The sequence below is a fragment of the Sus scrofa genome, chromosome X, assembly GCF_054392235.1.
Source record: "Sus scrofa isolate SSC_HxYL_T2T_F1_AM1 chromosome X, Sscrofa_HxYL_maternal_Yorkshire_Landrace_v2.0, whole genome shotgun sequence".
NCBI classification, from domain to species: Eukaryota; Metazoa; Chordata; class Mammalia; order Artiodactyla; family Suidae; genus Sus; species Sus scrofa.
In genome coordinates this window covers 43,781,687-43,850,054 of record NC_139401.1, presented here as the reverse complement: position 1 = coordinate 43,850,054, position 68,368 = coordinate 43,781,687, and the positions used below count along the sequence as shown (strand labels likewise).

At 47.9% G+C, this 68,368-nt stretch overlaps 1 protein-coding gene across 8 annotated transcripts; it reads left to right on the top strand.

Annotated features, from left to right (window-relative positions):
* The first annotated feature begins 8,786 nt into the window (after nucleotides 1-8,786).
* On the top strand, nucleotides 8,787-57,225 carry DIPK2B (divergent protein kinase domain 2B). 8 transcript variants are annotated; one of them, XR_014835293.1, is made up of 6 exons: nucleotides 8,787-9,242; nucleotides 18,638-18,905; nucleotides 41,806-41,979; nucleotides 46,547-46,835; nucleotides 48,289-51,131; nucleotides 51,770-52,767. XR_014835293.1 is itself a non-coding variant. In XM_085007833.1 (5 exons), exons 1-5 carry the CDS (start codon nucleotides 9,007-9,009, stop codon nucleotides 48,627-48,629), a joined length of 1,308 nt encoding a protein of 435 aa, XP_084863959.1. In that variant the 5' UTR covers nucleotides 8,787-9,006; the 3' UTR covers nucleotides 48,630-52,767. The 8 variants fall into 8 exon arrangements, 2 of the variants coding, with proteins under 2 accessions (XP_084863959.1, XP_013841532.3); XR_014835292.1 differs by having other exon boundaries at nucleotides 41,782-41,979; XR_014835296.1 differs by lacking the exons at nucleotides 48,289-51,131; nucleotides 51,770-52,767 and adding an exon at nucleotides 55,934-57,225 and having other exon boundaries at nucleotides 46,547-47,193.
* Nucleotides 57,226-68,368: the final 11,143 nt, after the last annotated feature.

Below are 68,368 nucleotides of genomic sequence, written 5' to 3'. Positions count from 1 at the left end.
GAATATAGTCGATAATAATGTTATAGCTTTTATGGTGACAGATGACAGCGAGACTCACCATGGGGGTCACTTTGAAATGTGTAGAAATATCCAATCAGTATGTGTGAACCAGGAATGAACATAGCGTGGTCGGTCAATGAAACTTCAGAAATAAACTCAGAGATCGGATGTGTGGCTCTCACAGGGAGAAGGTGTGAAGGAACGGGAGAGAGAATTAGATGAAGGCAGTCCAAAGGTACCAACGTCCAGTTATAAGGCAAATAGTCCTGGGGGTGAAATGTACAACACGATAAAGGTAATTAACACTGTGATATATAGGAAAGTTGTTAAGAGAGTAAATCATAAAAGTTCTCATCGCAAGGAATAAAGTTTTTTTCCCCCATTTCTTTAGTGCTGCAGAGATGATGGATGTTCACTAAACCACTATGGTAACCATTTCATGAGGCATAGAAGTCAAATCATTACACTGCATGTCATCTTCAAATTTTTATTATTTTCATTTTTTATCTTTTTTTTTTTTTTTTTTTTTTGGTCTTTTTAGGGCTGCACCCACAGCATATGGAAGTTTCCAGGCTAGGGGTCGAATCGGACCTGCAGCTGCTGGCCTACACCACAGCCACAGCAACATCAGATCCAAGCTATGTCTACAGCTTACACCACAGCTCACAGCAATGCCGGATCCTTAACCCACCAAGCGAGGCCAGGGATCAAACCTGCGTCTTCATGGATGCAAGTCAGATTCATCTCTGCTGAGCCACAACGGGAACTCCTGTACATCGCTTTTTTAAAAAAGACCAAAGCTGCCTATGAAATGCCACATCTCTGTTCTCTCATGTTGTAGAGTTTTTTGCCAAGTTTAATGCCCCTGGCTAATGGAAGTGCCCTGAGGTACCAAGTTTTTTTCCAGCTATACAGTATTGGCTGAATCTATAGATAATAATAAGCCCAGTTGAGAGCAGGTAGTTGGGACCATTAGCCAGGGGACTTCCACACAGTCTGTGTACCCAATAGTTCAGGTCTATGAGGAGCTGGCTGGGGCAGCCCAAGGCGCTCCAACTCTTTCTCTCCCAACAAAGAGTCAAGGCACAGAGCTCAGATTTGCTCCTCCATATAAAACAAAAAGAAAAGAAAAAAAAAAAAGCTGCCTCTTTTGACTGTGGCACAAGAAAGGAAAGGAAACTGCAGTTTGAAAACAGTTTGGGACTGAGAAGACTTCTGAAGAAAAGCACTGAGGGTTCATCTTCGCCGGATGTTCTGCTGCAAAGGATCATATTCCAACCATCCTTGGCGAATATGCCAAGAGTCTGCCTGTTGGCTCTCATCTCTTTGCTGAGCAAAAGACCTTGCAAATAGAAGATGCTAACTGATGGCTCTCACGCAGACCACAGAAGCCTTTTCCAAGAGAAGACAGGAACTACAGTTGGTAGATGCAAGCTATCACATTCAAAGATTTTTTTATTAAACTTGATTTATAATGGTCCATCAATTTCTGCTATACAGCAAAGTGACCCAGTCATATGTATATATTTTGTCCACATTATCCTCCATCATGCTCCATCACAAGTGACTGGATTTAGTTTTCTGTGCTATACAGCAGGATCTCCTTGTTTATCCAATCCAAAAGCAATAGTTTGCATCTACTAACCCCAAACCCCCAGTCCATCCCACTTCCTCCGCTCCCCCGAGCTATTCCATTTAGAATGGATAAGCAATGTGGTCCTGCTGTATAACACAGGGAACTACATCCAATCTCCTGGGATAGACCATGATGGAAGATAACATGAGAAAAAGAATGTATATATATGTATGACCAGGTCACTTTGCCGTACAGCAGAAATGGACACAACCTTATAAATCAAATATATCTTAATTTTTTTTAATTAAAAGAAAAAGAAGGGAGTTCCCATCATGGCTCAGGGATAATGAACTTGACTAGCATCCATGAGGATGCGGGTTCGATCCCTGGCCTCACTCAGTGAGTTAAGGATCTGGTGTTGCCATGAGCTGTGGTGTAGGTCACAGACAGGGCTTGGATCCCAAGTTGCTGTGGCTGTGGCTGCAGCTGCAGCTCCGATTCAACCCCTAGCCTGGGAACTTCCATATGCCACAGGTTCGGCCCTAAAAAGGAAAAAAAGACCAAGAAAAAGTCACTAAAAAAAAGAAGAAGTGGGAAGAATTGTCTCCAGTCCCTGATCCTTGGGAGCCCCTGAAGTTTGTTTTACTAGTTGGACCATAACCTCTGTGGCTCATCTGCTTTCACATTTTGCCTGGTGTGGGTCACCTGGTTTTGATGACCAGACAAACAGAATAAGCAACTCTATAGCTGGGTAGACGCAAAACCTCAACCGCTCCTGGAAAATGAAGCGGGAATGTACTTTATGACAGCATCCGTAATATCATGTCCCACTGGGGGGGCGGGGGGAACATAGCCCAGGCCTCAAAACTCCATCCTTTCCCTGAGTTTCATAGGAAGACTGGTTAAGTGGAGACCAGCTTAGCATTTCTGCGAGGGTGTGAGGAACACCGGCCTGTGAAAGTTTCCACCAGAAAGTGTACCTTATTCAAAAACTCGCAGGAGACACTGTGTATTCTTCTCTTCCGTTGGAATTTCACGGACCATTGTGACATTTCAAGAGCTCTAAAAAGTCCTGCCGTTAAACCCAAGAGCAGCAAGAACCATGTTTATGCAACCAGAGCGGCCTTTATTCTTGTTAAACCTATGAGCATTCTTGTCGATTTGTTCTGTCCCAGAAGACACGTCAAGAAATGCTGAGGCCCATCCGCATGTATCTTCCCACTCAGCAGCTCAGGGCTTGATGCTGAGTCAGTCTGGATGGCAGGACTCTCAGAAGATCAAGGTGGCCCCAGGTACATTGGAGCCTGGTGTTGACAGCAGCCCCAGGGCAGAGCAGAGAAAGTCCTTCCCTTGGGAGGAAGAGCCTGGTGTAAGGTGATGCTTACTAGGCTGAGCCCAGAGCCCTGGGTTTAAGTCTAGGTGGGAAACCTGAGAAGAAACCCGAAGTATGTACATCCCGCCCCATACATACTATAAATCAAAATAAACCTAACTCAAATTACAAAATTAACATAAGGAAGCATCACAGAATTCTGAATGGTTCCAGAGTTCCCGTTGTGGCTCAGAGGGTTAAGAACCCAACTACTATCCATGAGGATGCGGTTCGATCCCTGGCCTCACTCAGTGGGTCAAGGAGCCGTCGTTGCCGTGAGCTGTGTGGTGTAGGACAAAGATGCGGCTCGGATCTGGCATTGCTGTGGCTGTGGTGTAGGCCGGCAACTACATCTGCTATTTGACCCCTAGCCTGGGAACTGCCATATGCGGCCCTAAAAAGCAAAAAAAAAAAAAAAAAAAAAAAAGAATTTTGAATGCTTGCATAATAACTTCAATATCTGAAATATCAAATTCTTGCCAAAAAAGTAAGACTCTTGTTCTGCCAGTGTCTGAAACACTGGTCCTGCCAGCATTCCTGGGATCTGCCATTCGTTGATCCCAAAGTCATCAACTGACCTCTTTTGGTTCCAGTTAAGTGGTAAAGGAGGTAAACTAGTCTAGATAACAGCTGAGATGGCTTCCATCTCTGAAGTTCTGTGATTCCTCCTGCTGGACTAGCCTTGACATTGGAGGATGGCAGGCTTTCCTTGGTGCCAACTGTGGATACCCCAGTCCACCTGCCCTTGGTACTTTCTTCATTCCCATCCTCACTGATTCATGGCTTCCAGCTTCAAACACTGCAACATTTTGCCTGAGACCTTCTCCTGACTATTGACCGCCTGTGTGGGGCAGGCTGGAACGACTATGGAGGTCATAGACCCCAGAGAAGCCCTCAACCAATGGCAGATGAGAGTTGGTCTATAAATACCCCAGCTTCCTGCCCCTCAGTTGGAAAAACTCTGATGTGTGTGGTCTCTCTGCCATCTCCTAGATATTCCTCAGCAGGACTGAACCCCAGTTGTCCACGGTAGCAGCTTGCTTGGCAATGTACTCCTTTTTGGCTTCTTTCATTTCCCTCTCTTAGCTGTCCTCTCCCCACCAGTATTTCCTGAGATCACCTCTCAGTCCTCCAATCTTTGTTTCAGAGTTCGTTTCCGGGCGACCCAAACCAAGACGTGAACATTCATTTCCCCACTTTCTTCCTACCTAACCACTCCTCGTTTGGGTTTAGTGGTCCATCATGCCAGAGTGGTCATCTCAGTCCTTGGCACAGTGATGGGATAGGATTTGATCAAATTGTTTTATAATATAATTGGATTTGTATATAGTATAATTGATATAGTATAACCAGATCGATTATACAAATTGATATCCTATAATTGGATTTCAGCCAATGAGCACTGCAGGGAGAATTCTGGGAAGCAACTTCTTGCTCCAAGAAAAAAGATGTCCCCTATTCTTCCCCGAGGAGTTGACATGTCTGAATCTGATGCCCCAAAGGGCAGCCACCAACTTATGAGCCAACCTGGAGGGAGAACTGACATGCAAAATGGAGAGATGGCGAGACACAGGTTCCTTGACGACATATAGTTGAGCAGCTGGAGCCCACTAAATCTTGGGACTTCTCACATGAGCGAATAGATTTTGTAGTATTTAGACAAGCTTCAGATGGAGCCTGAAGTGCCAAGAGCTGGAAAGCCCCAGTTAACTGAGCTTCTCATGGTTGATCCGCACCTTCTTTCATGAAAGGCAATGGAACAGCATATACCACCACGTCTGCTATAATGGTGAATAGGGAGATGCCAGGAGATTGAAGATATCCAGATATACTGTTGATTTTTTCAGATGGCCTCTAGAAAGCCTAGACTAGACTATTGAGCAAAATTAGTTTGTGAGCACGTACAATAGGCAGTGGAGATCTGTAGGGGTTCACCAAGAAAATGCCATGACAGCTCCTCTCCCTTACTGTTTTTTACTTTCCTCGTCTGACAGACACAGGAGAACATCGATGATATAGTACAATTGGATTTCAGTAAGATATCTATCAACATTTAAGGCTAAAGTCTTATCATCAGGATAGAAATATGAGAACTGGGTAATAGTTTAGTTGGGCACATTCTGATATTCCAAAGCAATCATATCCATGGAGCTCAATTAATAAGACCTATGTTAGCAGTTAATGTTTTAAATTCAAAGATCTGGAGTTCTCGTCATGGCTCAGTGGTTAACGAATCTAAGAACCATGAGGCTGCGGGTTCAATCCCTGGCCTCGCTCAGTGGGTTAAGGATCCGGCATTGAGGTGAGCTGTGGTGTAGGTCGCAGATGTGGCTCAGATCCCGCATTGCTATGGCTGTGGCGTGGGCCGGCGGCTACAGCTCCGATTAGACCCCTGGCGCGGGAACCTCCATATGCTGTGGGTGCGGCCCTAGAAAAGATAAAATAGTAATAAATAAATAAATTCAAAGATCCAAAACCGGTGTGGGGAAAAGGGAACACTTCTACATTGTTCGTGGGAATGCAAACACTGTGGAAAACAGTGCGGAGGTTCCTCAGAAAACTAAAAATAGAACTACCGTATGATCCAGCAACCCCACTCCTTGGGCATATACCTGGACAAAACAATGATTCAAAGGGATACACGAACCCCAGTGTTCACAGCAGCACTATTCACAATATAAAGACATGAAAGCAATCTAAATGTCCTTCAACAGAAGAATAGATAAAGAAGATATGGTGTCTATATAGTGGAATACTACTCAGCCATAAAAAAGAATGAAATAATGCTATTTGCAGCAATATGGATGGAACTAGAGAGTCTACGTGAAGTAAGTCAGAAAGAGAACAACAAATACCGTGTAATATCATTTTTATGTGGAGTCTAAAATATAGCACAAATGAACCTATCTACAAGACCCACAAACAAGAAGACAACTGGTGGTTGCCAAGGGGAAGCAGAGACGGAGTGGGATGGACTGGGGGATTGGGGGTAGTAGAGGCAAACGATTACATTTAGAATGGGTAGACAACGAGGTCCTACTTATAGCACAGGGAACTCTATCTAATCTCCTGGGATAGACCATGATGGAAAGGTATATTTTAAAAAAGAATGTATATGTATGAATAACTGAGTCACTTTGCTGTACAACAGAAACTAGCCCAACATTGTAAGGCAACTTCAATAATTTAAAAAACAAAACAAAAGATCCAAAACCAGGATTCTTGTTTCTTTCCAACACCATCTCCTCTTCCTCATTCCCTGTGTCTGGCAATTGTATTGTTTTCCTAGCCATCCAGACTTGAAAGCTCTCAGTTCTGAGTTTCCACGGATGCTTGTTTCTCCTTTATTCTCTTCATTGACTTAGTTTCCAAGTCATGCAGACTTTGCTGCTGCTTCTTTTTTTTTTTTTTTTTTTTTTTTTTAGGGCCGCACCCGCAGCATATGGCGATTCCCAGGCTAGGGGCCCAATCAGAGCTGTAGCCACCGGCCTACACCACAGCCACAGCCACACGGGATCCGAGCCGGGTCTGTGACCAACACCACAGCTCACGGCAACACCGGATCCTTAACCCACTGATCGAAGCCAGGGATCGAACCTGCAACCTCATGGTTCCTAGTCAGATTCGTTAACCACTGCACCACGACGGGAACTCCATGACTCTGCTTCTTATTACTGCTCACATCCTTCCCTTTGCTTTCACTCCTACCGCCATGTCCTTGGCCCTGGATACCATTTCTTCAAACTGACTCCATGGCGCAGCCTGCCAAGTGTTCTTCACACATTAACCCATCCCATACCATTCACATGGACCTTTCCTACCACACTCCACACCACTGACCCGCTAGCCAAGGCCCTTAGAGTGGGGTCCTTTACTTGTTCCCCTCGTCTCACCATCTGCCCCAATGTCCACCCCCAGGATCAGACAAATCAAAGGACCGCTCTTGCTGTGCCTCCTCCCGGCTGTTGGCTGCCTTGCAGATTTCTTCAATGCTGAGCTGCATTTTTTTTTTAATCTTCATTGTTTCTGAAATTAGGAAGCACCTTATATTCAAAGTCACAAGAAAACTGTCAGCCTCAGAGCTGAGGAAGGAGGTGTGCAAGGGTCCTTGCTGCCTGCGACTGAGGATTTTGCAATATGTAGAAGGGATCTGTTCATCTCATTGTCACTGCAGCTGGATATTAACTTCGGATCCCTAGTTTTTACTTAAAATGAGGCAACATATGCCACAAACTGCTCTGGATGCTTGAGGCAAAACAGATTTTAAAAAAATCTCTGCCCTGGTGGAGCATACATCACGAAGAATTGTTGTCAGCTTCCAGAAAAGCTATCTGTCGTAGGGTCTGATAGACTTTTGAGAGAAGCTCTTTTATTTTTTAGTGATTTTTATTTTTTCCATTATTTTAACCTCTAGTAACAAATAACTCAGTTAGGGGGAAAAATGAAACTATGGTTCTTTTTGGGTTTTTTTTTTTTTTTTTTTGGTCTTTTTAGGGCTGCGCCCAAGCACACGCTACTGGCCTACGCCACAGCAACACTAGATCGGAGCCGCGTCTGTGACCTACACCACAGCATACGCAACTCATGACAATGCCAGATCCTTAACCCACTGTGTGAGGCCAGAGATTGAACCTGAATCCTCGTGGATGCTCGTCAGATTCGTTTCCACTGAGCCAGGACGGGGAACTCCGAAACTACGGTTCTAACCAAGTAAGTCAGGCTGGCGAAACCTATCCTACCTCATGAGGCAGAAAAGCATTTGGAGACAGTAACCTGTGTTTTGTTACCTTGCCTTTTCTTCTTTCAGCCCTCTCCCACCCCCCACCAATTCGAGCAGGAAGTTCGTCCCTTTTTCACTTCCTCAGGGGGAGAACGTGGCAGGTTAGAAAGTAAATATGGCTCTGCTTCTTGGTGATGCTAGGAACACAAGAGGAAGTGAGTGGCAAAACCCCAAAAAGGAAATGACTCTCAGAGCTGCCATCGTGGCTCAGCAGTAGGGATTCCAACTAGGAGGCGTGAGGATGCAGGTTCAATCCCTAGCCCCGCTCACCCGGTTAAAGATCCAGCGTTGCCGTGAGCTGTAGTGTAGGTCGCAGATGTGGCTCCGATCTGGCGTGGCTGTGGCTGCGGCACAGGCCGGCAGCTCCGATTGGACCCCTAGCCTGGAAACCTCCATATGCCACGGGTGCGGCCCTAAAAAGACAAAAAGAAAAAAGACAGTGAGTTCAAGTCCCAATCTGAGTCGCGCAGTTTCAGAGAGACGGACACAGCTGGGCGCAGGCCCAAGGATCTTTCTGGTGCTCCCCTCTGCACACCAGCGGCCACCAGGTCCTTTTCTCCTCTTTTCTTCCCAAGATCAGCAAGATCAGCTGAACCATAGACTCGCTTGAGCGTTTCTATTCCCTAAGCAGCCAAAAGCCATCGTCTGTCAAATCTGTAGCAAATGTGCCACAAACTAACTTCTGGATATTTCACAGCCACCTATGACTGGGTAAGGGGCAGGCCAAATTATCCACTGCAGGGGGGATGGGAGAGAGGGTTGGGGGGGTGCGCGCGTGCGCACACGTGCGTCTCTGCATGCGCGTGCGCATGCGCACGTGACCATGGGGCCAGCTAACACCCAGAATTAAAACAGTGGAGGGCGGAGGCCTTCAGGATCCTTTGAAACTCCCAGGTGGAAACCAGGTCGGACATACATCCTGCATGGACCTTTCCTACCCAGCCAGGATATCCTGTGTTTGTCAAAAGGACTGCACAGGGAGGCCCTGGCCATTGTCTGGCCCGAAATCCACCCGTCAGCCCCTCCCTAGCCTTGCAGCAGCCGCCCGCCGTGGGGGCAGAGGAAGAGTAACTCCGGTGTTATCAGCACCCTCCGTGGACTTCCTCACCTCCTCCCCAGCCTCGTTAGCCCCACGCTCTTTAGCAACCTCAAACAGAAACCTGGGAAGCCCGGATGGGGTCCGAGCCCTAAAGCCAGCCCCCTGTCTTTTGCCAAGACCTGCTTCTGCGCAGCCCTAAGTGGGCAGCCCAGGGCTGCAGCTGGAATCCCGAGCCCAGGATGGAGACCCGGCTGGGGCTTGAGGCGGCCGCCCTCCACCTGGGCTGGCCAGCCCTGCTGCTGTGGGTCTCAGGCCTGAGCTGTTCTGTCTCCTCCACGCCGGCTTCGCCCTCTCCCTCTCTGGTGCCCCGGGTCCGAACCAGCTACGGTTTTGGAAGGACTCTCCTCGGTCTTGATAAATGCAATGCCTGCATCGGAACATCTATTTGCAAGAAGTTCTTTAAAGAAGAAATAAGGTCAGAATCTCAATCGGATAACTCCTGAGGGGCAAAATTCTGTTCCCTTCCTGTGACGATGTCCAGGAGTTTCTTGCCAAGGCAGTAACGTGTGGGTGGGGAGCTGACACGAAGCCATTTGATCAGAGCGGTGATGGGTTCGAGTTGGAGTAGGGAGGGGGTAAGATGTGAAGGCAAATTCCAGCTCTGAATGCTAAATCCAAAGTTTTCTTTTGAAGTGGGAGCTTAAAGGTTTCTTTTCTGTGAATGGAGTCTCCTGGGATCGTTAAGTTTACCAAGTTCATTTCTCAGAGCAAGCGGAAACTAAAATGTATAGAAGGCTGACTATGTGACAGCCATTTTAAGGCTATTTTTATTTTCTCCTCACAACCATCCTGGGAGTTAATGTTTTGCATCCGCGATTCAGGAAATGAACTGAGACATAGGAGGGTTCTGTGACTTGCCCAAGGTCACCCCATAATATGTAGCAGATCTGGGGTTCAAACCAAGGCAGTTGACTCCAAAGTTTCTCAACGAGTCTTCTGTTGTGAGAGGTTGCCTCGATCAGATGGGAACCTAAGTTTAGCAAATCTCAATGCACATGGCTCTCACCCCCCCACCCCCCCCCCCCCGCCAAATGGTGCCGCAATGTGGAATTCAAGCCTGTCAGCACAGGGCCAGTGAGCCTTTACCAGGGTCAAGATGCAGCACGTGCTGTAATGACATCGTTCTAACGCTGGTCATTGCCCTCCAGGAGTTCGGGGGAGGGGGAGGGGACGGTGTTACAAATAACTGCAATAAGGCCTGATCTGATATAGGCCAGAAACAAAGTGCGAAGGACCCTTCTCCCTGGGCAGATTCCGGAAGAGGTTATTAATTCCAAAAGGCTTCTCCAGGGCAAGGTGTTCTGAGCGAGGCCTTGAAGGCCTTGAAGGATCAGCTGAAATCTAGTGGGAGGAGAGGGGCTCCAGAAAGCAGGATCAGCTTAAGCACAGGCCCAGAGGCGTAGGAAGAGGTGAGAAGTCTTGGTGGCTAGAGCATGGACCACATGGCTGGCGTCAGGGGGTGGGGGCGGGCATGGCAGAAGGAGGAGGTTGGAAGAGTCAGATGGGGGCAAGGTGGCCTTTTTTTTTTTACCTCGCCAAGCCACAGCAGTGACCACACCAGACCCTTAACCTGCTGAGCCACCAGGGAACTCCATGGGGGCCTTGAATGTCATATCCAGGGATCGAGACCTTAACCTGTGAGCCAATGGTTCCCAGCCCTTTCAATCCCAAAATGCTTTGTAATAGGCCTATTTTCTTATGCCCTCCTCCTAAGGACCTGCCTCTGGCTGGTAAGATTTGGTGACCAAAGGAAAGGCATTAATTTACAGTCATTTTATTTCCAATCTATATTAACCAAAGACACATTTGACTATTCAACCAAGTTATTAAGCAGAAGTAACAAATAGAAAGCCTCAAGACAAATTTCGAACTTTTGTGAGATATTATATGGAGTTAATGTGAACTTTTTCTATTAGACCGTTTCTTTCTTTTTTTTTTTACAACCTACTATTACTGTGGGTTTTTTTTTCCATTTTTTTATTACTCAAATGAATTTATCACATCTGTAGTTGTATAATGATCATCACAATCTGATTTCACAGGATTTCCATCCCACAGCCCAGGCACATCCCCCCACCCCCCAAACTGTCTCCTCCGGAGACCATAAGTTTTTCAATGTCTGTGAGTCAGTGTCTGTTCTGCAAAGAAGTTCTGTCTGTCCTTTTTTCAGATTCCACATGTCAGTGAAAGCATTGGATGTTGGTGTCTCATTGTATGGCTGACTTCACTTAGCATGATAGTTTCTAGGTCCATCCATGTTGCAAAAAATGCTGGTATTTCGTTCTTTTTAATGGCTGAGTAATATTCCATTGTGTATATGTACCACATCTTCTGGATCCACTCCTCTGTCGATGGACATTTAGGTTGTTTCCATGTCTTGGCTATTGTAAATAGTGCTGCAATGAATATTGGAGTACATGTGTCTTTGCGAGTCATGGTTTTCTCTGGATAGATGCCCAGGAGTGGGTAGACCATTTCTTAGGGAGACAAGATGAGACCCGTATTTTGGAAAGATCTTAGGGAAAGCATTGTTCAGAATGGCCTCATGATGCTGCCAGGGGCTGCCAGACCAGTTCTCCTAGTCCAAGAGAAAGGTCATTGGGAAAAAAAGTACGCTAGGAAGGATGCAAGTCAATTCAGCTAGAAAATCATTTTGTTGACTGACTCAATGTGAGAGGAAATAGAGATGAGAATGTTGAGAATAAACTCAAGATTTCCCACTTCAGAAATGGAATGGAGGAGTTCCCTGGTGGCTCAGCAGGTTAAGGATCTGGGTTGTCACTGTTGGGCAGGGGTTCAGTCCCTAGCCTGGGAATTTTTGCGTGCCATGGGTATGTCCAAGAAAGAAATAAAGAAAAGAAAAGAAAAGAAAAGAAATGCCATATGCACACTGAGGTATATGGAATGAAATGATTGGCCGACAGGGACCTGCTATAGAGCACAGGGAGCTCTACCCAGTATTCTGTGGTCATCTGTGTGGGAAAAGAATCTGAAAAAGACTGGGAGTTTGGGGTTAGTAGATGCAAACTATTGCATTTGGAGTGGATAAGCAATGAGATCCTGCTTTATAGCACAGGGAACTATATCTAGTCGCTTGTGATGGAACATGATGGAGGATAATGTTTAAAAAATGTATATATATGTATATATAACTGGGTCACTTTGCTGTACAGCAGAAATTGACAGAACATTGTAAATCAACTATTAAAAATTTTCTTAAAAGGAGTTCCCATCGTGGCTCAGTGGTTAATGAATCCGACTAGGAACCATGAGGTTGTGGGTTCGATCCCTGGCCTCACTCAGTGGGTTGGGGATCTGGCGTTGTTGTAAGCTGTGGTGTAGGTCACAGACACGGCTCAGATCTGGCATTGCCTTGGCTGTGGTGTAGGCCGGCAGCTACAGCTCTGATTGGACCTCTAGCCTGGGAACCTACACATGCCACAGGTGCGGCCCTAGAAAAGACAAAAAGACAACAAAAATTCTTAAAAAAGAAAATAAACTTGGGAGTTCCCATTGTGATGCAGTGGAAATGAATCTGACTTGTATCCATGAGGATGCAGGTTCAATCCCTGGCCTCACTCAGTGTGTCAGGGATCCAGCATTGCTGTGGCTGTGGCATACATAGGCTGGCAGCTGTAGCTCTGATTGGACCCCTAGCCTGGGAACTTCCATATGCAAAAAAGAAAAAGAAAAGAAAAGAAAAGAAAAGAAACTCAAGATTTCCCTCCTAAGAATGGGATGCAGAAGTTCCCTTGTGGCTTATCAGGTTAAGGAACTGGGTTGTCACTGTTTTGGCGGGGATTTGATCCCTGACCCGGGAACTTTTTGACATGCCATGGGCGTGTCAAAAAGAAGAGGTGGAGAAGAAAGAAAGAAAGAGAAAGAGAGAAAGAAAAGAAAGAAAAGAAAGAGAAATGCCATATACACACTTAAGTATATGGAATGAAATGATTGGCCAACAGGGACCTGCTGTAGAGCACAGGGAACTCTACCCAGTATTCTGTGGTCATCTGTGTGGGAAAAGAATCAGGAAGAGAATGGATGTGTGTACAGAATCACTTTGCTGTCCAGCAGAAATGATCACAACCTCGTAAATCAACTCTACTTCAATAAAACTTTAAAAAATGAAAAGAGAAATGGGACGGAGAGGACCAAAGACACAGGGGAAGTGGGGCTGGTTCCTCCTCGGAGAAAGAAAGCCTTGAGAATATGGACCTATTTTAAGATAGGTGGGAGGGAAATTTTTTTTTTTTGGTCTTTTTTTGTCTTTTCTAGGGCCGCACCCGCAGTATATGGAGGTTCCCAGGCTAGGGGTCGAATCGGAGCTGTAGCCACTGGCCTACACCACAGCCACAGCAACACCAGATCCAAGCCGCATCTGCCACCTACACCCCAGCTCACGGCAACACCGGATCCGCAACCTCATGGTTCCTAGTCGGATTCATTAACCACTGCGCCCTGACGGGAACTCCTGGAAGGGAAATTAAGGGAGTCAACTCGGGAAGCACTCCGGGGTCACAGCGTCCTCCAGATAAATAAACAAGAGTATCCGAATCTTACCATCGAGACAGAAATGGGGTTTTTCCCACCAGGCAGGTAGCGGCCAAATTCAGGAAGCATTTCCTCCAATAGGTTTGTGTTCTAGTCAAGTTCAGGATATTACATCAGCTCCCACAGAATTTATTTTCCATGGGTGCCTGCCTGAAAGGGAAGTGTGCACATCCAAGCAGGAAAGCCGCAGGCGGGGCCGGTTTGGAGGGGTTCATGGTGAGAAGTCACATCCTCAGCGCAAGGAAGCCGCCAGAGGCAGTGACTGGGTCTGGGAACGTGCAATTGTTTCGGGTCCTTTTCTCTACATCGTAAACAGCCATGTCCTTATTTTAAAAGCGATCCCTCTTTATTTGACAATTTTCAGGAAATATTGATTCAAGAAAGCCCAAGATAAAAATCACGGATAATTCCTCACCAAGAGATCATATCATGCCTTGGTCAACATTTTCGTATATGATCCTTGCCTCTTGTTTTCTAAGGATGGATTAAAGTGCTTTTCAACCAAAAAATGTGATCATACGCTCCATACCCTTTTGTAAACTTTTCCTGAGCAATATGCGGGGAATGCCTTTCTGCATTAACAATTCTTCTCCATGAATGGATTTTTAGTGGTTTTTGTAGAATTCAGTGGCATCGGTCAACCAGAATCTATTAAATAACCCACTCCTGTGAGACAACTAGACTTTTTTTCACTTTTCATTCTTTTTGTTTGTTTTTCTTTTAGGGCTGCACCCACGGCTTATGGAGGTTCCGAGGCTAGGGGTCCAATCGGAGCTGTTACGCCACAAGCTCACGGCAACGCTGGATCCTTAACCCACTGCGAGAGGCCAGGGGTCGAACCTGTGTCCTCATGGATGCTAGTCAGGTTCGTTAACCACTGAGCCACGACGGGAACGCCTCACTTTTCATTCTTATAAACAGCGCTCTGTTGAACATCCCTGTGCCTAGACTTTTAATCACATCAGTGATTAATTCCTATAACATTCCCCAAAGTGAAATTTCTAGGTCAAGAAATAAAGTGAATTTTGAGGACTTTGAGATATACATATATATGCAAATGGAAGTGTCTACCTCTAGAGCTCACTTCTTGCACACTCAGAAGTGTTTACTATCACTAAGATTTTTATTTTGCATTTCTTCTGAGTTAAGCCCTTTTTCCAGGCTGATTGGCCATTTGTATTTCTTCGTTGCTAGATTGTCTACCAGGTCACATCCTTTGCCTCTCTGTCCAGTGGTGTGTTTGTTCATCTTGTTCCTGTTCCTCTCCCAAAATTTCTCCAGTTTTTGAATTTTTTTTTTCTGGCTGCCTCCAAGGCCCTTGTAAGTTTCCTGGCCAGGGATTAAATCCAAGCAACGCCAGACCCTTTAACCCACTGCACCAGGTCAGGGATCGAACCTGCTCCTCCTCAGCCACCCAAGCCAGCCACTGAAGTCAGATTCTTAACCCACTGCGCCACCGCGGGAACTCCATTTTTCCAATTTTAATATCCCTATGAAGAAAATCCTAAGTGACCACTGGCAAGATCTGCCAGGATCTGATGGATCCATGTTTATGTATGAGCAAAAAATAAAAATTAAAAATGGGGGAAAAATAGGTAGGGGGGAAGGGTGGGGGATGGGGTAAGAGGGGCAGTATTTCTGATCAGAATCACTCCTAAGGATTTCTGGGCTCTTACCTTTGCCTTCCTTACTGTACCCCCTAGGCCTCACACCCCACCCCAGCCCCATTCCCAAAGTCTGTTTAATTTATGGTGACCAAAGGGGACAGGCTGGGGGAGGGGGACGGGTGGACTAGGGGTTTGGGCTTGGCATATGCACACGGAGGTATATGGCATGATTGGCCGACGGGGACCTGCTTTATGGCCCAGAGAACGCTACTCAATACTCTGTGATCCTCTCTGCGGGAAAAGAAGCAAAGAGAATGGATGTGTGCGTATATACGTAACTGCATCACTTTGTTGTATGGTAGAAATTCTCACAACATTGTAATGTTACGGCAGCTGCCCAGCTGCGCCGCAGCCGCAGCGTATCAGCAGCCCTGCGCCGCAGTGGATCAGTCGTGTACCAGCTCCAGCAGCCCTGTGGCTGCAGGGCATCAGCTCCTTGACCCGGCGAGAAACCCAGCGAGCCCTCGGAGGGGTGGAGGACTCAGGTTTGTTACACTGGCGGGCTCGGAGGAGATCGCTCTCCGGAGTCTGACCCCTGAAGAAGGCGTTCACAAGGCTTTTGTGGGCTCGCTCTTCCGGTCCGGGCTGGGCTGGTCGGACCGGAGTGAGAACAGGCAGGGTTGTCATCGCGGAAGCAGCTTTACAGAAGCAGATGCGTGTGGGGGGTGGTTGGGGCCATTGGCTGGACTTGGCTTAGTCACCCTGGCCCGGGTCTCTCCTTTCTACCTTTTTATGGGGACAGTTTCTCCTACAGTAAGTCAGCTAAACTTCAAGAAGGCTTTTTAAACATGGGGAAAAACATAAAAATTAAAAAATTAAAAATGGGGGAAAAAAGAATATTTAAGTGGTGGAAGACTCGTGGCAAAATAAGTAAATCATTAGGCTTGATTTTGCCTTCCCTTCTGCTTTATCTCCATCTGTCTTCTTCACCTCGGAAGGTGATAGTAATTATTGCTTTAATTCACTTCCTCCAATCAATTCGGAGGACTTGGGAGCTTCAGGGCTCCAGAGCTCTTGATATAAATGTCTATCTACACATTCGATCGTCCATCCATCCACCCCTTCATCCAAGCAACCTTCCATGCATCCTCCCATCCCACCATCACTCCATGCATCTCACAGTGTGGATCCCAACCCTCCACATACCCCTCTACTCACCCATCCCTCTCTTCATTCAAATACCCATCCACCCATCCATCCGTCCACCTCAAGTGTATTGGGTACTAACTTGATACCAAGCACTCGCCTAGGCACTGAGTTACAAAGGTGAAGGAGGATCAAGCTTGGCCCCTGAAGGAATTGACTTTCTACTGGGAAGACAGAGACAGGAAGCAATGACTAAAGAAGAGTATGAGGACTATCCAAAATGTCCCACACAGGGAGCTCCTGTGGTGGCTCGGTGGTAACGACCTCACTAGTATCTATGAGGACGCAGGTTCGATCCCTGGCCCTGCTCCGAGGGTTAAGGATCCGGTGTTGCTGTGAGCTGCAGTGTAGGTCGCAGACACGGCTCACCTCGGATCCCGCGTTGCTGTAGCTGTCGTGTAGGCTGGCGGCTGCAGCTCCAATTCAACCCCTAGCCTGGGAACTGCCATATGCCTTGGGTGCAGCCCTAACAAGACAAAAAAAAAAAAATGTCCTACACAGGATGCCATGGCAGCATAGGGGAGGGAATCTATCTCAGCTGGGGGAGTGATGGAGTGAGAATCAGAAGCGATGATGCCTGTCTGTCTTTTAATGGGGTGGGTAGGGCTTATCCGGGCAAGAAAGAGGAAAAAGGTGTCTCGGACAAAGGGATCAGTGCGTGACTAGGGGAGTGGGAGCTCAAAGGCCCAAAATGATATGGCCTAGCCAAGGATGGTCAGTGCTTTGGTGAGACCAAAGTAAGCTTCTAAGGGGAGCGGCTGGATATAGGCTTAGGAAGAGCATGGTGAACTGCTCTAAGAAGTGTGAACTGGAGTTCCCGTCATGGCGCAGTGGTTATCGAATCTGACTAGGAACCATGAGGTTGTGGGTTCAGTCCCTGGCCTTGCTCAGTGCATTAAGGATCCGGCGTTGCCGTGAGCTGTGGTGTAGGTTACAGACGCGGCTCGGATCCCGCGTTGCTGTGGCTGTGGTGTAGGCCAGCGGCTACAGCTCCGATTCCACCCCCTAGCCTGGGAACGTCCATGGGCCAAAAAGCAAAAACAAAAAGTTGTGGGTACCAGATATAGAAAACAAACTTATGATTACCAAAGGGGAGTGGAGAGAGAGGGCTAAATTAGGAGTTGGGGATTAACATAGACACATTACTATATATATAATAGAGAAGTGACAAAGACCTACGGTATAGCACAGGGAAGTCTTGTATTAACCTATATGGGAAAAGAATCTGAAAAAAGAATCTATGTATATCACTTTGCTGAACATTTGAAACTAACACAACATTGTAAATCAACTACACTTGTATAAAAAACAACTATTTTATAGCTAGTTAAATCTTAACTACAGACTTAGCAACCTTGTAGACCAAAAAAAAAAATCCCATAATTTAGAATAATTTGGATGTTCTCCTTGGCTCCGCATCCATGCATTTTATCTTTACAGACTTACGGTTAATATACACAATGTCTCTAATGCTCTTTGTTCACTTGTCTGTATTTTCATAAAATAAGGTCTACACGCTTTTCTCCTGGCTGTCGTTCGATGTTGTTTAGCTCCGAATTTGCCTCATCATCTCCCAGTTGTAGACCAGTTATGTTAAAACAGTTCACTGGATGTAAACAAAGCCAGCGTCTCTTCATCCATTACTCATCTCTCATTTTCAGATTGTCTAAACAAGTAGTTCTTCCCATTTGAGGACCATCTAAATCACCTTTGGAGGTTTTTAAAGTTAAAAGTTTATTTTGCCTTGGGAGTTCCCGTCGTGGCGCAGTGGTTAACAAATCCAACTAGGAACCATGAGGTTGTGGGTTCAATCCCTGGCCTCGCTCAGTGGCTTGGGGATCCGGCGTTGCCGTGAGCTGTGGTGTGGGTCACAGATGTGGCTCGGATCCTGCGTTGCTGTGGCTCTGGCGTAGGCCGGTGGCTACGGCTCGGATTCGACCCCTAGGCTTGGAACCTCCATATGTCTCGGGTGAGGCCCTAAAAAGACCAAAAAAAAAAAAAAAGTTTGTTTTGCCTAAAGAAGAAAAAAGGACGGTGGTTTCAAGACCCAGCCGTTGTTCAGAGCCTGGGTGGTTGCTAGGACCCGTGCCGGGAAGGAGGAAAGATCCTGGGTTTTGCTGACAGACAGCTCTGGGTTTGTGCCCCTGCTTAGCAACGCATTGTCTGACCTTGGGCAGGGCAATTGAGCTCTGTAAGCCTCCGTTTCCACATCTATAAAGTGGGGATGGGGTATGAAGAGCCTCAAAGGCACGTGCACGCATAGGCTGCTATCTTCACATGAAGAGCGTGGGGCACCCCGATCTAAGGAGAAGAAAGAGGCCAGATCTTGTCCCCTGACTCCCTGTCCCCGGGCTCCGCTGGCTCTGGCAGTGTGACGGGTGGCTGCTTAGTGCTTGCTCCCTCTCCCCAGCTTCCCAGGCTGATCGTAAAAGGGCTCTTCTTCCAGGTTTGACAACTGGCCGGCCTCACACCTCCGACTGCCTCCTGGGGACGACGTGCTGTCTTACCCTGCCAATTACTCCGATGATGCCAAAACCTGGCGCCCGGTGGAGATCTCGAGGCTGATCAGCAAAAACCAAAGCGAGATCTCAGACAGGAGAATCTGTGCCTCCGCAGCTGCCCCAAAGACCTGCAGCATTGAGCGCGTCCTGCGGAAAACAGGGAGGTTCCAGAAATGGCTGCAGGCCAAGCGTCTCACACCAGAGCTGGTGCAGGTGAGTGCACTGGCCGTAGGGGGAGGCGGGGTGCAGAAGCCTTTCACAGCTCACCTCTGAGCTGAAGAAAAGGAGTTGTAGTCTGTCTAAAGTGGAACAAAACAATGTCATGAAACAGAGTGGCTTGTGACAAGACAGGAACTAAACAGGTTTAGTCAGGAGTTCCCGTTGTGGCTCGGCTGTAAGGAACCCGACTAGTATCCGTGAGGATGTGACGTCCATCCCTGGCCCCGCTCAGGGGGTTGAGGATCTGGGGTTGCCCAGCTGTGATGTAGGTCGCAGATGCGGCTTGGATCCTGCGGTGCCGTGACTGTGGTATAGGTTGCAGACGTGGCTTGGATCTGGTGTTACCATGGCTGTGGGGTAGGCTGGCAGCTGCAGCTCTGATTTGACCCCTAGCCTGGGAACCTCCATATGCCATAGGTGCAACCCTAAAAAGAAAAAAAAATAATTAAAAGAAATAAACAGGTTTAGTCCTAGGGACCCCTCCCTTTGTCATTCTCCATTCTCTCCGATATGACCCTCAGCGACTATTTGGGAAACAGTTCCCAGCTGCCACCTCTGGTCTGAAGATCTGATGGATGCCCCTCAGCAGTCTTTCCCCCAACGGGGCTTAGCTCATCTACAACATTCTCCAGGGATGGGGGCGGGGTGGGGACTTGGCCACCCCCTCAACTGTGACTGCTCTTAGAAGCGCCCTGTTTCATGATCCTGAGATCCCACCTTGAAAACCAGCTTCCTCTTTGATCTCCCACCGTAAAGAAGACCCAAACTTCCCTCCCTGCGAAAGCAGCTCCCTCCTCCCATCTGAGAGTGCCCCCCCACAACTCCCAGGAGAAGGCTGCCTTCAAAACTCCAGCATGCTGCTGGTGCCATCCTATCCTGCACTGGTCCCCTCCTGCGTTATCATCGCTGGTGTCATTTGGTTTTCACCCCAACCGTCACGGTCAGTTCCCTCCACCTCCCTTGGGGCAGAAGATGCCATCTCAGAGGATTGGGGATCCACTCATGTTCAGCAAAGGTGGGAAAGAAGAGGCTCACCTCAATCCCCATGTGGTTTCTCTAGGTCCCCAGGCCACCAGCCCCTTCACGTGGGCAAATAAGGCTGCCTGGGTGACTTCGGAGCGCTAACAGACCTTCCCCCCTGGCCTCTTCAAGACAAGTGACAGAGAGAACAGAAGAGAATCACTTGTCCCTGGATGTCTCAACCACATGGCAAGACCATGTGGATTTGCTCTAAGGTTGTGCAGAAACTGCTTTGAAATCAAGAGTAACCAAGCTGCTGGAAACCCAGCCATCCTCTGACCTTGAGCTTTGCAATGGGGTCTTTTTATACTCTGCACGTCATAAAGCTCACTGACCTGGAGTGGAGAGGAAATGAGCCAGAGGAGATCAAGCTGTTCCCAGGATGGGGAAGTGGTGGCAGGACCCAGCCTAAGGGTCTTGGACTTGGTGTGGGTGACAGGAAGTGGAGGCTCGGGTGGGAAGAACCCTACGGAGGCTGCTCACCAATGGACAGAACCAGGGGCCAGAAGTCAGATGTCAAAGCCCACACCATGGCACACACCCTAGGTGTCATGCCCTTGTGCCTCTCTCCCGCTGGCCACAACTAGTCCCGAGGCATGGGAAGGACCTTATGAGACCTCTGATTTGCCTCAAATAGGCATGAAGTCCTCGGGAAGAGCAAAACAAGATACGCAAGGAATTGTTTCAGAACCCCTTGAAAGACCCCATCACCTCTTCTGCCACCATTGCAGAGACGTCCCACACAGAAGGACACGGTGTTCCCAAGGCACTGGCCCCAGACCACCTCCACCTGGGACCTGGACAATGTACCAAAGGACAGAACTTCCTGGTGCCCAAGGCGCACTTGAGATTTCTCAGAAAGTAGCTCGACTGGCCTTGGGCTTTGAACTCAAGAAACTCCCTCTTTCCCTCATTTCCCTAATACGGTGGGGATTATCCCACGGGGCCTACAACATCCAAAGCAACCTGCCAGGTACATCTAATGTCACCTACCTTGATGAGTATAGACATTGTGGCACAAGATCCCTGGGGCCTGGAAGCAGCGGCCGAGTCCTGGCTCTGCCACTCCAACCTGTGGCAGAACACGAAGGAGCAGAGACCCAGGAAGAGCAGAGCGCTTCTGGTTCCTGGTCACTGCATCCCACGAAGATGAATCAGGCACAAGCTCCGCCCTCCAAGATAATGCGGCCCAATGGTGTGGACAGACAAGAACACATGACACCACAAAGTGTCTGTTGCAGGGGATGTTGTGATGACAACCTGTTCAGGGACAAAGGACAGGCGATTGGCTTGGGGCTTTCCCTCGCTGAGGAGTGGACCTTACCTTGAAGTCTAGGGACTTCCCCACTCCGCCCTGACCCTCTGCCTCCAGAACTGTGTTGGGGGTGGTGGTGGTGGGGAAGCATCTGGACGATCTCAAAGGCCCTCCCCGTTCCGACATTCTTTGATTGGATGTGTCTGGGCTTCGCTTATTGAAGCAATCCTCATGGCATGTCTGCTCTCACCAGGCACCGCGCTGGGTGCCTTGATTTCCTGTTTGTTACAAGGCAACCAGTAGTGCCGGCTTTACCCGATTCCTTCAGCCTAGTGAGCTTATCGAGAGGAAGATGCTTTCGAAAAGTCCATCATCATAGAAATTCAGAGCATCGTTGTAATACACGGATGCCTTTCTTCAGTTTGTTGTGCTCAAACTCGCTCTACCAAATGTGTCATCCTGCATTAACATACAGTTAAGCCAGCTTTCCTTCTTTCTGCTAAAAAAAGCATTGATTAATAGCATCCTGTTAAGACAGTCAAAGCCATACCATTTGCCTTCTTTTCTTTCTTTTTCTTTTCTTTTTTTTTTTTTTTGAAGGGCCCCTCTTGTAGCCTTTCTTTTCCTTTCCACCAGAGAATGTTCCTTTCCTTATAAAGTCCAGGAAAATATCAGCAGCCATTTTGTCCATTCTGGACACACCCATTCATCTTTCATCCACATCCACCAAGCTCAAGGTCCTTGCCATCCCTCTCCTGTCCTCCTTTCAGAGACCTGTCGCCCTTAGGACCCCACCTCTGCACCCTTTCCCTCCCAGACCTCAGCCAGGCAGCACTTACACTCCTACTCTTTTCGTCTTAGCAAAACCCACCAATTAAACCCTTTCAAATGGATCCATTATCGCCAAAGGTGGGGAGAAAAAAAAACCTCACCTATCCAATTAAGAGAGATGAAGACTGGAATTCCCGTCGTGGCGCAGTGGTTAACGAGTCCAACTAGGAACCATGAGGTTGCGTGTTCGATCCCCGGCCTTGCTCAGTGGGTTGACGATCCGGCGTTGCCGTGAGCTGTGGTGTAGGTCGAAGACCCGGCTCGGATCTCGCATTGCTGTGGCTGTGGTGTAGGCCGGCAGCTGTAGCTCTGATTAGACCCCTAGTCTGGGAACCTCCATATGGCCCCAGGAAAGGCAAAAAGACAAAACAAACAAACAAACAAAAAAGAGATGAAGACATGTTCAAACAAAAACTTGAATGTGAATATGTATAATTCAGATGGCGAATTTTATGTGATGTAAATTTTACCTGGATTTTAAAAAAAGGAGGAATAAGCCATAAAAAAAAAAACAACTTCACCAATCCTGTGATTCCATTCCCTTAGCGTCCTGAGAGACGACTGGCAATAGCTAATTAATTAATAATAACTAATAATTTAATTCACTCCAGGATGTTGACAGCTAATAGCATTTCACTGGTTGCCCTCCAAGAAACCATTTGTGTCTAAAGCCAAGATTGCAGTGCTCCCTCTGGCTCATCCCATGACTATCTCAAACCTTCCTAATACATCCGTGCGTTACTCCCCCCACTAAACCCAGATGTACCCCCAGAATCCTTCTCCATGGTGCTCCAAGCGAGCAGTCTGCCATGATCTCAGCTGGACTATGGGGTGAAATCTATTCCTTTTAATTATTATTAAAATGTAGGTGATTTACAGTATTGTGTCAATGTCTGTGGAACAGCAACGAGACCCAGTCATACATACATATATATTCCTTTTCTTATAGTACCTTCCGTCCTGGTCTATCCCAACAGATTGGACATAGTTCCTGTGCTGTCCAGCAGGACCTCATTGCGTCTCCACTCTAAATGGAACAGTTTGCATCTCCCAACCCCGGACTCCCCGTCCATCCCATTCCCTCCCCACCTCCCCCTTGGCAACCACAAGTCTGTTCTCCAGGTCTGTGAGTCTGTGAACTCTATTATTTCTGAGTGGCTCTTCACTCCAGATCTTGCCAAATAGCTCTGCCCTATTTTTTCTGATAACCCGTCAGACATGAAGTCCTCATTTCTGATTTGAAAATTACGGTCTTTGTCTTTCGATGTGGGGGTTTCAGAAGCCACGCGGAGAGAGATGGTTGGATGGACAGTGCCAGGACTTGCCTCATCCTTCAACTCATACCGAATGGCCTGAGGCCAACTGAGCCTACCCGCTGGGCCAGCTCCAGGGGTCCTCTCGGCGCGTGGCTTAAGTGGGCCTTCTCTGATTGCCTCGAGAGCCACTTTCCCACAGGGATCTAGGCCAGGGCCCTCAAGTGTGTGTATTTGAGTGCGGATGGGCCGAGGACGTGTGTTTGGAGGCTGCAGAGGGGGCCACAGGAAACTCGCAGGTCGGCTCAGAGGACTAGCAAGGCAGGGCATGGCGGAGAAACAAATAAAAGAAAATTGAAGGCAGGAGGGAGCTGACTGGTGCAGAGGCCCCGGAACCTTGACTGTCAAGTCCTGCTTCTGAATAAAGAAAGTCAACTGGGATGAAAAGCCCCCAGGGATCACCATCAGAGGCGCAGCGAGCGAGACCGTGGCTCCCCTCCTGCAGGGTCAAGTGGGGCTTAATATTAAGGGCACTCTTGAGCCACAGGCAATACACTGCAAGGAGGCAGGACCGGACCAGGCATCAGCAAGAGGGTGAAACAGTGCAGAGTGTGTGTGTGTGTGTGTGTGTGTGTGGCACTTATGCTAATAAAACCTTGACTTTCCTCCTCCCAAAGCTGCATTGTTCTCGTGGGAATATCCCACTGCCTAAATTCCTAGTCCACAAATAGAACCACGGCCAAGAACAGCACCCAGGGTTTATCTTGATGGACTTGCTCGGAAAAACCACCAAGAAGGCTTCCTGCACTGTTGTGCCAAGCGCCAAGAGATGACCATCGTGTCCCCCTCCCATCACCCTCAGCTGCCAGTTGATTCTGACATTGTTCAATACCCAGACCCTGTTTCTTCCTCAAATGGGAACCGGCTGGATGGCCCTGGAGCCTTTTCCCCTCTAGATGGTGGTACAGAGTGTTCAGGCAGCTTTAAACAAGGATGGCTGGCAATATAACTTCCTCGGTTTCAGTTATTATTATTATTATTATTGTTATTATTATTATTTTTTTTTTTTAGGGCCACATGTGTGGTATATGGAGGTTCCCAGGCTCAGGCTCTAATTGGAGCTACAGCTCCTGGCCTACGCCACAGCCACACCAGATCCAAGCCTCAGCTGTGAACTACACCACAGCTCACGGCAACGCCAGATCCTCAACCCACTGAGCAAGGCCAGGGATCAAACTCGCAACCTCATGGTTCCCAGTCGGATTCGTTCCCGCTGCGCCAGGACGGGAACGCCTCAATTATCTTTTTTACATAAATACATAAGGGAAATGAAATGACGCTAACCATTTAATCAGATTGTAGGTTTAGAGGTAACTGCTAAACAAATAAAATTCACTTTCATTTAAATGTAATTCAAAAATATTTAAGGGGTATTTGCAGGACATATGCTAGATCCTAGGAAGGTATAAGGGCATGAAGACAAGGTCCCTGCACTCTGCGAGACGGCACTCCCATGGGGAAGAAAGACCATATTTGACTGGTTCTATACAAGACAGGCTATGATAAAATGAGGAGTTCCCACTATGGCTCAGTGGTAAAGAACCCGACTAGTAGCCATGACGGTACAGGTTCAATCCCTGGCCTCGCTCAGTGGGTTAAGGATCTGGTGTTGCTGTGAGCTCTGGTGTAGGTCACAGAAGTGGCTCGGATCTGATGTTGCTGTGGCTGTGGCGTAGGCCAGCAGCTGCAGCTGTGATTCGACCCCTAGCCTGGGAACCTCCATATGCCGCAAGTGCGGCCCTAACAAAAAAAAAAAATAAAAATTTTAAATAAACTGTTTGAATGAAGATGGAAATTTTATATTGGAATCATTAGTTTCCAGACTATAAATATTTTAATCCTTCACAAACTACCAGGTCAAGGACCCTTCCAAAAAAAATTGCGGTCATGTTTTTAAAAATAACATGGCTATATTGATGCGGAAAGGAAAGCAGCTGATTGGCAGCTGTACCATTTTCACACTTACCTAACATTGGAATGAAAGATGAAATGAGGAGTTCCCTGGTGGTCTAGGGAGTGCAAGATCACTGCTGCAGCTCGGATCACTGCTGTAGCAAGAGTTCGATCCCTGGCCTGGGAACTTCCACATGCCGAGGACGCGGCCAAAGAAAACCCCCAAAAGATGAAATGACTATTAGTGGGAAAGGAAATTTAAGCAACTAAAAGTGCCCACACACAGGGCAATATTGTCAGGACATCAGTACACACCCTCTGGCTGGATGGTCTTCAGGAAGCAGAGCCCCTTCCGAGGCATATTGTGACCGCGATGTCGTGAGAGCCTCCCCTCCCCGATGGTGCTTCTCTTTTGTTGCCCATGGGAGTTTCAGGAGCCAGCTGGAGAGATTGTATGGCATGGACGCGAGCCCTCACGAGTCCACTTTCTCCTTTCAATCACATCCTTGTTGAGAGCTGAAAGAACCAAGACTTTGAATCATGGGATTTGTTTAGGGTTAAAACTCCCAAGATTTCGTCACCTCAGCATTTGTGGCAAAGGGATTATTTGGAATGGGACGGTGATTGACTTATTAACCTCCAGGTCTCCAGTGTATCATAGGCTCATAGAAAAGGAACTCAGATCACCCACCGTATCCTCTAAGATGACTCCTAAAAAATTCCTTTTTTTTTTTTTTTCTTTTTCTGCCACACCTGTGGCATATGGAGGTTCCCAGGCTTAGGGGTCGAATTGGAGCTCAGCCGCTGGGCTACACCACAGTTACCGTAACACGGATCCGAGCCGTGGATGCGACCTACACCACAGCTCAGGGCAACGCTGCTCCTTAACCCACTGAGAAAAGCCAGGGATCGAACCCGATCCTCATGGGTCCTACTTGGGTTCGTTAGCCGCTGAGCCACGAAGGGAACGCCCTCCTAAATTATTCTTGATGGATCTCATGAGTGAAAAGGAGACAGTGAAAGGTTTCACCAGCCTTGACAAAGCCAAGCTGGGAAAGAAAAAGGAGGCCAGAGATGGATGACTCAGGGAGAGTCTCCATGACATGAGTTGCCAGTGGTTCCTTCCCAATGAGTTGCAAATGCAGAAGAGAAGCAGCCCCCAGCCAAGGCATTACTGAAGCCTAGACTTTCGCCAAGATGGACCATCCAGAACAGTTTTCATGGCACTCGGCTTTCCCTCAAATTAGATCTTAGCCCATCAAGCTCCTTCCTAAAGGAATCAAGCCATCTTTTCTTCTTTCTTTGATATCTTTCCTTTCTTTGTGTCCTGTTGTGATGGACTCTGGAACAGATGCTCTTGCTGTAACGTGACTCGGCTCAGAGTCCTGTACAGATAACAAATATATCTGTACAGATATTCACTTGAAAAAAAATCAATGATGGAAATAATCGATATATTGGCTACCTTCTAAAAACTGTTCATTAGGCCACAAAAAACATTTGATACATTTTGAAAAGTAGAAATACCAGGAGTTCCCATCATGGCGCAGTGGTTAACGAATCTGACTAGGAAGCATGAGGTTGCGGGTTCAATCCCTGGCCTCGCTCAGTGGGTTGGTGATCCGGTGTTGCCATGAGCTGTGGTGTAGGTCACAGATGAGGCTCTGATCCTGTGTGGCTGTGGCTGTGGTGTAGGCCGGCGGCTACAGCTCTGATTAGACCCCTAGCCTGGGAACCTCCATGTGCCGTGGGTGCAGCCCCAGAAAAAGACAAAAAAAAAAAAAGTAGAAATACCAAAGATTATTTTCTCTGATTAAAAATGAAACAAATTGACACAACATTGTAAATCAAGTATACTTTAATTTAAAAAAACTTTTTTAAAAAATCTGCAGTTCCCATCATGGCGCAGTGGTTAACAAATCTGACTAGGAACCATGAGGTTGCAGGTTCAATCCCTGGCCTTGCTCAGTGGGTTAAGGATCCGGCATTGCCGTGAGCTGTGGCGTAGGTTGCAGACACGGCTCGGATCCCACATTGCTGTGGCTCTGGTGTAGGCCGGCGGGTGCAGCTCTGATTTGACCCCTAGCCTGGGAACCTCCATGTGCCTCGGGAGCGGCCCTAGAAAAGGCAAAAAGACAAAACAGAAAAAAATCAGACATTAACAATAATAAAAAGGAAGTTCCGTTGTGGCTAAGAACCCACCTAGTATCCATGAGGATTCAAGTTTGATCTCTGGGTTAAGGATCTGGCGTTGCCACAAGTTGTGGCATAAGGTCACAGATGCAGTCCAGATCCTGCGTTGCTGTGGCTGCGGTGTAGGCTGGTCACTGAAGCTCTGATTCGACCCCTAACCTGGAAACTTCCATATGCCGTGGGTGCAGCCATGAAAAAAAAAAAAAAGAGTGAAAATTGGGCCTTTGTTTTGTTATCCACCAAAATTCTCCCCACAGCTCTATGCAAAGGTCTTTAGTTTCTTAAATGCACAAATCTTACATGTACAGCTAAATTTTGACGTGTGTTCATTCATACAACCACCGTCCACATCAAGATGCCGTACATCTCCCACCTCTCGGAAGGCTCTTTCCTGTCCCCTCCCTAAAAAGGCTCCCTCAAGGGTGACCAACCATCTGAAAGTAACACACCCTGGGAAACCCCTCAGTCCCAGGCAAACTGGAACAGCTGATCACCCCACGCTCTCCCCGGTGGTAACCACTATTCCGACCTAAGTCACCGTAATTACTTTTACTTGGTTTTGAACTTCACTTAAATGGAATTACACGGTACCTACTCAACACGTTGTCATGGTATGTATCCATGTCGGTGCATGAATCAATAGTTCGGGTTTTTTTCATTGCAGTAGACTATTCCATTGGATGACGATGTCACAGTGTATTCATTCCACCACTGATAAACATTTGGGTCGTATTTAGTTTGGGCTAATTTAAATGAAAGCTGCTGCAAACATTCTTATCTATGTCAGCTGGCAATTATATAAGTTCAAATCCTGTTTTAAAAAAAGGGAAATAACTATTTAAAATAATAATAATAATAATTAATAATAATAAAACACTAGTGATTATGCTTCTCTGATTGAACCTTGACTGATACAGATGGTACAACCTCAACAGAGGGAATAGGGATAAAAAGAAACCTGGCAGTCCCTCCGCCCAAGCAAACTCAAGGCTGGTTTGAAGGTTTTCCTAACAATCGGAACTCTTTCTAAGCTTCCTGGACCACAGGACCTTTGCACAGCAAAAGCCACTGAGCTTCTATGAAAATTTCTGCAATTTTTCACACACAAATGAGTTGTCAGAAGCACTTGGCTTCCTAGCTTTTGATTTAAAAAGAAAGAAAGAGAGAAAGAAAAAAAAAAACAACCCAGCAGCCTATAAAATGAAATGGCCCAGTGGAGAATTATGACCAGCCTTGCCATACCTGAATCAAAATGACAGGCCATGAAATGTGTTTTACTCTCTGTCAGCTGCCCTGCCTGTCTCAGCTCGCAGCTGAACTGCCTGCCACAATGATTATTTCATCTGCCACAGTGAAAAATCTTGGAGCAGCCCACAAATGCTTCAGTGGCAGAGCCTCCAGGGCCCTGGAATGCACGAGGATGGAGGATGAGGTAGGAAGAAAGAGACAGGCTCCAGGAGGAGGAAAAAGCTAGTTACCACTTCCACCAGCAGGGTCATCCAAGATGTTGACTCCCTCGTGGAAGAAGGGGCCTTGACAGCCATCAAGTGACAGTCTGGCTGCCAAAGGTTTGACAGCGAGGGGCACAGGAGGCCAGGGGAGCTTGCCCCGACCAGAGCAGGTCCTCCAGAGAATAAAAGAGCGTGCTGGGCAAAGCCGTGAAAGTGAGAATTCAGATCACCCAGGCGCTTTCTTGTACAGCAGACATCATCGCAGCCCTGTAAATCAAGTGTACCTCAATAAAACTTTAAAACATGGGAGTTCCCATCATGCCTCAGCAGTCATAAACCCAACTAGTGTCCACGAGGACGAGGGTTCAACCCCTGGCCTCGCTCAGTGGGTTAAGGATGTGGCATGGCTGTGGCTGTGGCGTAGGCCCCCAGCTGCAGCTCTGATTCGACCCTAAGCCTGGGAACTTCCATATGCTGCAGGCGTGGCCCTAAAAAGACAATAAATAAATAAATAAATAAATAAATAACCCATAGCTATGGCATGTGTCAAGAGCTGCAGATAAATGTTGCAACGGTAGGACTGGGACAAGGTGGGTGGGGGCTAAATTTTATTCTCACCCTTGGGCGCGCATCAGAATCCCCTGGAGGGCTGGTTAACACTCACCTTGCCGGGTCCCAGCCCCAGAGCCTCTGACTCAGCAGGTCTGAGATTTGCATTTCTGTTTTTTAAATCTTTTTTTTTAAATTACTTAATGAATTTTATTACCTTTATAGGTGTACAGCAATCATCACACCCAAACTTTACAGCGTTTCCATCCCAAACCCTCAGTGCATCCCCACTCCCCCACCCCCTAACCTCTCTCATTTGGAAACCATACGTCTTTCAAAGGCTGTGTGTCAGGATCTGTTCTGCGAAGAAGTTCGTTGTGTCCTTTTTTTTAGATTCCACATGTCAGTGATAGCATTTGATGTTGGTGTGAGAATTTGCTTTTCTAATGAAAAGTGATTTGAAGTGATCTTTCTGCCAACAGGACCCAAGGTGGTAGGCAGGGTGGATGGGCAAGGGAGTGAGGTCAGGGAGGTGGCGTGGCCAAAGTAGGTCCCCGAAACACAGCTGCCATGGGCCTGCCGATGATGCTTGGGGTTCCTGGTAAAAGGAGGACCCCCTAGGATCCACATCCTGCATTCCCGGCCCAGACCACCTGCAAGTACCAGAGAGAAAAAGCCCAACAAAGAGCTGAGTTTCCATGCAAGAAAGCAGTACAGTCTGGCCTGGGACTCAGACAGGCCTGGGTTCAAATCCTGGCTCCACCACCAAGTAGGGATCGTCAGGGGAAGACGGCTTGTAGTCAGAAGCCTGGTAGGCAGATGCTGATCTGAAACGGGGTCAACCAAGTGACCCTCGCTGGCCTGGCCACCTGCCCGTGGGCGGCGCTGCTGGAGGCCACCGGCTGGGCATCCTCTTCCCCAGACCTCAAGGCCAACTCCTGTCTGAGTGCCCCATCCCACCAATCCCTTCTGTCTACTGGGCCACTCCAACCAGGGTGCGAGATGGTAACGCTCCCTCCCCAACCCTTCTCTCCCAACTGTTTTTCTCCAAATGGAGAGACAGTCCCGGGTCAATCACAGTTACAGTGTGGAGTCCATTTGTTTGACCCTCCAAAGGCAACCTTATTTCCTCCTGAGATCCAACTTCTCATGGCATTTGGGGAGGAGGCATATTACCATTGACCCCAGTGACCCTTGGAGCTGACACTACATTGTATTTACAAAGCACTTGACAGTGTGTAAAGCACAGTGAGTTTGGGGTTTTTTTTGGTTTTTGTTTGTTTTAGTTTACGGCCGCACCTGCAGCATAGGGAAGTTCCCAGGCTAGGGGTTGAATCAGAGCCACAACTGTGGGCCTACGCCACAGCCACAGCCACGCCAGATATCCAAGAGCCACATCTGCAACCTACACTGCAGCTCCCAGCAACACCAGATCCTTAACCCACTGAGCGAGGCCAGGGATCAAACCCGCAACCTCCTGGTTCCTAGTCGGATTCGTTTCCGCTGTGCCACGATGGGAACTCCTGTTTCGTTTTTGATTTAATGTTGTTTTAACATGTCTTCAACCCTCCTGAGTATGTTATCCACTCTGAGATGATCCAAGGCAAATTCCAAATTCTGGACCCATTCTTGGCTGACTTCCCATCCACCCTTTGTGACTAACTTTCCATCAGTGACTGAGTTGCAGGGACCCCGAATTGATCAGCCTAGGCAACTGGTTAGCAGAGGGAAGCTTCCTAATGGGGGAAGGGGCCTAAGTTGACCGTATGTTACGGATTTCAAAGCAAAATGGAAACAATTTGGGGCCCAGCTATTCTACAAGATCTCCTCCCTCCTCTACTAGCAGGAACAGCAGCTGAGATGAGCTGTGTTATAAAGTCACATAAAAGACGGAAATTTATGAGGGTATTTTTGGAAGTCTGAACTTTTAAAATCATCCAAATGGTTTCTCCAAAATAATCACTGTGGTGGCCGGCACTTGTAGAATGAAAAGATGACAAACAAGAAAACTTACATCGAGTTTGGCTTTCGGATGAAAAAAAGAACAACCAGAAAGAACTTTAATAAAAGAGGGGGAATTGGAGTTCCCTGGTAGCTCAGCAAGTAACAAATCCTTAGGATCCAGCAGTTGTCACTGCTGTGGCTCAGGTCTCTGCTATGGTGCAGGTTCGATCTCTGGCCTGGGATCTTACGAATGCCATGGGCACAGCCAAAATAAATAAAACAAAACAAAATAAAATAAAAAGGAGTTCCCCTTGTGGCTCAGCAAGTAACAAACCCAACTAGGATCCATGAGGATGCGGGTTGGATCCCTGGCCTTGCTAGTGGCTTAAGGATCCAGTGTTGCATTGAGCTGTGGTGTAGGTGGCAGGCAAGGCTCAGATCCCGCATTGCTGTGGCTGTGGCAGCTCCAATTCGACCCCTGGTGTGGGAACTTCCATATGCCGCAGGTGCAGCCCTAAAGAGACATTAATTAATTAATTAATAGGGAAATCCACCTCCTAAAGTAGGATAAGAACCTTGAGCTCTTTTTCTTAATAACATAAGCCAAACAGGATTTTTCATGGTTTTGAATACAATGCAGCTTGAAGAAACGTTCCGTAACTTTTGGCTTAATTATCCGCAACTGATACGCTTATTGAGTCATCATTGTTCTAATTATGACACATTTGATTCACGATGATACATAATTAGCCTACACCCTGCTTCGCAAGCATATTTAACAGCTAAGTCATGTGAAAAGTGTTGAGGTATGCAATCAGAAAGTCAACTCACAGGTTTCCTAGCACTAGAATTTTCTCTTCTCCCTGGGTGCCAGGAACGCTCGATAACAGTAAATTCGCTAAAAGTAAAAACTCATTTATTCAAGATTTCCCTCCTTCCCAGTTGAGCTGGCCACAGGCAACCTGCTTAAGCGAAAAAGTAACTCCCGATCTTTTTTTTTTCTGGTGTCTCTATATGTGCGTTATTCATATATCCTCACATAGAACAAGGGTGGCCTCTGGGGGCAGCGATGTGAGCTTTTTTTTTTTTATATTCACACTGTACAGTTCCCTAATGTTTGAGCATCTCACAATGAGCATGCCCAGGATGACTAACTTTGGAAACCTCTGTCCTCTTGGTGCATGGCAGAAAGTACATGGGCTAAAAAGAAACCAAAAACAAATAAAAACAAGCAAACAAACAAAAAATGTACGGAGTTCCCTGGTGGCTCAGCTGGTTCAGGATCTGGCATTGTCACTGCTGTGGCTCGGGTCACTGCTGTGGCACGGGTTCAGTCTCCAGCCTGGTAACTTACATGCCATGGGTGCAGCCAAAATAAAAGCAATGTACACGGGCTAACTCTTCTCTATAGACGGCGTGGGCGCCGTCTGTGTTCTGATCCATCTACAGAGGAGATGGTGGCGGCCCTTAAAAAGAGTAAGGATGGGGAGTTCACGTCGTGGCTCAGTGGTTAACGAATCTGACTGGGAACCATGAGGTTGCGGGTTCAATCCCTGCTCTTGCTCAGTGGGTTAATGATCCGGTGTTGCCGTGAGCTGTGGTGTAGGCTGCAGACGCAGCTCGGATCCTGTGTTGCTGTGGCTCTGGCATAGGGCGGTGGCTACAGCTCCCATTAGACCCCTAGCCTGGGAATCTCCATATGCCGCGGGAGCGGTCCCAGAAATGGCAAAAAGACCAAAGAAAAGAAAAAAATAGGGTAAGGAGGGAATTAAGTGACTAGTGTCAGCACATCTGCTGTCTTTAGATGTATGCCATAATTCACAACCATAATATATACATATTTTTTTCTTGCTTTTTAGGGCCACACCTGGGACCCCTAGTTCCCAGGCTAGGGGTCAAATCGGAGCTACAGCTGCCGGCCTATGCCACAGCCACAGCAACACAGGATCCAAACCCTGTCTGCGACCTACACCACAGGTCACGGCAACTTGGGTCCTTAACCCACTGAGCGAGGCCAGGGATCGAACCCACATCCTCATGGATCCTAGCCGGATTCGTTTCTGGTGCACCACAAGGAGAACTCTCCAAACGTCATTTTATTTTCCTTATTTTTATGTTCCTTAAAACCTTAGAACAAACGAACAAATTCTATCTGAGAAATGAAAATCAATTCTCTTCGTTAGTCGGTTGTCTATATCCTTGGAAAGAAAGTTGCTTTCTCGGATCAAACTGTGCCTTCAGTTAGCGGTGTGACCGCGGATTGCTGACTTCTGATCTTAAAAGGCATCCTCTGGGAGTTCCCGTCGTGGCGCGTGGTTAACGAATCCGACTAGGAACCATGAGGTTGCGGGTTCGGTCCCTGCCCTTGCTCAGTGGGTTAACGATCCGGCGTTGCCGTGAGCTGTGGTGTAGGTCGCAGATGCAGCTCAGATCCCGCGTTGCTGTGGCTCTGGCATAGGCCGGTGGCTACAGCTCCAATTCGATCCCTGGCCTGGGAACTTCCATATGCCGCGGGAGCGGCCCAAAGAAATAGCAAAAAAAAAAAGGGGGGGGGGGCGTCCTCACTTCTTGTCTTAGATTTTCTTTTTAAAAACAGCTAGTGTCTTTCTTCTACACATTTATTTCCAGCAGAACAAGTGTATTCAGTGGTGGTAAACCTTTACCTTCCTTTTTTCTATCATTTTTTATTGAAGTAGAGCTGACGTAGACTATTATGTAAGTTTCAGGGGTACAATAGAGTGACTCGTAATTGGTAAAGATTATATTCCATTTATAGTTATTATTATCAAATATTGGCTACATTCCCCAAGTTGTACAAGCTATCCTTGTAGTTTATTTTATACCTAATGGTTCGTACCTCTTAATCCCCTGCCTCTATACTGTCCCTCCCCCTTGCCCCTCCCCACTGGTAACCACTAGTTTTTTTCTCTATATCTGTGAATCTTTCTTTTTTGTTATATTCATTAATTTGTTGTATTTTTTAGATTCCACATGTAAGTGATAAAATGTCCAGTATTTTGTCCTTTTCTCTCTGACTTATTTCACTTAGCATAGTGCCCTCCAAGTCCATCCGTGTTGCTGCAAATGGCAACATTTCATTCTCTTTTTATAGCTGAGTAGGATTCCATTATATGTATATACCACAGCTTCTTTATCCATTCCTCTGTGTTGATGGACACAAGTTGCTTCATAAATCTTTGCCTTTTGAGTAGAATGTGCTTTGGGGAAATGGCCGAAAGTCATCCAGAACCAAGTGGGATGATTAATATGGGAAAAGAGCTTGAGGATAATATGCTCCAATAAACAACAGGATCCCTAACAAGGCACCTCCCTTTCCTGGTCTGTGCCTCAGTATTCTCATCTGGAAAATGGGAGAATTTTACTAGATCCCTTAATAATGCAGCCTCCCATTCACATTGGCTAGCACCAGCTGCCAGAATTAAGGTCACCGCATTTTCCACAAATTGTTGACGCTTTTTAAAAATCAATCACTTTAAACTTCCAGCAGCATCACAGAGCAAAGAGAACTAAAGGCTTTAAGACCCTGTGTCTGCCTAGATTATGTCTGTGAAAAAGGCTTGCCATGTGGCCTGACCCTTAGCACTTCTGGCAAGCGTCACCCTCCTTTCCCCAAGTGGGTCATGCCAACCATATTTCCAAACAGTGGTCACTGCAGAGGCGTCCGTATCAGCCCTGCTGCCCTCTTCCACTTCCAACGGGACCTTCAGGCAGGGCAGATCTCACCCATGGCATGGAACCTGAGAAGGGCTAAGGCAATTCTGGCAAGATTATGGAAGATCCACTTAACTTCTAAAGTGTGGTCCGCTCTAAGGAAACCCCCTTCCTGCTCTCTTGGACACGCTTATCTCTAGCTTCTAGGCAGGAACAACAAGCATAGCTCTGTTAACTTTTTAAGTACCTGCATCGGAGACACAAAAGCATTTGTCTAGACAATTTACCATTTATGCTTCCGTTCTGGTAAGAACCCTTATACAAGGGCACTGTCGATGGCTGGGGATGTTTTCTGAGCAAACACACGTGAGGATGTGGATAAAAGCCAACCAAAGGTCAAACGACTCCTTGGGGAAGTTCCTTCCTGTGTACTCAGATTTCACTGGAAGCTTCAAAAGTGAAAGGAAATCTAGATTTCCGTCAAAGTCACTGTCGTTTCCGCCAAGAGCGAGTGCTTTTCCCTTGGCACCAGTGTATGATATGTGTTGGTATACGTTATGTAAATGCGATATGTATGTTGGATGAAGATAAATATAATAATATAAAATACACAATACTGATAATTTGGTGACCAATATTAATAGAGTGTAAATTAATATAAATATATATTATACTACATAATATACAATACTATAATATTATTAATAGTATAATAATTATATGTAGTATAATATGTATTATATGTAATTAAATATCATTATATATATATATATATAAGCAGATGTCAAAACAGATTTATTTCAAGGAATTGGCTTATGAGATTGAGGGCCTGGCAAGTTCCAAAATCCATAGGACAAGCCAGGAGGAGGCTTGTGCAGGACCTGACATTACGGTCCACGGGTGGAATTTCTGCTTTCTCGGGGACACTTTAGTTTTGCTCGTTAAGGCCTTTCAGCCTCTTGGGTCAGGCGCACCCACATTATCCAACATCATCTCCTTTACTAGAAGTCAGCGGTCTGCCCGTGTTAACCACCCCTACCCAACATCGTCCCAGCAACACCTAGCGTTTGATTGAAAAAGTGGGCACCATAGCCTAACCATGTTGACACGTAAAACGCACCATCACCATGACACACTCATTACATTTCACTGACTGTTTTACGGACTGTCAAGGATCGTGGTGGACAAGCGTGACCCTCACTGTCAGTACCACGCAGCGTGGACACCCCAGGTTCGTGACAGTGCAGCCGAACAAAAGCCCGGGCACAAGCGCCACGCCAACCTTGCCTGGCTGGCTGGTTCCCTAGGGGTGGCAGCTGGCAGGAAGTGCAAGGCTGAGGAAATGGCATGAGAAGGGGAGGGGGCAACACAAGGCCTGGTTTTGATTTTCCTCTGGCATTTCATCGGGAGATGATGAGTTGGTGCTGCGGCCCCTGTGTACGGAAAGGAGTAGTGATGTAGAAATGCCAAAGCAATGAGAAATCCCCCAAAAGTATGTATTTGGTTTTGAAATCAATCTTTATTTTATTGGCAATGTTTGGTTTCCCGAGTCTGTTTGCCATCGGCCAATAACACCGTGGCCTTGCACTTGGCCAGCGCATACCAAACAGAAATAGACGGAGGGAGTTCCCATTGTGGCTCAGTGATAACGAACCTGACTAACGATCTGTGAGGATGCAAGTTCGATCCCTGGCCTTTCTCAGCAGGTGAAGGATCCGGCGTTGCCGTGAGCTGTGGTGTAGTTTGCAGACATGGCTCAGATCCTGCATTGCTGTGAGTGTGGTGTAGGCTGGCCGCTGCAGCTCCAATTTGACCCCTAGCCTGGGAACCTCCTTAAAAAAAAAAAAAAAAAAATATATATATATATATATATATATATATATATATATATACACATTTGTGTAACAAACCCCCTCAAAACTTAGAGGTTTAAAAACAACAATAGTTGTCAACTTTACTCATGCATATTCAGTTTGGGCGGGGCTCTGTAAGGAAGGCTCACCAACCTGCGTGTGGCATCAGCTGGTGTGGTTCAATACTGCGCTTGGAGGAGCCCTCTTGGAAATGGCTCAGTCACATGGCCAGCAAGTTGAAGCCGCTGTAAAACAGGGACTCAGCTGGGTGAGGGTGAGCCATCGTGACTTCTTTTCATGTGGCCTGGGCTTCTTTACAGCATGGTGGCTGGGAACAAGAGCGAGCCAAGTAGAAGCCGTATCTCCTTTTATAGCTGAGGCTCAGCCCTCTTACAGCAGCCTTCCCATAAGCATTTCAGTCACTAGAAATGAGTCACCAAAGCCTGTGCATACTCCAGGGGAGGGGAAGTAGACTCCGCCCTTGATGCGAGGGCTGTCAAAGAGTTTGTGAACATGCTTTTTTGTTTTTATTTTTATTTTTATTTTTTTTAACTACTCCAATGAATTGATCACATCTGTAGTTGTATAATGATCATCACAATTCAATTTCACAGGATTTCCATCCCACAGCCCAAGCTCATCCCCCACCCCCCAACTCTGGAGACCATAAGTTTTTCAATGTCTGGGAGTCCCTATCTGGTGAACATGCATTTTTAAATTTTATTTTATTGGAATATAGGTGATTTACAATGTTGTATTAGTTTCAGGTGTACAATAAAGTGATTCAGTCATACACATAAATACATCCATTCTCTTTTCCCACATAGGCTATTACAAACTATCAGGTAGATTTCCCTGTGCTCTACAGTAGGTTCTCGTTAATCATCTACTTTGTGTGTGTGTGTGTTTTCTAGGGCCGCTCCCACGGCATATGAAGATTCCCAGGCTAGGGGTCGAATCGGAGCTATAGCCACCGGCCTACACCACAGCCACAGCAACACGGGATCCAAGCCACGTCTTCGACCTACACCACAGCTCACGGCAACGCCAGATCCTTAACCCACTGAGCAAGGACGGGGATCAAACCCACAACCTCATGGTTCCTAGTCGGATTCCTTAACCACTGAGCCACGACAGGAGCTCCTAATCATCTACTTTATACACTAGTGTGAATATGTTATTCCCACCCTCCCAATTCTTCCCTTCCCCCAACAGTTTCGCCTCTGGTAACCATAAGGTGGGGTTTGAAATCTGTGAGTTTGTTTCTGTTTTTTAAATAAGTTCTTTTGTATCATTTTTATTAGATTCCACATATAAGCGATCTCTAGGTCCATCCATGTTTCTGCAAATGGTATTATTTCATCTTTTTTATGGCTGAATAGTATTCCACTGTATATATGGACCACATCTTCTTTATCCATTCCTCTGTCGACAGACATTGAGGTTGCTTCCATGTCTTGGCTATTATAAACAGTGCTGCAATGAACGTTGGAGTGCATGTATCATTTTTAATTGTAGTTTTCTCTGGCTATATGCCCAGGAGTGGGATGGCTGGATTATATGGTAGTTTTACGTTTAGTTTTTTAAGGAACCTTGAGCGCACTTTAAGATCACCCTTGCAAATGATACCTCTGGTGTCCACCCTTATGTTATGTACCAGCTCCGGCTCCTCTCTTTCCCTTGGCTCCCCCTCCCCCATTCAGCTGATCACCAAGACTTGTAGATTCTACTACCTACAAACATCTTTAGAGTTTTCATTCTCTTATCTCCCACATCTGAACCATTGCATCGTCTTCTCCTTCTTTATTTTATTTTTGCTTTTTAGGGCCGCACCCATGGCATATGGAGGTTCCCAGTCTAGGCTAGGGGTTGAATCAGAGCTACAGCTGCCAGCCTACGCCACAGCCACAGCAATGCGGGATCCGAGCCGCATCTGCGACCTATACCACAGCTTATGGCAACGCCAGATCCTTAACCCACTGAGCGAGGCCAGGGATCGAACCCCAACCTCGTGGTTCCTAGTCGGATTCGTTCCCGCTGCACCACGACAGGAACTCCTGAACCATTGCATCTTCTTAACTGACCTTCCTGCCTCCATTCACTCCTTCTGTGGCATTTAGGACTAAGTTCAGCTGCATGTGACAAGAAATCCCAGTAACCATGGCTTAAACAAGATCAAAATGTACTTCACTTTTACATAACAGAAGCTGATACATAGCTGCCTGGGGCTGATCGAGTGGCTCTGTAAGTGTCAGGGATCCAGGCTACTTCCATTTTTCTGCTCCACAATCCTTAGCATGTCCTGGTCCAAAATGGCTGCCCAGGCACAGCCATCACTTCCACATTCCAGTCAGGAAGGAAGACGGAGTGAAAAAGGATGTACACCCGCTCCCTTTAAGGATCTTTCTCAGAAATTTCTACTTATATTTCATTGACCAGTACCTCGTCATGTTACCACACCTAGCTGCAAAGGGAGCTGAGAAGGGAATCTTTATTCTGGGCAGCCATATGCATCACTAAGGTTTCTTGTTATTGTTCTTTTGTTTCGCTTTTGGCTGCACCCATGGCATGCAAAAGTTCCCAGGCCAGGGATCGAACCCACGCCACAGCAGTGAGCCAAGTCGCTGCAGTGACCATGCCAGATCCTTAACTCACTGCACCACAAGGGAACTCCAAAGTCATTAAGGTTTTTGCACAGATGCCCTCCCACCCACTTGGCAACCTCACTCTACCCTTGCTTCAGGCCTCCGTGTAGACTTCCCTGTCTCCCAAGAAGCCTTTGTGGAGCCCACAAAAATGTTCTGATTTCTTTTAAAATCAGAACAATGGGGAGTTCCCATCGTGGCTCAGTGGTTAATGAATCCGACTAGGAACCATGAGGTTGCGGGTTCTATCCCTGGCCTCGCTCAGTGGGTTAAGGATCTGGCGTGGCCGTGAGCTGTGTCGTAGGTCACAGAAGAGGCTCGGATCCTGCGTTGCTGGATCAAACACTAGTCACAGCTCTCCCTGTACTGCATCCGAATGGCCGGGCACTCAACCCCTGATTCAACCCCTAGCCTAGACTGTCCTCCACCTGACAGGCCTGAAAGGGCAGGCCCTGTTGTGGTCCCCTATTGCATCCGCAGTGCCTAGAATTCAACCTGGTCCTTGGTAGAGGCTCTGCAAACACTGGTGGGTGAAAGAATGAGTGCCCTGAGCTCACCCAACTGCAGGGTTACAACCCCAGTAAAGATAAGGACCGTAGGAGTTCCTGCTGTGGCACCACAGCATCGGTGGTGTCTCTTCAGTGCACTAGGATGCACTTCAATCCCTGCCCAGCCGAGTGGGTTAAAAGGATCTGGCATTGCCTCAGCTGCACATAGGTCACAACTGCAGCTCGGATCTGATCCCTGGCCCGGAACCCCATGTGCCATGGGGCAGCCAAAAAACAACCAAAAAAGATAAGGATGCAGGTCTTGATTGGCTCCATCTACTTACCAATGACCTGGTATGTTGCCTGAGTTCAAAGAGTCAGTATGTGTGACCTGGAGCAATTCAGTCTCTGTAAATCTCAGTATTGCCATCTTTAAAATAGGAGCAATAATTGTACCTACCTCATTATGCTCCTGGGCAAGGAAATGAAAGAACACACTACCTGTGAGGGGCTTAGAACAGCCCCTGTTGTATAATAAGCACTCAATAATTATGACCTATTATTGTCGTCGCAGCCAAGTAGAGTCCTTCCTCTCCCACAGGTGCTTTCATTTCAAAGTCGGCTTTTAAGGGAGTTCCCTGGTGGTACAGCGGGTTAAAACTCCGGCATTGTCATTGCTACGGCGTGGGTTCGATCCCTGGCCTGGAAACTTCTGCAAGCCATGGGCACAGCCAAAAAAAAAGTTGGCTCTTAGAAAAGAGAAGACGAAATTACTTTCCTTCCACCACCGCTGCCCCAACAATAATTCTCTCTAATACCCGAATTTCAGGCTGTGTAGGAAAAGACTATCGGAAGCAACGAGATGTTCCCATAGCTTGGAATCATCTCTGGGCTCCACCCGGGGAGCTTACAGGGATCGGGGAGGGAGGGGCAGGACCTATTGCAGGGGACAAAGCATGGATAGAAGAATCTATTAGAATCTTGTCAGATAGGGTTCTGCCTTAGTCAGCTCCAGCTGCCGTCACAGAAATCCGTGGACTGGGTGGGTTAAAAACTGAAGTCTGTTTTTCACAGTTCTGGAGGCTGGGAAGTCCAAGATCAAGGTGCCAGCCCCGTTGGTTCCTGGTCAAGGCTTTCTTCCTGGTTCGCAGCCAGCGGTCTCCTCCTGGTCTCCGCATGGATGGAGAAGAGAGAGGAAGCAAGCTCTCTCATTCATGCCTCTTCTTACAAGGACGCTAATTCCATTCACGAGGGCTCCACGCCCAGGACCCCATTACCTCCCCAAAGCTCCGCCTCCTAACGCCCTCACCTTTGGAGCTCAGAGTTTCAACATTTGAACTGGGGGGTTGGAGGGCAAAAACGCAGTTCATAACAGGTTCAAATCCTGAATCTTCCGCTGGTGATCTACACTCTGCAAGCTTCCAATTCCCCAGCTGCAGAATGCGGTGGAGACACGCGGCGGGTCGGGTGGGAGGGAAGGGGCCCAAAGCGCCAACTGACTGCTGGGGGCGTGCTGCCTGTCCAGTGCTTTCCTACGCTGACCCCAGGATGGACGGCTCAGTCCCTTCTCCTGGGCGCCCCCTGGCCTCCCCCTCCCACCGCATCCCACCCCATCCCACCCTATGCCCCTCCCACATAGCCTGCTCAGATCTCTCCACCCCCCACCCCCATCTCTCCCCTTGGCTCCCCAATAGTGGGATCTCGGCCCACCAGCAGGTCCTGCCTGCCCGCTGTGAGCACTCAGCGCCCTTTCCTTCTCACAGGGTCTCTCCCACTTCCCCCTGCAGGGCCTGCCCAGCCCTCTCTTGCGCTGCCCATCACAGCGACTCCTGGACCGCGTGGTCCGGCGCTATGCGGAGGTGGCTGACGCCGGCAGCATCTTCATGGACCACTTCACGGACCGCGACAAGCTGCGTCTCCTCTACACGCTGGCTGTCAACGCACATCCCATCCTCCTACAGGTACGAAGCAGCGACCCCCGGAAAACCCGTCCAGGGGGGCGATTCACGTCGGATTCCAAGGGGGCGGGCCCTGGGTTGAGCTCTCGCTCCCTTCCCCTGCACACCTGGGGGCCACCAGCCCACCTTCGTACCTTCGTGGCATTTGGTAATTACGTGTTGGCTTCTGCAGGGGGGAAGTGCTGTGGTCGCGGCAGAGGAAAGAGGTGTGGGAGCTGGGGAGGGGGCCGGCGGGGAATGGCCACTGTCACTGCCAGAGGCAGCCCTGAAGGACTTTGGGAAAGAGGGCAACTTTGCCCAGGTGCCTCAAAGATCGGCAAAATGTGAGCAAGCTCGGGAGGTGGCGAAATAACCAACGAATGACTCCCTCATGTGCTGTGCAGCTGCGCTTGGAAAGGAGAGAAAAATGGAAGTAACTGAAATGTCCATCAGTAAGGAAATGGCCAACTTGTAAGTGGGACTTCTGTGCAGAGAAACCAGACATCAAAGCTTTTTACCAGGAAGCAGCGTTTATTCCAGCCAGGCACTGGCTCAACGGATTAGTATCCAGAGGCTGAGCCCCGAACACAGCGCAGGGGACGCCTTATATACCCCTCTTGTTTTCCCGCGACATCTAAGTTTCTTTGTCCCCCTTAGCAGGTACACTCTACATTTTCGGCAGGCAACTATAGATGTGCCCGCGCTCGTGGATACAGGCTATGCTCCATGACTAGAGAACTATGCATGCGCGCGCACGTCTCCTTCTCTTTGATCAGGGAGCCAATGGCCCCCTCCCACTACAAAAGGAGTAAGGATGCACTAGAACTTGAGGACACACTGGTCAACAAGACAGGCGGGGAACCTGCCCTCATGCAGCTTCCAGTCCAGCGGTAGAGACAGCCCCTTAACACGTCCACAGGTGTTTATGGGGCACGGACACCAGCACACCCATTTCTCCCAGATTCCCAAGAGTCTGGACATGTATTTAACGGGCACAGAGGAAACTAGGAAGTGGGTTGGTGGATCAGAGAAAGGAGGAGGGAGCAAGAGAAAGGAGAGGAGACGAAGGAGGAAGAGGAATAAGAGGAGGAGGGAGAGGAGAGAGAGGGAAAGAGGAGACCGAAGGGGCCAAGGAGAGAGAAGGTGCAGATAGAGGAGGAGGTGGAGGAGGAAGAAGCCACGCGACAGCAGTTAAGAATAATTATTACTGTTATGGGAGTTCCCGTCGTGGCGCAGTGGTTAACGAATCCGACTAGGAACCATGAGATTGCGGGTTCGGTCCCTGCCCCTTGCTCAGTGGGTTAACGATCCGGCGTTGCCGTGAGCTGTGGTGTGGGTTGCAGATGCGCTTGGATCCCGAATTGCTGTGGCTCTGGCGTAGGCCGGTGGCTACAGCTCCGATTGGACCCCTAGCCTGGGAACCTCCATATGCCGCGGGAGCGGCCCAAGAAATAGCAACAACAACAACAACAAAAAAAGACAAAAGACAAAAAAAAAAAAAAAAGAATAATTATTACTGTTATGAACTATAGTATAATTATTTCTAATATATTAGAATAATTATGATATATTTATATTTATTCTAATAATTTATAATATATTTTATTCTAATGACATATAACTATATTATTTTAATTATATCATATTATGATCTATTATATTATCTATAATATATTTTATTCTAATTATTTATAATATATTTTATTCCAATAGTTTATAATACAGTACATTGTAATTATGATCTAAGGCATTGTTATGTTTATTTTGATTATTTATGCTATATAGTAGATGATTATATATTCTTTTAATAGAAGGTATTAATTTTATATTATTGGCCAAAGGCATCATGGCTGAGTACAAATTAACAACTCATTTCTTGAGCACCTGCTATGTACCAGCAATTGGGCTGCATTTTCACATCATCACCTCATTGAATGCTCACGACAACTCGACAACCCCACAGGACTATTATTATTGACCCCTTTTGCAGACAAAGTCAGTGGAGCTCAGAGCTGTGAAGGACTTGGTCGCAGTCCCCTAGCCAGTGTCAGTGATGGAATCCAGACCCAGAGCTGCCTGACCTCAGGGTCCAAGCTCTTTCTGCGAATATCTGCCTAGTAACGTTGGCATTTTCAATCCTGGAGCAGGAGGAGGAATCGCTGGTTGTCCTGCACCCACGGAGGCCTTCTCCTCCCATTGTCCTTCCTTTAGGAGCCAAGGCCAGCGACCTGGCCACTTCCAGGAAGGGCATGGCGTGGATCTGCCCCCAACCTAGGGATGGCTCCTTGGCCACACATTTAGACATCGCTGGGGGGCCCTGGGCCGCCCTCCCGGGCTCACAGTGGGAGAGGTCCCGGTGGGTGGGGCAAATAAGAAAGGGTCTTCAGAACATGGTCAGTGGGCTGAAATGGAGAGGGCCACAGAAAATCATCAGAAGAGGGCATGAGTTCTTTTTTCTTTTTTGTTAATTTCAATTTTTTCCATCATAGCTGGTTTACAGTGTTCTATCAGTTTTCTACTGTACAGCAAGGTGACCCAGTCACACATACATGTATGCATTCTTTTTTCTCCATCAGAAGTGACCAGATAGAGGTCCCAGTGCTACCCAGCAGGATCTCATTTGGGATGAGTTCATTTTTTGAAGAAGGAAAATTAGGGGGTAAAAAAAAAAAGCACGCTAAGTATTTATAGCTTCTGTCATTTCTCCCATCGTTTAAAGAAACATTCTAGATAGAGCTGCCTCAATAGTCAAAAAAAAAAAAAAAAAAAAAGGCCAGGATTCCCTCCTCTCTTTCTTTTTAAAATTGAGGTACAGTTAACTTGCAATGCTGTGTTTCTTTCTTTCTTTCTTTTGTCTTTTTAGGGCCACACCCACGGCATATGGAGGTTCCCAGGCTAGGGGTCCAGTCAGAGCTGCGGCTGCCAGTCTATACCACAGCCACAGCCACGCAGGATCCGAGCCACATCTGCAGCCTACCCCACAGCTCACGGCAATGCCAGATTCTTCACCCACTGACCACGGCCAGGGATGGACCCTGTGTCCTCATGGATGCAAGTCAGATTCATTTCCGCTGAGCCACGATGGGACGTCCTGTTGTGTTACTTTCAAGTATACAACAAAGTGATTCCGTTGTGCATCGATACATATTCTCTTTCAGATTCTTTTCCACTATAGATTATTACAAGGTATTGAGAAGAGTGCCCTGAGCTATGTAGTAGGTCCTTGTTGGTTATCTGTTTTATATATAGTAGTGTGTATATGCCAATCCCAGCCTCCCGGCACTCTTACAGGGAGACGGAGGAGACTGGCTGGGGCTGTGTGCTTCCCTAGACCAGTGTGAGGCTGTCGAACGTTCCAGTTAGTTGGGGAGCAGCCTCTGTGAGTGTGGACTTACCCCAGCCAGGCAGATTCGCCCGGGGCCAGTGCAGTGGTTCCTAAAACTTGAGTCACTCAAGGGTCACCTTCATGATTTGGGCCCCATCACAGAACCTAGTGCCTGCATCGTTATTTTTTTACTATTTTTATTTTTTATTTATTTATTTATTTATTTATTTATTTTTGTCTTTTGTTGTTGTTGTTGTTGGTATTTCTTGGGCCGCTCCCGCGGCATATGAAGGTTCCCAGGCTAGGGGTTGAATCGGAGCTGTAGCCACCGGCCTACGCCAGAGCCACAGCAGCGCAGGATCCGAGCCGCGTCTGCAACCTACACCACAGCTCACGGCAACGCCGGATCGTTAACCCACTGAGCAAGGGCAGGGACCGAACCCGCAACCTCATGGTTCCTAGTCAGATTCGTTAACCACTGCGCCACGACGGGAAATCCCCTGCATCGTTATTTTTTAAAATATTTTTCTTTAAATCAACTTGACGTTGCCTCTCTTTTTTCCTCCCCATAGCCTCTTTCTAAGCAGTGATAGCTGTGAAATCTGAAATGCTCATTCTGTCTTTTCAACTCTACAACTCTGAAAAACATTCCCCTGCAGCCTGAACACCCTCTAAAATCGTGGCAAGCGCGTTGGCATTCTGTTCACAGCAACTCTGTTGAAATGCAGTCCTCACTATGGAAAGAAGAGCTGCTTTTCCCAAATCCTTCCACCAATAATAGAATTAGGGAGCTCCTGCTGTGGTTCAGTGGGTTAAGAACCGGACTAGTATCCTCCATGAGGATGCCTGTTGGCTCCCTGGCCTCGCTCCGTAGGTGAAGGATCCGGCATTGCCGTGAGCTGTGGTGTAGGTTGCAGACGCGGCTCGGATCCCACGTGGCTGTGGCTGTGGTGTAGGCCGGCGGCTACAGCTCCGATTGGACCCCTAGCCTGGGGACCTCCATATGCCACGGGTGTGGCCCTAAAAAGACAATAAATAAATAAATAACAGAATTAAAAGGCGGTGGGGGTGGAGGTGGGGGAGGAGGGTATCGCCGTGCTCCAGGAGGGGTGAACGAGGTTTAAGGGATGCTTTGCTGGTGTGTCTTGGGACGGGGGGTGCCTGTGTAAGGCTGATCTCTCTGTCTGCTCCTGGTGGGAGTCAGAGCGCTGCCTCCAAGAGTTTTCCTCTCTAATCCTCTAATGCCTCCTCTGCTCGGCTTGGCAGATCTTCCCGGGCGCCGAGGGCTGGCCGCTGCCCAAGTACCTGGGCTCCTGTGGCCGATTTCTGGTGAGCACCAGCACCAGCCCGCTCCAGGAGTTCTATGGTGCACCCCCTGACCAGGCGGCCGACCTAGCCTACCAGCTCCTGGGCGTCCTGGAGTCTCTAAGGAGCAACGATCTGAACTACTTCTTCTACTTCACCCACGTGGACGCCAGCATGTTTGGCATCTTCAACAACGGGCATCTGTTCATCCGAGATGCCAGCACGCTGGGCGTCATCGACAGGCAGGAAGGTACCCAGCATGGGCCTGGCCAAGCAGCTGTCACAGGGGAACAGGAGCTAGGGAGGGGTGACCAGGGGGTGGCACTCCTGGGCCTTGCGGGTCTGCATGTGTAGTAGAGCAGCCCGAGTTCGGGGACTGTTGGCTGTCTTGTAAACTGCCCCTCTCGCCCTGTTGAGTCTCTGCTCCCAAGGAGAACTGAACTTGACCTTGTCCATGGCCAGGGGAGGGGGCATTTTGCCTCATGGCATGGCCCCAACTCCACCCTCCTAGGGCACTGCTGCTGCCGATTGGGTCTGTGGGGCTCAGGGACCTGCACTGTCCCTCCTCACACACGGCCACGCCCAGAACCATCTCCCCCATCATCAGAGCCTTTCTTTTTTTTTTTTTTTTTTGTCTTTTTGGGGCCACACCCGCGGCACATGGAGGTTCCCAGGCTAGGGGTCGAATCCGAGCCACAGCTGCTGGACTACGCCAGAGCCACAGCAACTCAGGATCCGAGCCACGTCTGCGACCTACACCACAGGTCACAGCAACACCAGATCCTTAACCCACTGAGCGAGGCCAGGGATTGAACCCGCAACCTCGTGGTTCCTAGACGGATTTGTTAACCACTGAGCCATGACGGGAACTCCTAGAGCCCTTCTCATCCAATGCTTTTAGCCTTTATCTGAACCATCTGGCTGATTCACTGGCACATTTCACAATCCCTTTGGGCACCTGGGCTTTTTATTAAGTTTTCAAATTGGAAAAGCATGGCACCAAACAGGGTGTATGAGCGAATCATGTTTCTCACGGTGTGCACGGGCTCATCCAGGGTTCTAGAACCCTCCAAACATCCCAGTCTCTGCTGGGAACCAGATTTTTCCGAGCCCAATAATAAGACCGAGGGTTTTAACCTCTGATTTCTGATTTTGTTCATGTGAGAAGGCCTACAAAGAAAGGCCCATTAACCCACACTTAACTCATTTCCTGATTTGCCTTTAGTACGAAGAGTCACATTAGAAGAAATGGGGCTGATTCTAGAGTATTCGGGACACGTAAGCCACTGAACGTCAGGCCCACGACCACCGGTTGAATTCACATCCTGGACGGCTTGGTCTTTCCCCCAACTTTGTATTTAAAAGGGGCAAATGAAACCTGTCCTGGGACTTACTTGAGTTCTGTAAATCAGTCATAATCTTGGGAGCATCGCCATACACCTGTGAGCCCTATAATTTGAAGCCCGAGTTCTGGAAACTTCCATGCCCAGGCCTCATCTCGTTGGAGCAGAGAGACCCCTGCCCCCAGCCTCACCCCTCCCAGGTTCTCAGCAGGGGCCCTGGTGTTCCTGAGCCCTCAACCTCCCCTTGGCTGGAGGGGCTGGCCGCCTGAAGCCCTTTGCCCAGCCAGTCTAATTCGTGCCCCCCCCCCCCCCCCAGAACTCAGGCCGTAGGGCGTATAATAGCCTCCGTCTCTCTTGCAGGCAGCCAAGTAGCCGCCTGGACAGGAGAGAGTAAAGACATCTTTAGCTGCCTGGTCTCTGGCTGCCAGGCTGAGCTGCCCTCCTGCGACGCCATCCCCGAGAAGCAGAGCCTGGTGCTGGTGTGCGGGCAGGTGCTGCCCGCCCTTCTCCGGGCCAAGTTCCCGTCCCCGGTGCAGGAGGAGATAGACGCCGCGCTCGCTCATTGTGGGGAGGGGGCCCGGCCAGACCCTGAGGTCCTGGGGGCCGCCAGCCGGCTGAAGGACATCTTGAGGCCCCTGAGAACCTGCGACCCCAGATTTGCCTACCGCTACCCGGACTGCAAGTATAATGAGAAGTTCTGAGGCATCTTGCTGGCCTCGGGGGACCACATCCTTGGCCTCCCATTGCAGCGCCCTTTTAGACGTTGGGAGAAGGGCCCATTCCTTTCCCAGGGATGGAGGAACACGCCATCGATAGGGTGGCATGACCCCCATCCCACTCCCACCCCCAGCCCTGGCTGGGCCGTCACGGAAGAGCTCACGGCGGGGCATCGGCGGACTGGGGTGTGGCCCCTCGGCCTTGTTGAGCCTCCGTTTTCTCTCTTCAGCACCAGACTCTTGAGTTAATGAAACAAGACAGAGATGTGAACGGTCAGGAATCCATTCTGACTCCTCCCAGCCCAGGTCGTTACAGAGAATGTTCCAGAAGCATGCCCAGGCAGGGCCAATGAGACAGAGCCTGGGGAAGTCAGAAGGCTGGCATGGAGGAAAGACTGCAGGAAGGTGAGGCCCCTGGCCAGTAGCATGTTAGCCTTGGACAAGGGGAGCGCCCTTTCCTACTCCTGCGCCCTTGCCCTGCCCCGCTCCCCACACCGCCATGGGGTGAGGAGACTGCAGGTCAAGGGAACACACGGACAGAAGGTACCTCTGTTCCAGGGGTGCCCAGAGACATTTCATGGTGTGGGAAGAAGTCAGGAGTAAAAAGGGAAGATGGGGGCGGGGCGGGGCTGAGACGCAGGTGTCAGGACAGGATTACATGGGCAAGGATTGTAGGAAGGAGGATGCTTGCGTGGAAGGGAGGGAGAAAGGAGCCAGGGCCGCCCAGAAGCTCCATACGAGCCTGCCTGACCCCCCCGAGTGAGGGTGAGGAGGTCAGGTGGGAGCATCCTAGACTGCCGTCCAGGCAACCCAAGTCCATCAGCGTGTCCTCGAGGCAAAGCCAGCCAGCAGAGGAACCAAGAATACATGGCCCCTGTATTCCAGCCTCAGGGACCAGCCCGGAGGGAAGTGTGGCCTCAGCCCCACCAGCCACAAAACCAGATTTCAAAGCACCCCACGGGGCATTTAGCCAGCTCTGCTCCCTGGAGCAGGAGGTCTGTGAGTAGAACATTCTCGCTATAGCCACAGCTGGGGACCAGGGCCAGCTCTCTCCACACGGCCTCCAGGGCAGGACTCTAAGGAGTCTGAGAATTTTCATTCAAACTTGGCCTTAGAGGTCATTCTAAAAATATTTTTTTTCAAGGTCAGCCAACAGAATATATTTTATTCAGCAGTGTGTGTGTTTGGGACTTTCCAAATAGTGAGCCATGTGGTAAGTGGGTCTCCATGTAAACTGCCTGGGCCCCTCAAACATGAAGTGGGGGCTCCTTGGACCTTCACCCAGCCTCCCTGCCAGCTCTACCCCCCCAGGGCCCTCTCAGTTGGCCCCCTCTTTTCTACCTCTGAATCACCACCTATAAGGTCAGAATGCCTGGCTTAACAGGCTTCATGCTGCTGACAGGGGAAACTGAGGCCCAGGGAGGAAAAGCGGTTTGCTGGGATAGTTCTAGAACTCCTGCTACTAGTCCAGACTCCTCTTACCTTCCCCTTCAGCCTCCATCCTGCCCGGTTCTGGTCTCTTCACTCACATTTAAAGATGAGCCAAGAAAAGTCCTATTTTGTGGTACACTACGTTGCTGTTGGGGCTTCCCTTTTGACCTCTCCAGGCACTACTTCCGGGGCAACCGTGACAGTGAGGTTGCCAGGCCAAGTTTCTGGAAGGGCATGCTTGGGCTGCCTGAGAGTCTTTGGTCTGGAGGGTGAGGACTGACCACCCTTCCCAACCTGTTGTTTTTGTCCAGTGAAACTGATCTTAGACCTCCTGCCTTCTCTGTCTCTGAGTGGATACATTTCTATTGTTTTAAGACCCTCACTTCGGGGTCATTTGTTACAGCAGCCACAGGAAACAAACACATACTCTGAACTCTTAGTGTCTGCTTCCAGAGAACCCAACTTGAAATACTCCTCAACTCCAGTCTCTTGTGATGGATTCAAAAGCCAGACCCACCAGGAAGGAGTGTGTTATGTACCCAGACCCGGGAATGAGGCTTGCACGGTTGCGTTCCTCCACTTGCTAAGTCCCAGGCCTCATTTAAGACCCAAGCACTCCCTTGACCGGAAGCTTTTCCTAACAGCCCAGCCCCTCAGCGAGCTCTCTCCAAATCCCACCTCTGTACCCCTGAACCCCAGGTCTGCACCCATTTGAGGCTTATCCCAAGGATATTCCAGAGAGATCTGTGCCCCTCCTTCCCAGCCAGTTGGGAGCTCCCTGAGGATGGCAGTGGCACAGGGCCACTTTGTGTTCCCCATGGCAGCCAGCACAGGGCTGGGCACAGAGTAGGTGCTCAGAAAATGATCGGGCTGAGAACGTGTTCTTCAACCTTTTTTTTTTTCTTCCTTGTCTTTTCTAAGGCCACACCCGCAGCGTATGGAGGTTCCCAGGCTAGGGGTCTAATGGGAGCTGTAGCCGCCAGCCTATGCCAGAGCCACCGCAACGTGGGATCCGAGCTACATCTACGACCTACATACACCACAGCTCACGGCAACGCTGGATCCTGAACTCACAGAGCGAGGCCAGGGATCGAACCCGTGACCTCATGGTTCCTAGTTGGATTCGTCAACCACTGAGCCATGACGGGAACTGCAGTGTTCTTCAATCCTTTTTTGTTTGGTGTTCTTCATATACCATGTGCTCCAGACTGTGTCCACCACAAAATTCACAGGTTGAAATCTTAACCCCCTGTGTGATGGCATCTGGAGGCAAAGACTTTGGGAGGTAACTAGGTCATGTGGGTGGGGCCCTCATGAATGGGGTTAGTGCCCTCAATAAGAGAGACTCCAGGGAGCTCGCCCACTCCTTCCACCACGTCAGGACACAGCAAGACAGTCCTGGCTATCAACCAAGAAGATTGCTCTCGCCAGATACTGAATCTGCCAGCGTGGCCATCTTGGACTTCCCAGCCACTGGAACTGTGGGAACTAAATGTTTGTACTTTATAAGCCACCCAGTCTGTGGTACTGATACAGCAGCCTGAGTGGACAAAGCATGGCATCCTTCCCCTCAACACCCAGGAGAGCAGTGAATCCACACTCAAGACAACGCCAGCCAGAACAAAATCATTGCATTGGGAGTTCCCATGATGGCTCAGCAGAAAGGAATCTGACTAGTATTCATGGGAATGCAGGTTCGCTCCCTGGCCTCACCCAGTGGGTTAAGGATCCAGCATGGCTGTGAACTGTGGTGTAGGTCACAGACACGGCTCGGATCTGTTGTGGCTGCGGCTGTGGTGTAGGCCGGCAGCTGCATCTCTGATTCGACTCCTAGCCTGGAAACTTCCATATGCCACAGGCACGGCCCTCCATAAAAGGCAAAAAAAAAAAAAAAAAAAAAAATGGTCTTACCATATTCTCAGTCCCCTGGAGTCTGATTGGAGGCATTAGAGTGTTTTTTTCTGAGTTTTACTGGCCCCTGTCCTTTTGGCTGCAGGACTAGCTACATAATTTGTGGGGCCCAGTGCAAAATGAAAATGTGAGAATTGCGGCATGGGGCCAGCCATGCCTTAAATTAAGCACAGGTCCCATGCGACTGAATAGGTCACATGCTCACAAAGCCAGCCCTGGGTGCCTGAGAGGACTAATTAACCTCCACGTAGAGGGTTCTTGGGGTTTTCTGGGGTCTCACTTGACCTGCACAACCAAGGGGAGTAGCTGAGGAACCCGAGGTGATATATAAACTACTTAATAACCACCAGGGCAAAGAAATGGACATAGAACAGACTCCACTGGTGGCAGCTATCAGGTCGGTGTCCCTACAGCCCTGTGGTCAAGTCCCACTTTTCAGAATGTGGAGACTGCTCCCAGCAATTTGTTCAAAATGCCAATTTTTAGGTCTCCTGCTTTCCCAGTCCTCCCCTGTAGCATCTGACTTCTGCCTGTCTCTGATTGCATGAGCCTGAACGGAGATGTAAAAAGAAATACTTTGTTGGACTTGTGTTCATTTTGGAAAGATCTAGAGCCCAAATATTTTTGTTGGACTTGTGTTCATTTTGGAAAGATCTAGAGCCCCAGAAGCCGGCAGACCTGCTTTCAAATCATGACTCTGCCAGTTACTGTGTAACCTTGGGCAGGTTGCTTAACCTCTCTGAATCTCACTTTCTTCATCCATAAAATGGTGAGAAAAAGATTTACCCTCACAGAGTTATTGGTCTGTTTAAATAATACACTGTCTCTTGGAGTTCCATTTGTGACTCAGCGGGTTACGAACCCTACTTGGATCCGTGAGGATGCGGGTTCCATGCCTTGCTCAGTGGGTGAAGGATCCGGCGTTGCCGTGAGCTGTGCTGTAGGTCGCAGATGTGATGTGGTCCGGATCTGGCGTGGCTGTGGCTGTGGTGTAGGCCGGCGGCTGCAGCTCGGATTCGACCCTTAGCCTGGGAACGTCCGTATGCTGCAGGTGCAGCCTAAAAAAGCTATAAAAAAGGGAGGGGGGAGAAATACAGTCTCTCAAGAGCCTGGCACACACGGGCATTCTAGATTTGATGGTAAATGGAGGGAAGGAGCAGAGGGCTATCTGGCAGAAAGTGCTCTACAGCCAAGGTGAGTGCTGCAGCCGTTTGGGAGGGACCCCGATCCCTGGCCCAAGACTCAGAAGAACCTCCAGGTTGCTGCAGGCTGCGAGATAGTCTGAGACTGGGGCCATTTCTCTTCCCTCCCCATATCCAGACTCTGAGCTGATCACGAAAGGCAGCTGGGCAGCCCCTGCATTCGCCAGCCCAGCCTGGCCCTCCCTCAGGCTCAGAAGGGAATCCTTTTCAGGCAGGATACGTGGGGGGCCTCGAGATGTCCATTCACACTCAGTATCCAGGCGCCCCAAGTATCCATCTTGGCCCGTCGAAAGCTCCAGGCTCCCTGCCTGTGCGTGGTGATGTGGCTTTTCTGCCCACTCCAGGCCTGTCGCCCACAGATATTGGCACAGCTGCACTCAGGTGCACACAAGCATACTCCAGTATGTCCCCAGCTCTTTGGGTCCTTGTTTAAAATCGGTTGCAGCTGCGGGCTGTGCAGGGGTGGGTCAACACCCACACAGGGGGCTCTCGAAATGTGCAGATAGAATAAAACCCTCCAAGAAGGCAACCTAGAGGAAGAGGCCAGCCAAGGGGAGCTGAGCAACCAGTTCAAGTGGCTTTAGAGAAGCAGACGAGGAGAGGGAGCACCCCCAGCCCACTAGGGTGACCAGGGCATAGTCTGAGGCTTGAGCTGTCTGTGGTGGCGGTGGTGCAGCTGCACAGAGGGAGCAGCGGCTCTGGCAGCAGACTTGTTGGTCTGCCTGCAGATCCTGCGCCAGCTCCTCTAGCAAAAGGCAGCTCGTGGGGCTTATTTATTGCAGTGTTGTTTGTCATTGCAAATACTGGAAACAACCTAAATGCCCGCACATGAGAGAATGTTTGCATGAACTGCAGTGCATCCACACAACGGAGTGCTGTGCAGCCCTCCAAACGAATAAAGGAGATCTCTCGGAGTTGATATGGAATTGATTTGTAAGATGACAAATTAAGTACAAATTAAGATTTGTAATTTGACAGTGACGTGAGAAAAAAAAAGCAAAGCACACAAGAGTATTTCTCAGATGCTACCTTTCATGTAAGAAAGAAGGAAATATTGAGTTCCCTGGTGGCCTAGCAGTTAAGGATCTGGCATCATCACTGCTGTGGCTCTGGTGGCTGCTGTGGCGCAGGTTCAATCCCTGGCCCAGGAATCTCCACATGATGCAGGTGCAATCAAAAAAAAAAAAAAGAGAGAGAGAGAGAGAGATAACACACCTGTGTATCCATTCACCTGAGATGCAAAAAATATATATGTGTGTGGAATAAAGAATACACCAGAAGCTAAGGAGATACCTACAGGGGGTGGGTGTCAATGGGGTGGGGGAAAAAAGAGGAATGGGGGTGGGACTGGGGGGATGAGGAAGGGGGAATCTTTTCTGAGTCTACCTTTTTGCACAAACCTGACTCTTAGAACTATGGGAATGCCTCGCCTGACCTACAACTAAATAACGAAGGTCAAACAGGATACAGGTTGAACTAAAATGAAATACAAACCATAACAGATGGGCCCAACTCAATTACAAATGAGTAAAATTGCTACGCAGAGGAAATAATCTAAGTAACATGAAAGTAAGACTTTTTTTTTTTTTTTTTTTTTTTTTTTGCTTTTTAGGGCCACATCCGCAGCATATGGAGGGTCCCAGGCTAGGGGTCCAATCGGAGCTACAGCTGCCGGCCTACACCACAGCCACAGCAACGCAGGATCTGAGCTGCATCTGCGACCTACACCACAGCTCATGGCAACGCCGGATCCTTAACCCACTGAGCGAGGCCAGGGATCAAACCCATAGCTCATGGTTCCTAATCAGATTCGTTTCCACTGCACCATGATGAGAACTCCCAAAGTAAGTCTTTTGACTACATGGTATAAGACTAAAAACAAAAAGAACTGCGAACACACTTTCAAATGGCTAATTTTATATTATGTGGATTTCACCTCAGTTTAAAAGGAGAGAGGAAAGAGGAACCATCTACAAAAATTGTGCTCTAGGAGTTCCCGTCGTGGCACAGTGGTTAACGAATCTGACTAGGAACCATGAGGTTGCGGGTTCGATCCCTGGCCTCGCTCAGTGGGTTAAGGATCCGCCAGTGCCGTGAGCTGTGGTGTGGGTCGCAGACGTGGCTCAGATCTGGTGTTGCTGTGGCTATGGTGTAGGCCGGCAGCTGCAGCTCCGATTCGACCCCTAGCCTGGGAACCTCCATATGCTGCCGGTGCAGCCTAGAAAGAAAGAGAGAGAGAGAGAGAGAGAGAGGGAGGGAGGGAGAGAAAGGAAGAAAGAAAGAAAGATATTTCCTAGCTCTGAAAAAAAGAAAGAAAGAAAAAGGAAGGAAGGAAGGAAGGAAGAAATATATTTCCTAGCTCTGTCTCTGAGATGGCCTCTAAGCAGGAACACCCCAGGACCTAGTGCCTGGGTCTTGGTTTCTTCAGTAAAAGAAAAGAGCCCTTGGTAAGAGTGGCTGATTCTAAGATTAAGAACAGGGACAGTATAAGATGAACCTGGAATAATCTTGTGCTGCCAGAAAGGAGGGAGGTGCTCAAAAAATTGGGGAGTTCCCGTCATGGCGCAGTGGTTAACGAATCCGACTAGGAACCATGAGGTTGCGGGTTCGGTCCCTGCCCTTGCTCAGTGGGTTACCGATCCGGCGTTGCCGTGAGCTGTGGTGTAGGTTGCAGACGCGGCTCGGATCCTGCGTTGCTGTGGGTCTGGCGTAGGCCGGTGGCTACAGCTCCGATTCGACCCCTAGCCTGGGAACCTCCATATGCCGCAGGAGCGGCCCAAGAAATAGCAACAACAACAACAAAAGACAAAAAGACAAAAAAAGACAAAAAAAAAAAAAAAAAAAAATTGGGGGCATGTTAAAAAGACACAGGAGCCAGCTTGAAGGGGCTGCCAGTAGCTAAATTGGGGACACTTTGAATATAAAATAAATAATGATAACCCATAGAATAAAGTCAATTCTTAAGCGACCATACAGATAAAAATAAACATATAAATAAACAAATGGGGGAGGCAAGAGTTCTTCTTAGAGTAGAATTCCAATGAAAAAACATAGAAAAAATGATGGGAATGGAAAAATCACCACTGGGCAAACACCACGGTCTTAATTCCCACAGGCAAGAATCGTCTGCGGGGGAGTTCCCACTGCAGCAGATCAGGTGTAGGACATGGCATTGCTGCAGCCGTGGCCGAGCTCACAGCTGCAGCTTGGATTCGATCCCTGGCCCAGAACTTCCATGTGCCATGGGTATACCCCCCCCCAAAGAAAATGGTCAATGGGGGCTAAAACTAGTAGATCCAAGTGTGAGAAAGGAGATGCTGGCATCACCTCAAAGTTATCTTGTCACTTACATACTCATTAATTATGAGGGGAAAAATAGTAAATTTACGCTGAAGAAACCTGGCAGACGATTTTAACCAAGTGGTCAAGGTCAGCATCACTGGTCGTAAGTCCCGTAGACACCATGTACCCTCTGCTATGAGGCACTGAGAAGGGCACAGCCTCCCTGTGGTGGTTACCTTGCCCAAAATGCCAAACCTCAACTGAATCCTGAGAGCACAGCAGACAGATTGAGGGACAAGCTGCAATTAGCCACGAGAGACTAAGAAAGACTAAATAACCATCACTTATTGGAAGAGATTAAGGAGACATAAGATCTACGTACAAGGTGCGGTCCTTGACTGCATCCTGGAGCGAGAAAAGAAACTCATGGACTTGGAGAACAGACTTGTGGTTGCCAAAGGGGAAGAGGAGGAAGTGGGATGGACTGGGAGGTTGGGGTTCATAGATGCAAACTATTGCCTTTGGAGTGGAGAAGCAATGAGATCCTGCTGTGTAGCACTGGGAACTCTGTCTAGTCACTTGTGATGGAGCCTGATGGAGGATAAGGTGAGAAAAAGCATGTATATGTGTATGTGTGACTGGGTCACTTTGCTTGCTGTGTAGTAGAAAATTGACAGAACACTGTAAGCCAAGTGTAATGGAAAAAATAAAAATCATTTAAAAACCAAAACAAAAAGAAAAAAGTAAAAAAAAAAGGAGTTCCTGTTTTGGTGCAGTGGAAATAAATCCAACTAGGAACCATGAAGTTTCGGGTTGGATCCCTGGCCTCACTCAGTGGGTGAGGGATCTGGCGTTGCCGTGAGCTGTGGTGTAGGTCACAGATGTGGCTCGGATCCTGTGTTGCTGTGACTGTGGTGTAGGCCAGCGGCTGTAGCTCCGATTGGACCCCTAGCCTGGGAACCTCCATATGCTGCGGGTGTGGCCCAAAAAAAAAAAGAGTCCAATTCCCCCTTCACTCCCCCCGACCCAACCTCTCCACCCCCAGCCATTTAGCTGAATCCATCGTTCCGCCTCCTGCCCCTACCTGGAGCTTCTCTCTGAAAAAATATCATGCTTTAGGGGGAATTGGGCCAAAAGCTAGTTAATATTACCATCATCAAAATAACACGTGTTTTTGTGTTTTTAAAATAATCCTACCTCAGGCAGACAGAATTTCAGGAAAAGAGGCAAGTCATGGAAACTTGATGAAAATATAATCCTCTCGAAAAGCAATTTGGCAACGTTCATCAGGAGCCTCCAAAAGGATTTCGCACTCTGCCCAATAATTTCACTTCTGGGACGCTATCCAAAGGAAGTAATCAAGAATGCAGAGCGATTTGTGCACAGACTGTTAAAAATCACGGATGGAACACTTGTAACCCCTACTAAAGTGAGAGTGAGTGGAATTTTTCATAGGCATAAACCACCACACAGGGGGAAATGAGAGAGGAGAAAAATAGAAACAAAATTTTGGAAGCTGGAAATCAAATAGCTTAGCAGGACCAAAAGAACTGAAGCCTAAGCGGGCAGCAGAGGATGCTGAGAAGGATCCCAACTGACACCGCAGCATCATTGGAAAGGTGGAGGAATTGATGGCTCTAGATCCCTCAGGAAGTGAGAGAGGAGGCTGAAATGAGGGTGAGTCTTAAAAGGCCATTTTAGGAAGCAATGGTGGAGTTTGCTGGTGGCCTAGGGGTTAAGGATGCAGCGTGGTCACTGCAGCCGCTTGGGTCACTGCTGTGGCGTGGGTTCTATGCCTGGCCCCGGGGCCGCGTGCGCATGGCCAAAAAAAGAGAGAAAAGCAATTGGATGCCAGTCTCCCCCCCCCCCCCGCCCCCGCCCCTTCACAGCCAGGTAACGGCCCTTCGAGATCCAACCCATCAGAAGCTCCTGCCCAGGAGAGACTCAATCCCAGGGTTTTCAGGGACAGCAAAAAAACTAGGGCAGCAGGCCACACCGAAATCTGGGGGATCAAGGGCATGCGTGCACAGTGGCTGCCAGCTTCCTGCCCCCCTCTGCACTGACAGCCTGGCCTATCCCTCCCAGCAGGAGGACTGAAGAGGGAGCCTCCTGGGAAAAGGCTAAACTATCCCAATATCGGAAGCCCCTCAAGCAACCCTCCCGGCCATAAAACTGACAAAGCTGTCTCACAGGTGGCAAAACCCCACTGGCTGTTCAGAGCACCCAGTCGTCTTTTTAAACACCTCACTTCTTTTCTATTTTTTTTCCCCTGATACTCTTTTAAAATAAGTTAAGGCTTTCAGAAGAGTTGAAAGAATAGTACAAATAACTCGCATATAGGTGTTCCCGTTATGGCGCAGCAGAAATCAATCCAACTAGGAACCATGAGGATGCGGGTTCGATCCCTGGCCTCGCTCCGTGGGTTAAGGATCCGTTGTTGCCGTGAGCTGTGGTGGAGGTTGCAGACGCGGCTCATGTCCTGAGGTGCTGTGGCTGTGGTGTAGACCAGTGGCTGAGCTTCGATTCAACTCCTAAGCCTGGGAACCTCCATATGCCATGGGTGGGGCTGGAAAAAGCAAAAAAAAAAAAAAAAAAAAAAAACAAAAAAAAAAAACAAAACTCCAAACAAACAAACCAAGAGAAACAAATAACTCCCGTATATACTCCGGTAGTCACATTCCCAACTGTTAAATTATTCCCTGTGTTGGCTCAATCATTTTCTCCCTCTCCATCTCCCTCTCTCTCTCTCCCACCACCCCCTTTGCCATTTTTTCCCCCGAACCCTTTTAAAGTAAATTGCAGATGTGCCCCCAAATGCTTCCAAGTTTATATCCTAAGAATAAAATAAAGGCTTATATAACCCCAGTACCACTCTGAAAATCAGGAGGTTAACATTGAAACAACACTATTATCTAACCACAAGCCTTATTCAAATTTTGTCAATTTCTCCAATAATGTCCTTCATAGAAACTCTTTTTCTGGCCCAGGATTCAATTTAGGATTATATATTGCTTTTCAGTGGCATGTCTCTCTAGTCTCCCTTAATCTGGAACAGTTTCTCAGTGTGTGTGTGTGTGTGTGTGTGTGTGTGTGTGTGTGTGTGTGTGTGAGATCACTTTGACACGTTTGAAGAGGAAATACTGGTTATTTTTCAGAATTTCCCTCAATTTGGATTTGTCTGTGTTCCCTCAAGATTCAATTTAGGGAGTTCCCGTTGTGGCTCGGTGGTAATGAACCCAACTAGCATCCATGAGGAGGCAGGTTCGATCCCTGGCCTCGCTCAGTGGGTCAAGGATCTGGCATTGCCATGAGCTGTGGTGTAGGTCGCAGATGCTGCTCAGATCCCTCATGGCTGTGGCTGTGGTGTAGGCCAGTGGGTACAGCTCCAATTTGACCCCTAGCCTGGGAACCTCCATATGCCATGGATGTGGCCCTAAAAAGACAAAAAATATATTCAATTTAGTTTTTATCATTTTTGTCAGGAATGCCTTGGAAGAGATGCTGTGCTCTCTTCATTGCAGAGCCTATCAGGAGACATGAGAGGAGTTCCCGTGGTGGCTCAGTGGTTAACGAATCCGACTAGGAACCATGAGGTGGCGGGTTCGATCCCTGGCCTCGCTCAGTGGGTTAAGGATCCGGCGTTGCCGTGAGCTGTGGTGTAGGTCGATGGCTACAGCTCCGATTGGACCCCAAGCCTGGGAACCTCCATATGCCGAGGGAGCGGCCCTAGCCAAAAAAAAGGCAAAAAGACAAAAAGACAAAAAAAAAAAAAAAAAAAAAAGACGGGAGGTCAGAGTGTCCCATTTTTGGTGGTATTCACTTGGTTAGGGTGATGTCTGCCAAGTTTCTCCACTGTGCAGTTACTATGTACTTGGAGAGGAAATGCTTTAAGGCTTTGTCAATATCCTGTAGTCTTTAAACTCACACCCGCTCATTTGCGCATCCATTAATGATTCTTGCCAGAATCAATTATTACTATGATAGTTGCCAAATGGTGATTTTTTAGAATTTGATTATTCCTTTTACATTTATTCACTGGCATTCTATTGTTAAAAAAAAAAGCTTTTCTTCCCTCCTACTTACTTATTATATTTATATAAATACACATGGTCTTAGGAATTCCTATTTTACTCCGTGGTTATCATTTATTATTATCATTTATTTTGGTGATCCAAATTTTCCCAGGTTTGGCCAGTGGAAAGATTCCCAGGGAACAGAGCAAAAAGTCAGACTAAAAACTAAGAGAAAAAAAAATAAAATATAGAATTAGCACAGGGGAGTTCCTGCTGTGGTGCAGTGGAAACGAATCTGACTAGTATCCATGAGGATGTGGGTTCGATCCCTGGCCTGGCTCAGTGGGTTAAGGATCTGGTGTTGCCGTGAGCTGTGGTGTAGGTTACAGACTTGGCTCCAATCTGGCGTTGCTGTGGCTGTGGTGTAGGCCGGCAGCTGCAGCTCCAATTCAACCCCTAGCCTTGGAACCTCCATATGCTGTGAGTGTGGCCCTAAAAAGCAAAAAAAAAAAAAAAAAAAAAAAAACCGAATTAGTGCAGGAGGTCCACTATCCAATAATACGACTTCCAAAGAGAACACAAAGACACACATAGACAGGCAAGGACAACACAGTGACATAGGCACATACACAACTACATATACAGAGATTCATAGATATCAACACAGAGATATACAAGCAAACATAGACACACAGTTATACAAGCAGATACACACACACACACACACACACACACACACACACACACACACACACACACACAGGAGGAAATCATCAACAAGAAAGTGAAATTCCCAGAATGAAAGGCCATGCGTTGTTTATACTGGAAGAACTTTTGCAGAGCCCATTCCAATGGATGACTCTTCAGACCTCTAGGGACCAAGGAAAGACCCTACAAGTTTTCAGAGGCGGGGGAGCAGGGCAGATAATCACATACAAAAGCTCAAGGGTCGGAACTGCCTTATATTTCTCAACATTAGAAGCCAGAAGACAATGACTTCAAATTTCTGAAAGAAAAGTTTTTCCCATCTTCAATACTCTACCCAAACAATCGGTCAATTCTGTATCTATTCAAACTACCAATTTCAGACACTCAAGTTCGCAAAAGATGTCCTTTCCAAGCACTCTGGCTTCGGAAGCCGCTGGAGGATGCAATCTATTGAAAGCGGGCAGTAGATCTGGGTGAAGGAGACCTGAGGTATAGGAAATAAGGGATCCAGTGAAGGAGAAAGGAGAAAAAGTCCCTGCCTGATGGGAGACAACTGTGCATCAAGAATGGAGCTGTGGGAGTTCCCGTCGTGGCTCAGGGGTTGATGAATCCGACTAGGAACCATGAGGTTGCAGGTTCGATCCCTGGCTTTGCTCCGTGGGTTAAGGATCTGTTGTTGCCGTGAATTGTGGTGTAGGTTGCAGACGCGGCTCGGATCCCACGTTGCTTTGGGTTTGGTGTAGGCCGGCAGCCCTAGCCTGGGAACCTCCATATGCCATGGGAGCGGCCCAAGAAATGGCAAAAAGAAAAAAAAAAAAAAGAATGGGGCTGTGTAGTCTACAGGGGAGCAGGTCAGAAGGCTTTAAGAGCCATACCTTTGGGAAGATGCAACTTGTATAAACCTGATGCATCTGGATGTTTTAAAAGAAGATTTAGCCCATTGGTGAAGAATCTGGATTTGAATTAACCATAAATACATAGAAACCCAAGCAGAGGAATTAACAATACAATTAAGAACTTCTGAGAAAACCAAAATATATGCAAGAAAGTCCAAGTGAGCCCTGTATACCATAAGGCTCAGCTTTGAAAGTCATTTACATGGACATAGTAATCCAAACACTGTTTAAGTAACCAGATCAGGCCCAAGATGGAGTCACTCACGCTAAGCCCTGTGCCAGCAAACCAAAACTAAGTTTCTACACTCTGCTCTCCAAGAAAAGGAAGACCTAGGTCAGCCAGCTGGCACTTGCCTGCTTCCAAGACTTCCCTTTGTGCCATGTAACCAATCAGCAAATGCCTAGTGTGACTTGCTTGTTTCTGTTCACTTTGGTCCATAAAGATCTCTCAACTTGTACAGCTCTTTAGATACCTTCCTATCTGCTAGACTGGATGCTGCCTAATTCATAATCACTGAAGAAAACTTCCAGTTTTATTCAGTGGAAATTTAAAAAAAATTTTTAATTTGACAGCCACACCCAGAGTATATGGAAGTTCCTGGGCCAGGGAGTGAATCTGAGCCACACCTGCGACCTACACTGCAGCTGCAGCAATGCCGGATCCTTTAACTCACTGTGCTGGGCTGGGGATTGAACCCACACCACCACAGTGACCCAAATCACTGCAGTTGGAGTCCTTATTTTTTTTTTTTTTTTTTTTGCTTTTTTTTAGAGCTGCACCTGCGGCATACGGAAGTTCCCAGGCTAGGAGTCAAATCAGCCACAGCCACTGGCCTACACCACAGCCACAGCAGCAATGCAGGATCCAAGCCTTGTCTGCAACCTACACCACAGCTCATGGCAACGCCAGATCCTTAACCCACTGATCGAGGTCAGGGGTCAAACCCGAATCCTCATGGATCCTAGTCAGGTTCGTTAACCACCGAGCCACGAAGGGAAGTCCTGCAGTTGGATCCTTAACTCATGGTGCCCCATCAGGAACTCCTGGACATTTTTCTTTAACAGCGCTATGTATTGACTTAGCCAGAATGATGATATAAATTCATATTGCGAGGATGGGGAAAGAATGCATGAGAGGGGAGGACTCGGGAAAAGGAAATAAAACAAAACAAATCTGTACCTTCCATAGTGGAGAATCAATAGATAATGCCCACAGTAGAAAAATCAAAAAGGCTGCATTCAGATATGCTATTTAGAGAAGTGGTAGTAAGTAGAAAAAAGAATTAGCTAAAAGATAGTGTTCCCCGCATGACAAGGAAAATGGACGGGAAGAGGTCGGGGGCAGCTGGGTTTTATAACAATCCTGCAGCGCAATATGACTCTCCAAATTATGTATGTCTGTAAGTTCGCCAACAATTTTTTTTCGAAAGTAACGCTAAAAGATTTTAAATATAAGAAACAGAAGATGTATGCCTTGAAATTATAATCACACCATTATTTTAAATAGCAGAGTGTTGCACATAATTTAAATTCCCAAGAGTGGAGAAATGCCTGTGTATCTAGGGTTGTACCCACACAATTATATATGCACTAAATTAAAATACTGTTTACAGAGAAGTTAGAAGGTCATGAGAAAATGCCTCGGACCCCACTGCTAAGTGAGACTGACAGGTCGCAAAAATGTTCTCTATGTGTTGAACTTTCTCTATTTCTGGTTTTTGTTTTTCTTTTCTTTCTTTCTTTCTTTTTTTGCTTTTTTTTTTTTTTTTTTTTTTTGCTTTTTTTTTATGGCTGCACCTATGGCATATGGAAATTCCCAGGGTAGGGGTCAAATTGGAGCTGCAGCTGCAGGCCTATACCACAGCCACAGGATCTGAGCCACGTCTGCAAACTACACTGCAGCTCACGGAAACGCTGGATCCTTAACCCACTGAGCGAGGCCAGGGATCGAACCCACATCCTCATGGATACTAGTCAGGTTGGTAACCCACTGAGCCACAGTGAGAACTCCTGGTTTTTGCTTTATTTCTTTTTTTCTTTCAATAAAGTTTTGCATAGAAATAAGACTGGGGGTAAAGATAACAAAATACCAACATGGTTGGATTTAGACAATGGGGCTTTGGATTCATTAAAATTGTATTTTTATATATTTAAAAAATATTCTTTTAGAACTTTAAAAAAATTTTTTGAGGTTTTGTTTGTTTGTTTGTTTGTTTGTTTGTTTTTTGCTTTTTAGGGCCGCTCCTCCAACATATGGAGGTTCCCAGGCTAGGGGTCCAATCGGAGCTCGGAGCTACAGCTGCCGGCCTACACCACAGCTTGCGGCAATGCCAGAGCCTAAACCCACTGAGCGAGGCCAGGAATCGAACCTGAAACCTCATGGTTCCTAGTTGGATTCGTTTCCACTGCGCCACAGTGAGAACTCCTAAAAATATTTTAATAACAATATTAAATATGTGTTCACTATTAAAAAATTGAAAACATCAACATGGACCAAGAATAAAAGACATCCAGATGTATTTTTTTGTTATGAAAAACAGGTTTTTTGTGTTTTGTTTTTAATTTTGTGGCCACACCCACGGCATATGGAATTTCCTGGGCCAGGGATTGAATCTGAGCCACAGCTGTGAACTACACTGTAGCTGCGGCAACGGATTCAGACACATTTTTAAAGAGTGCAGATTTCCTCCCTCACGCATGCCTAGTGACCTGGAAATAGCCATTCCCAAGACAGTCTGACCATCTGGGACTTGACCAAGGCCTCTGAGTCTTGGCCTTGACTTTAGGCTGCACCTGCAGCACATGCAAGTTCCCAGGTTAGGGGTCCAATCTAGGGGTCCAACTGGAGCTGCATCTTTGACCTATACCACAGCCTGAGGCAACGCCGGATCCTGAACTGATGGAGTGAGGCCAGGGATAGAACCCGCATCCTCATGGATATTAGTCAGGTTCTTAACCTGCTGAGCTACAGTGGGAACTCCCTCCTGGCCTTGACTTTGACACAGACTCCATCTGTGGTGCCAAGATTGCTATTTTTTTTAACTGAGATAAAACCTTAGTGGAAGAAAAAAAATCTGAACCAGTTTTGATGTTCATTTTCCGGTTAAGTCCCAGGAACTAAAAAGGAACCAACACAAAGTTTCAGAAGAATTTCACCAACTGGATGACTAATAATGAAAGTTGGAAAAAGTAATTTTCACATTTACCATCGCTTTTGTTCTATTAGCTTCAGAGCTAAATCTGCAGCCCATGTCTCTCAGTTTCCATCTGAATTGCGTACTGCTCCTTAGGGCCGTGAGTTGTGTGGGGAGTCACACTGCCTTCATGTACTCACAGCAAAGGGGGATGATATCTATAACATAAAAAGATTTGTTAAGGGAGTTCCTGTTGTGGCTCAGTGGAAATGAATCTGACTAGCATCCATGAGGACACAGGTTCGATCCCTGGCCTTGCTCAGTGGGTTAAGGATCCAGCGTTGCCGTGAGCTGTGGCGTAGGTCACAGGGGCGGCTCGGATCTGGTGTGGCTGTGGCTGTGGCTGTGGCCAGCAGCTACAGCTCCAATAGGACCCCTACCCTGGGAACCTCCATGTGTGGCCTTAAAAAGATTATATATATATATATATATATATATATATATATCGCACACACACGTATATGTTTGTTAAGGTTGCATGGGTATAATTTTTGGTTACTCTTATGTAAAAGCTTTCCAAGTGTTCATAACAGACTAGGCGGGGACAGATGCAGGAAAACTCCATGGTGAAGATGGAGGAAGAGAGAGAGAGAAATGCAACTTGCTATTCCACTGTTAGGACCAGCGGGAGGGAAGAAAGGGAAGCGGGGGCAACTCTAGGCTGAGTGAAAGGGGACAAACAGGAGTTCCCTTTGTGGCACAGTGGTTAACGAATCCGACCAGGAACCATGAGGTTGCAGGTTCGATCCCTGGCGTGGCTCAGTGGGTCAAGGATCAGGCGTTGCCCTGAGCTATGGTGTGGGTCACAGATGCGGCTTGGATCCATCACTGCCATGGCTGTGGTGTAGGCCAGCGGCTACAGCTCCAATTGAACCCCTAGCCTGGGAACTTCCATATGCCATGGGTGTGGCCCTAGAAAAGACAAAAAAAAAAAAAGGGACAAATGACCTCTGCTCATTGAGAAAGCGACTCAGTAGCCAGAACAAGCAAGCAAGGCAACGATGCTGGTGGAAACAGGAGGGAGCTGCATCCAACACAGAACTCGGCTGCAGTTTGGGGAGGGTCTCTGGTCCTTCAGTAAAGCAATCTTGGCTTCCAACCACTCTTTCTTTGCCTTTTAAGTTGCCATTTTGCTTCCTGTTTGGCAGCAAATCTGTGGGATGAATGCCCATTCTCTTGCACCCTGGAAACTGTCTCGACTGGCTCTGTGACATTCCTGAAGCAACCGCCAAAAGGTTAAGAAGGCTCTGAAGAGGGTTGGCAAAAGCTTGTGTAATTTTTATAAAATTATCTGTCTTCCCAGAAACACTCGGCAGGAACATGTTTCTGGGGGCTGAGGAGTCCCTGGCCCCATAGAGTCAGTCCCTGCACCAAGGTCAAGTCAAGCCTCCCTGCCTCGGGCTGACTGCCCACGGGTGCCCCCGGGAAGCTGCCCAGAAGTCTGGCTCTGTTCACCAGGCCACACCGCAGCTGCCCGCCTCTCCTCCACCGGGACAGGCCTACCCGGCTCTTCTAGCTGGTCTTTTTGTGCTTTGCTTTTTGTAACTGGTGGTTTCATGTCTCACTGCCCACCCATTCTTTCCTATCATTTTATTTTTTGTCTTTTTTGTCTGGAAGTCCCCAGGCTAGGGCTCTGCAGCTGCAGCCCACGACGCCACAGCAACTCGGAATCCAAGCCACATCTGTGACCTACACCACAGCTCACAGCAATGCCGGATCCTTAACCCACTGAGCGGGGCCAGGGATCGAACCTGCATCCTCATGGATCCTAGTTGGGTTCATTACTGCTGAGCCACAACAGGAGCTCCTTTTTCCTGTTCTTTTAACTGAGGTATAACTTAGACACCTAAAAGGCATTTGATGCATTTTCAGATGCGTACACCCACGAAAGCACCAGCATTTCCCAAGAAGCACCTGCCGCACAGCTTCGCATCCACTATTGCGTCCCTTCCCACCTGCGACAAAGGTAATCGTAATTCCAGACAGTCCTGTTTTGCCTGTTCTTGAAGTTCACATCAGTGGCACCATATATGCTCTTTTGCATCCTGTTTCTTTCACTCAACATGTTTTTGAGGTTTATCCATGTTGTCTCTGTGCTTTCTTTTTATTGCTGAGTAGAGTTCCATTGTGTGGAAACATCATATATTGTTTATCCATTCAACTGTTAAGGAACGTTTGAATTGTGGCCAGTTTGGAGCTATTATAAATAAAGCTGTTATGGATGCTCTTGTACATGACTTCTTGTGACACACGTACGCTCTTATTTTAATGAAGAATCCCCTTCTCCTACGGAAGGCCAAGGTAGTCACGTTTGGGTCAAAGCCTTTATCAAGAGCAACAGGACATTGGAGGGATACTGAGGCCTGGTTCACAGGTTGATTTAGAGCATCAAAGAAAGGTCCCGATTTTTCCCCATCAAAGAATATCATTCTTCAATTAAAGGAACCAGGGCTCCTAAGAGAAATGACTAAGTCTAGGGCTGGGGCTGAGAAAATACAAGATGAGCCTGGAGCATTTTGTGGTGCCAGGAAGTTGGGAAACGCTTCAAAACAATGCCAGGAGGCTTGTCAAAAGTACACAAGAACCAGAGTTCCCGTCATGGCGCAGCAGAAATGCATCCGACTAGGAATCATGAGGTTGCAGGTTCGATCTCTGGCCTCGCTCAGTGGGTTAAGGATCCGGCGTTGCTGTGAGCTGTGGTATAGGTCAAAGACACAGCTCCGATCTGGCGTGGCTGTGGCTGTGGTGTAGGCCGGTGGCTGCAGCTCCGATTGGACCCCTAGCCTGGGAACCTCCATATGCCGTGGGAACAGCCCTAAAAAGCAAAAAAAAAAAAGGAAAGGAAAGCAGGAGACATGGAAGACATTAAGAAGATCCAAATAAAACTTCTAAAAATAAAAATTAAAGGCTGAGGTATAAAATATATACTAGTTGGGATTTAGAGCAAATTAGACATCATGGAAGTAAACGAGTGTAATGGAAGACAGAGCAATAGAAACAACACAGCATGAAACCCAGAAATAAAAATGGGAAACGCTTCAAAACAATGAAAAAAGATGAGCAGATGATCAATGAGCCATGGGACAC

Bases quoted from the DNA above. Each gene is read 5' to 3' on its own strand.
- DIPK2B (XM_013986078.3), top strand. From the start codon at position 9,007: ATGGAGACCCGGCTGGGGCTTGAGGCGGCCGCCCTCCACCTGGGCTGG. The intron at 41,980-46,546 runs GTACGAAGCAGC...TCGGCTTGGCAG, and splicing joins CACATCCCATCCTCCTACAG to ATCTTCCCGGGCGCCGAGGG. The intron at 46,836-48,288 runs GTACCCAGCATG...TCTCTCTTGCAG, and splicing joins CGTCATCGACAGGCAGGAAG to GCAGCCAAGTAGCCGCCTGG.